Below are 72,089 nucleotides of genomic sequence, written 5' to 3'. Positions count from 1 at the left end.
CGAATCCCCGTCTGCGCATGCGCGCCCGATGATTGACATCGGGCGCGTGAACAGACGGGCTCGAGCCCCGGGAAATTTAAAATCCCTCTGCTTCTGGCTGCCATGTGTAGCTAGGAGCAGAGAGATTATACCGGGGACATGATCACTGTCATCCAATGGATGACAGTGATCATGTAAAGTGAGAAAAAAGTGTAAAAAAGTTGAAAAAAAAAAAAAGTAAAAAAAAGTTTTTCAAAGTTTAAAAAGCGTACGTTTCATCTCCCCTCATGGATCATATCCGTGAGGGAGGATGAAAGTACGTACCTAAGGCCCCCAGATTTATCCGCGGACCTTACCACAGCTTCTGCACACGCGCCCGTCGCCAAAATGGCGGGCGCATGCGCAAAAGCTGTGGATTGCCAGGATAATTTAAATTCTCCCTGCTCCTGGCTACAAAACGTAGCCAAGAGCATGGAGATTTAATGGGGGTCCGCGGTGAGCGGTTCCTGGTCACGTGTTCGCCATTATCCAATAATGGCGATCACGTAAAAGTAAAAAAAAAAATTTGAAGTTTCATCTCCCCTCACTGATGCGATCGGTGAGAGGAGATGAATCTTTTTACCGGAGGCCTGCGTATTTGAATCCCGACGCGATCTTCCTCCGTGGACCTTCCCGAATTCTGCACATGCGATTGCCGACAAAAAGCCGGACACATGCGCAGGAGTCGGGGAGCCCAGGAAATTTAAAATCTCCTTGCTCCCAGCGACCAACGGTCGCCGAGAGCCTGGAGCAGTGACGGGTGGCCTCGTTGAGCCGTCCCCGGTCACGTGATAAAAAGGTAGCGATCTACCTTAGGCCGGTCTCACATGACCGGATAGGAATGACGGATTCCGCATGCGTCTGATCCGTGGTAATACGCAGATCAATCGCATTGGATTACACAATTCCGCTCACATTAGCGGGTCAGAATTGCGTAATCCACTCGCAGAAAAGAGAACGCAGCAGGTTCTATTTTACTGCGGATATCGGCAACATAGAGCCCATTGTGCTCCATGGTCGCGGATATACCCGCAGTCCATACGCAACTACATTGTATACGGGCGCTGCGGGTACCCATGTCATCGCTAAGCGATGGTGCGGGAAGTACAAACAAAGGTGTACTGTGCATGACCGCCTGTGTGAGTACGCAGTTATGCGCAGTACATTACGCAGCCGTACGCAGGGTCACAGCCGGGCTCACAGATGGGATCCGCTGTGGGCCTCCGCAAGCGGATTCCGCCTGCACCCGCGTGAGCCCGGCGTTATTCAGACCGCTACCTGTGATACGTATTTTACAAGAAGCCCCGGGAACGCTCGCCTTCATGCAGTCCAAGGAGCAGCTTGTTGAGCGCCTTCTGTGTGAGACCGCCGCACCTCAGCAAGCTTACGGAGACTCACGGAACGCCACTTTTTACACCCCATACCCGCCACTGAGGTCATGAAATACCCCCAAAAAGCATGAGAGGAGGGGGGGGGGGATACCCGGTTTTATTGCCCCATGGGCCCATTCCAACCAGCCTCCGTAATTACCCCTGTCTTCGGAAATACTACACAGTTCACATTTTTACTTTTATCTAAGATTTGCGAACGCCAAAAAGGGCGCGGAGGGGGAGGGGGGGAATTTTTAGGGAGTCAATCTTTATTCTGTACAAATAAGCAATGGGGCCTGGAATTTATTCAGTTGTGCCCTAAAATCCAACAGGTGTTCCGTCCTTTATAGGCCTTGCCATGCGTCCTGTAAGTAGATTAGGGCCACAATGGGTATGTTTCTGAACTCGGGACAAACGGGGGTATCCATTTTGGGGTGAACGTCTTCATTCCTATGTGCACTGTACAAAAAAACTGTTTTTAAATTGAAAAAATTGCCAAAAAAATTGAAAATCGTAACTTTTTCCTTCTGCTTTGCTTAGATTCATTCAAATACTGTGGGGTCAAAATACGCAGTACACCCCTAGATGAATTCGTTAAGGGGTCTAGTTTTCAAAATGGGGTCATTTGAGGGGGTTTTTTATAGTTTTGGCCGCTCAATGGCTCTATAAGTGGGCAATGGGGCCTGAAATTTATTCAGTGGTACCCTGAAATCCAACGGGTATTCCTTTCATTGTAGGCCTAGCCATGGGTCCTGTAAGTCTATTAGGGCCACAATGGGTATGTTTCTGAACACGGGACAAACAGGGGTATCCATTTTGGGGTGAAAGCCTTCATTTATATGTGTGCTGTACAAAAAAAACTGTTTTTAAATTGACACAATAGCCCAAAAAATGAAAATCCTATTTTTTTCCTTTTGCTTTGCTTAAATTTATTCAAAAACTGTGGGGTCAAAATATGCAGTACATCCCTAGATAAATTCGTTAAGGGGTCTAGTTTTCAAAATGGGGTCATTTGTGGGGGTTCTATATGGTTTTGGGCGCTCAAGAACTCTACGAGTGGGCAATGGGGCCTAAAAGGACTTCAAGCAAAATCTATGTTCTGAAAGCCACCGATTACTCCTTTTATTTTGGGCCCCGTTGTGCATGCGGACATAAGATTAGGGCCACAATGGGTATATTTCTGAAAACAGCACAAACAGGGGTATCCATTTTGGGGTGTAAGTCTTCCTTCATATGTGTGCTGTACAAAAAAAGCTGTTTTTAAAATGACAGAATTGCCAAAAAAACAAAAATCCAAATTTTTTCCTTTTGCTTGGCTTGAATTTATTCAAAAACTGGGGGGTCAAAATGCGCAGTACACCCCTAGATAAATTCGTTAAGGAGTCTAGTTTTCAAAATGGGGTCATTTGTGGGGGTTCTCTATGGTTTTGGGCGCTCAAGAACTCTACAAGTGGGCAATGGGGCCTAAAAGGACTTCAAGCAAAATTTGTGTTCCGAAAGCCACGGGTCGCTCCTTTCATTTTGGGCTCCGTTGTGCATCCAGACATAAGATTAGGGCCACAATGGGTATGTCTCTGAACACGGGACAAACAGGGGTATCCATTTTTGGGTGCAAGTCTTCCTTCATATGTGTGCTGTACAAAAAAAGCTGTTTTTAAAATGACAGAATTGCCGAAAAAACGAAAATCACAATTTTTTCCTTTTGCTTGGTTTGAATTCATTCAAAAACTGTGGGGTCAAAATATGCAGTACACCCCTAGATAAATTCCTTAAGGGGTCTAGTTTTCAAAATGGGGTCATTTGTGGGGGTTTTCTATGGTTTTGGGCGCTCAAGAACTCTACATGTGTGCTATGGGGCCTAATAGGACTTCAAGCAAAATTTCAGTTTTGAAAGACACTGACTACTCCTTTCATTTTGGGCCCCGTTGTGGACTCAGATATAACAATAGGGCCACAATGGGTATATTTCTGAACATGGGAGAAAGAGGGGTATCCATTTTGGGGTGTAAATCCTGATTTTCATGTAAACTATAGGAAAAAAATATGTCTTTAAAATGACAGATTTGCAAAAATATGAAATTTTACTTTTTCTCCTCTAAATTGAATTAATTCCTGAAAAAAAACTGTGGGGTCAAAATACTCATGACACCCCTCAGTGAATACATTAAGGGGTGTAGTTTTTAAAATGAGGTCATTTGGGGGGGTATCTATTATTCTGACACTCATGAGCCTTTCCAATCTCGGCTTGGTATAGGAAAACAAAGTGTTCCTCAAAATGCTAAAAAGTAATGTTAAATTTGTACGTCTCCTAAATAGTTAAAAAAAAACGAAAGTTTTTCCAATGTGCGCCCAAAGTAAAGTAAACGGGTGGAAATATAAATCTTAGCAAAAATTTCTATATTATGTTTGCACATATTTAAGATATTGCAGTTGGAAATGTGAAAAAATGACGATTTTTTCAAAATTTTCCCAATTTTGGCGCTTTTAATAAATAAACACAATTTCTATCGGTCTATTTTTTCCGCCTAAATGAAGCACAACATGTGGCGAAAAAACAATGTCAGAATCGCTTGGATATGCAAAACCTTTCTGGTGTTTTTCCATGTTAAAGTGACACATGTCAGATTTGCAAAATTTGGCCTGGTCATTAAGGCGCAAACAGGCTTGGTCACTAAGGGGTTAAGAGCAAGTTAGGAGGTTTGTGGGTCGATAAATTGGTTTGCAGTATAGGGATGCCTAAATTGAGTTGTTTGAAATTTTTATGGTGGTGTCCAAAAAGTTGATTTCTGTGTGTGTGTGTCTCCTCCCTTCTGCATTTCTATGCTATATTTGTGCCCCGTCCAAACCAGTTTCATTAGTCTGATGAAGGGTCGATAGAAGAACTTGAAGGCTTGCTGTAACATCATGTATTTTTGTTAGTCATAAAAAGGTATCATACCTACATGCAGATTTTGTATGTCTGCTTATATCACACGAGCAGACATACAAAAATTGCTGATAAACGAACAATCAAAATCCTAGCATAAGCCTACCAAAGGATGAAGGGATCAGGAACAGGCTCGGGTGGCCATTCACTAACGGACAGGTAGAATAAACAAACAAGAACCAGGAGTCCAACAACCAGTGGACCGGTGGATTTGACATAGGACAGAAAACAGACATAAGCCAGATTGACAGAATGACACGTAGGACTTATCCATATGGGCCTAATACAGATACACATGTGTGACAGACAGGGAGAGGAACAGAACACAAACAACACACACAGAGATCCGTTGTTAAACTGTTTCCTTTACTTTCTTTTCTTTGTATAACAATTCATCCTTCACTATTCTGCTTCCTGTAATCTAGTCACTCCTTCCTCAATACGTGTGCATTCTGTGAAGTCCAGCTAACACAAGAACTCAGGAACTCAGACAGAACACAGGAAACTGTGAACTGGACTCATGGACAGAGATAACGCAAACACAGACGAGGGGCCCAAATGACATGCATAATTCCACCTGGAACATGCACATTCTTTTCATTCTTCCCAACTGACACATGTGAATACTGTAAGTGGCGAACAGGGCCATGAACAAATATCTCCTTATCTGTGTTAATGTGCATTCTAAGCACCAAATATATCAGTGTTTAATGAACTACAAGGAAACAAGATGTTGTGCGGTGTATAATGTTACTAATTATTGTACAAGAAGAGAAGGACAAAGAATGTTCTTATTTGATTAATCAATAATAAGTATGAGAAAAAAACATGGATATTTAAAGAAAAGCATACAATTAAAATGAACACAGAATGCATGACAATGTCATGAACTTAAAAACCATATAAAGCAAAAAAATCACAAACCATGATAGAAAAAAACATACTACCATAAACAATAAACAAATATGTGGGAATGAAATAATGAACCCCTGAATGAAATAATAAACCCCCTGCTTGAATTTAGTATTTAAGAGCGTTAAAGGACATATAATAAATGACTGAATGCCTGTCAGAATATTGAACAGCTTGTTATTAATATATCAAGTTTAGGGTATAGGAATAAGGAGTTAAATTACTAAAAACCTAGTCTTGAAATGAAAAAGTAACCACAAACGGACCGTAGGGATGAGAGACATATATAGGTGGGAATGTGTGTATGTGTATATATATATATATATGTCACATGGTTAAGAGCAATATTATCTACAAAAATGTAATATATCTATACATTATTTAATAGTAATGGTGTTGTAATAATCAATAGTGATATATAATGTATACTTTAAACTTTCTAAAACTTAATTTAACCCATGGGGTTTCAAAGTATTCAGACAAAAATCCAAACATCTCCTTGGGTTTTAGGTGTGATAAATATCCGTGGGGTATTTTTTCTAAAGGAGTGATGCACATTTTAGTAGCGTCCTTGCTGTGATAGTAAAAATATGCTTGGACACACTTAAATATGAAGACCTGCAGTTTAAAAATTGCTTTATTATTTTTTTTTCTCTCCATTCCAAAAGATTTCTTTTTTGACATATTGGATGTTTCCACAGCATTTACAATTTTGAATGCCACATTTTTAGACCCACCCATGGTATACCCAACTTATTATTATTGGGCCCACTCTGTAACATTTTATTAGGGGGGCATCGACAAGAGGGAGCTAAGATGTTCTTGAGGTTGCTGTTTTTTTGAAAGACGACCTTCAGTTTATGTAGGATCTATTCCTGTAAAAAAGGATCCCCCCTCAGAATGCCTCAATGCTTATTTACATATTTTTTTCAAAAGATGATGTTGGGAGCTACAGTGGGTTATAACGAGGGGTTTAAAGTCAAAAGATCCTTTTTTGATACACCTATTAAACCACTGGTCCAATTTTGGCTCAAAACCCTACTATACACAGACTCGCCTAGAGTAGTGGGATACCCTTTTTCCCTAAAACGTCTAATTAGAACTTCAGATTGATCTTTAGAATATTCAGCAGTCATACAATTTATGCGTATTCTTCTAAATTGTTCATACAGGATATTTACTTTCCATTCTTTAGCGTAAAATCCAAGTACCGTTTGAGTCTACTGGTTTAAAAAAAGTGCCCTAGTTAAAATGGAACCATTTTTGATATAAATTGTCAAGTCTAAAGAGGTAATTCTGTCTCTATTAAAAGTCCCAGTGAACTCAAGCCCCCATGAGTTTTGGTTTAGGGAATGTGCAAAGTCAGACGATCGATCTCACCCGCATCCCAAATGATCAGAACATCATCAATGAATCTTGTAAAATATTATACGGCGGTCATGTATTTCCAACTCAAAAGCACCCATATACAAATTGGCATAACTTGGGGCAAATTTAGTCCCCTTGGCTGTTCTTTTCGTTTGAAGATAAAATTGTTTATTGTAGATTATTGCGTAAAATGAAATGAATAGATTTTAAAACAACTTCGGATGATTTGGCATCAAAGCATCTGAATCTAAAAGAGGCATATTGCCTCGATCCCCTTCATATCTGGTATATTGGAGTAAAGAAATGTATTTTGTCAAGCACTCATATAATAAAGCTTCCTCTGCCAGTTCATGTAAAGTGATAGTGATTTCTCCTGTAGGTTTATTGTCTAATTTTTTTGGGTAGTTTATATCTTTAAGAATTGCAGAAGCTTCTAAATCATAAAATTCATCGTCCATAATTACAATGCTTCCTCCTTTGCATCTATCTATCACCTACAAGCCTTCCCTCTACAGGCTCATGACAACACTTGTATATCTTCCCCTCCTATTTACCTGGTACTTAATAAAAAAAAACATAGGACAACTTCTTATATTGGTTTGTGTTGTCTCTGACAATAGAGTCCTGACTCTACTATCTGGGGATGTTATATCTGTGAAGTTACCATCCAGACAGCCACCCTGCAAGGAAGGCCCTTGCTCCCTGTATACATTATACAATGGCCTGGAGGAAAGTGAGCGCTGCAAGGAGACACCTTAACCCTGACCTTGCCAGTGAAAGGGAAAGACCTTCCTTTAATGTGAAGACCCTTACTAATATTTTAATGGAGGTAAGGAAGAGACTCGCATCAGGAAAGCAGTAGGTAAGATCTGATCTGGAAGTCATTGTTGCGCTGCCGGCCCCATTGAAAGCAGTGGTTTTGTGGCAACCCCCGCAGCATGATTTTCGGGGAAGGGCTTGAAATATAAGCCCTTCCCTGAAAATCATCCCTAGCTGGTTAAAAAAAACAAAAAAAAATCTTTGCTCACCTCTCTGCCGCTCAGACATGTCCTCTGGCTGGCTCCCCTGCACTGCTGTCCAGCACTTTCAGCAGGCGGGGATTTAAAAGGCCCCACCTCTTAAAAGGGCTGTGCTGATTGGCTGAGCACTCAGCCAATTGCAGGCAGCGATATTCTCCTTATGTTTTCAATTGGGCTAGCGCTGCTGCCGCTGGCCCCATTGAAAAGAGTGGTGACATCGCACTGTGAGGTGAGTGTTTTCACTCACTCTCGCAGCGCAAGAAAAAAAAACGCCAGTGGGTGTGAGCCCTTATTCTTATTTTTGCTTTGTGCAATTACTCGATAAAACCTAGAACTCTAATATTGGAAAAGATAGGTAGACCTTTTGACCCCAAAAGGTTGCTCCTCATGGATATCCAACAGGATATGTGTTCCATTGGATCAAGGGATGGGGGACCATAATTGTGATCCTCTCATAACAAACTCAGCTATAAGCTTCCTGATGATTTGAGTAATCAAAAGAAATGTGTCAAACCATGGACCTTGTAAACCTCTAATACATCAATTATACACTAGAACCCCATTCAATCTAAGCCTAACAGGAAAGTACACCTACTATTTAATTTGGCTGTTCTCTTTTACCGGACATAGGATTAAGGATCAGTCAACCGAGCAATGCTACTCCTGTATTATGATATAATGGTCAGTCTAGTAACTAGAAAAAAAAAATTATTTATTGGAGTATTGTTCTTCTGGTATGGCAGACTGCATACGACCGGATTTGCATTGCGTAAACCAGATTATGCAGCAAATACCTTACATAGCAGGCTATGGAAAAGCAGATTTCCCTGCCCATGAGCAAAAATCACCTAGTGACGGCGCAGTATAATCTGTACTGCTCATGTGCACTGGTGCGACCGCAGCACATCCACAGTACAGAATCACCGGCTGGGCACACGGTCGGATGCCCCTGCAAGATCCAGCATGTGGAATCCGACCTGGACGTGCGCAGGCGGCCTATATTAGACTGATCTTGGCTGTAAGGACTTGAACCTCTAGTATATCGATATGTTTGATAACGGTCTAGGAAGCAGCTACTTTGTGGTTGTTGCTAACTGAATATCCATCTGTAGTGATACAGTAATCATCATATGGCTGTATGATAGCTCAGTGAGTATATCTAATAAAAGACCTAAATTCATTTGATAGGTGGTCGACCTACATTTATGTAACTTCTCTCTTCTTAGTGTAAGGGCTCATGTCCACGGGCAAAATATGATTTAGGATCCGCAGCGGATCTCCCGCGTGCGGATCCGCATCCCATAGGGATGCATTGACCACCCGCGGGTAGATAAATACCCGCGGATCGTCAATAAAAGGGATTTAAAAAAAAATGGAGCATGGAAAAATCCGGACCATGCTCCATTTTCGTGCGGGTCTCCCGCGGGGACGGCTCCCGCGGGCTTCTATTGAAGCCTATGGAAGCCGTCCGGATCCGCGGGAGACCTAAAATAGGAATTTAAAGTATTTACCATCCGGCGCGGGCGGGGAAGGTCAGCTGTTCCTCACGGCCGCATCTTCCTTGCTTCGGCTCGGCGGATGTGCCCGGTGCATGCGCGCGGCACGTCGGCGACGTGCCGGCGACGTGCCGCCGGCGTCAGGAATTCATCCGCCGGCCGAAAATGAAGATCCGGCCGTGAGGAACAGCTGATGTTCTCCGCCCGCGCCGGATGGTAAATACTTTTAAATTCTTATTTTCGGCGCTCATGTCCGCGGGGCAGGAGGGACCCGCTGCAGATTCTACATGTAGAATCTGCAGCGGATCTGATTTTCCCCGTGGACATGAGGCCTTAGGGGGGCAGTTATACAAACAGGCAAGACATTTTTTCAGTCTGCCTTTTTTTGTCTGGACTATTCTTGATCACACCCTCATTGGTGGAGAACACAGCCTTTTTTATATGTATGTGTGTTTGCTCTCAGACCAATATACATATTTTTAAGTTGCATATAAATAAAAGTTACATTTTAAGGATTCTACCCAGTGAAGGGTTCTCACGGGCATATGGGCACTATGCAGCACAACGTATTTGTGCTATGAATGAGGTTGCTTTGTGTGCATACTGGCACATTTTACTGTATTTTTGTGCACGCAGAGCATTCATTTGCATACAGTAGACAAACCCGCCTAATGAGTTCCAGATGTGGCTACTTGTGGGTTATCTGTCACCACGTTTTAAATTAATTTCACAAATTGTTCACAAATACATACCGTATATACCGGCGTATAAGGCGACGGGGCGTATAAGACGACCCCCCAACTGTCACCTTATACGCCGGTATACAGTGGAGAAAAAAAAATAAATTCATTACTCACCTCCCACGGCGTTCTGTCGCGCTCCGGCAGGATGTCGCTCGCTCCGGCAGGCTGTCGCTCGCTCCTCGTCCCCGGCGCAGCATAGCTTTCTGAATGCGGGGCTTGAAATCCCCGCTTCCAGAAAGCTAATACACACGCCGGCAGCCATGACATCATTGAATGGCTGTGATTGGCTAAAGCACACATGGCTTCAGCCAATCACACTATTCAATGACATCATTGAATGGGTATGATTGCTAACACGTGCGCCTTCAGCCAATCACAGCCATTCAATGATGTCATTGAATAGTGTGATTGGCTGAAGCCACGTGTGCTTTAGCCAATCACAGCCATTCAATGCTGTCATGGCTGCCGGCGTGTGTATTAGCTTTCTGGAAGCGGGGATTTCAAGCCCCGCATTCAGAAAGTTATGCTGCGCCGGGGACGAGGAGCGAGCGACAGCCTGCCGGAGCGAGCGACATCCTGCCGGAGCGCGACAGAACGCCGTGGGAGGTGAGTAATAAATTTTTTTTTTTTACACTTTTTTTTTTTTGTATTACCGGCGCATAAGACGACCCCCGACTGCAGAGCAGATTTTTCGGGGTTCAAAAGTCGTCTTATACGCCGGTATATACGGTATGTCTTACAAAAACACTATTTATTTCTTAAACTCTTCTCCAAAACATAAATATTTATAATATTATTCAGGTGGTATAAACGCGGCAATAGCCTGTAAGATAGAATAGAATGGGTCGACTCCAAAAAGTGGTGACAGATAACCCACAAGTACCCAGATGTGTTATTTTTTCATAAAATTGTACCGTTTATTGTAAGCACATTCTCGCATCTCCCATACACTTCTTTGGGGGACTTTGGTGCACAAATGCGCACAAAATAGACTAACTCCTATTTTATTGCACGCACGACATATGCGCACACAAAAATGGAAAATGTGTATGAACCCATTGATATCAGTGGGCTCTATTCTCTGCGTATTGTGTACGCACATTTTGCATCTATAACTATGCCAGTGTGAAGGAAGCCTATAAGTACTGCATTACCTTAGCATTATCATGACGTACAAACAAGTACTCGAGACGAATTTTTTGCAATGCTCGAAGGTTCGTTTCGAGTAACGAACCCCATTGAAGTCAATGGGCGACTCAAGCATTTTTGTATATCGCCGATGCTCGCTAAGGTTTTCACTTGTGAAAATCGGGGCAATTCAAGAAAGTGATGGGAACGACACAGAAACGGATAGGGCAGGCGAGGGGCTACATGTTGGGCTGCATCTCAAGTTCCCAGGTCCCACTATTAAGCCACAATAGCAGCAAGAGTGGCCACCCCCCCAACAACTTTAACATCTGAAAAGCCCTCATTAGCAATGCATACCTTAGCTAAGCACCACACTACCTCCAACAAAGCACAATCACTGCCTGCATGACACTCCGCTGCCACTTCTCCTGGGTTATATGCTGCCAAATCCCCCCCCCCCCCCAGTGTCCACAGCGCACACCAAACTGTCCCTGCCCAGCCTTCAGCTGCCCTCATGCCACGCCACCCTCATGTCTATTTATAAGTGCGTCTGCCACAGGAAAAGCAGGCACACACTGCAGAGGGTTGTAACGGCTAGGCAGCGACCCTCTTTAAAAGGGGCGGGGCGATAGCCCACAATGCTGTACAGAAGCAATGAGAAATCCAATCCTGTGCCACCTCCATCTGGAGCTGCACACGTGGGCATAGCAATGGGGAACCTATGTGCCACACACTATTCATTCTGTCAAGGTGTCTGCATGCCCCAGTCAGACCGCGGTTTTTTATATATAGTCACAGGCAGGTACAACTCCGCAATGGGAATTCCGTGTGCACCCACAGCATGGGTGGCTCCCTGGAACCCACCGGCGGTACATAAAAATATCCCATTGCATTGCCCATCACAGCTGAGGTAGTAATGTCATGTTTAATGCAGGTGGGCTTCGGCCCACACTGCATGCCCCAGTCAGACTGGGGTTCTTTAGAAGTGGAAACAGATGCATTTACAACTCCCTGTGGACCCACAGCATGGGTGGGTGCCATGAAGCCACCGGCGGTACATAAATATATCCCATTGCATTGCCCAACACAGCTGAGGTAGTAATGTCATGTTTAATGCAGGTGGGCTTCGGCCCACACTGCATGCCCCAGTCAGACTGGGGTTCTTTAGAAGTGGAAACAGATGCATTTACAACTCCCTGTGGACCCACAGCATGGGTGGCTCCCTGGAACCCACCGGCGGTACATAAATATATCCCATTGCATTGCCCAACACAGCTGAGGTAGTAATGTCATGTTTAATGCAGGTGGGCTTCGGCCCACACTGCATGCCCCAGTCAGACTGGGGTTCTTTAGAAGTGGAAACAGATGCATTTACAACTCCCTGTGGACCCACAGCATGGGTGGGTGCCAGGAAGCCACCGGCGGTACATAACAATATCCCATTGCATTGCCCAACACAGCTTAGGTAGTAATGTCATGTTTAATGCAGGTGGGCTTCGGCCCACACTGCATGCCCCAGTCAGACTGGGGTTCTTTAGAAGTGGACACATGTAGTTACAACTCCTTGTGGACCCACAGCATGGGTGGCTCCCTGGAACCCACCGGCGGTACATAAAAATATCCCATTGCATTGCCCAACACAGCGGATGTAACGTCAGCTGTAATGCAGGTGGGCTAAAAATTCATTTGATTACACTGTAGGCGAGGGCCCACAAAAATTGCTGTATCAACAGTACTAATGTACATCAGAAAAATTGGCCATGGCCAACCAAGAGGGCAGGTGAAACCCATTAATCGCTTTGGTTAATGTGGCTTAATTGGTAACTAGGCCAGGAGGCAGCCCAGTTAAAATAAAAATTGGTGGAGGTGAAAGTTTCAACGCTTTAATGAGCATTGAAACGTATAAAAATTGTTTAGAAAAATTATATGACTGAGCCTTGTGGGCCTAAGAAAAATTGCCCGTTCGGCGTGATTATGTGAGGTTTCAGGAGGAGGAGCAGGAGGAGGAGGAGGAATATTATACACAGATTGATGAAGCGAAAAGGTCCCCGTTTTTGATGGGGATACAGAACGATGCTTCCATCCGCGGGTGCAGCCTACGTATTGCTTAGGTATCGCTGCTGTCCGCTGGTGGAGAAGAGAAGTCTGGGGAAATCCAGGCTTTGTTCATCTTGATGAGTGTTAGCCTGTCGGCACTGTCGGTTGACAGGCGGGTACGCTTATCTGTAATGATTCCCCCAGCTGCACTAAACACCCTCTCTGACAAGACGCTAGCCGCAGGACAAGCAAGCACCTCCAGGGCATACAGCGCGAGTTCAGGCCATGTGTCCAGCTTCGACACCCAGTAGTTGTAGGAGGCAGAGGCGTCACGGAGGACGGTCGTGCGATCGGCTACGTACTCCCTCACCATCCTTTTACAGTGCTCCCGCCGACTCAGCCGTGACTGGGGAGCGGTGACACGGTCTTGCTGGGGAGCCATAAAGCTGTCAAGGGCCTTAAAGAGTGTTGGCCTGCCTGTGCTGTACATGCTGCCTGATCTCTGCGCCTCCCCTTCTACCTGGCCCTCGGAACTGCGCCTTCGGCCACTAGCGCTGTCGTATGGGAATTTTACCATCAGTTTGTCCGCCAGGGTCCTGTGGTATAGCAACACTCTCGAACCCCTTTCCTCTTCGGGTATGAAAGTGGAAAGGTTCTCCTTATACCGTGGGTCGAGCAGTGTGTACACCCAGTAATCCGTAGTGGCCAGAATGCGTGTAACGTGAGGGTCACGAGAAAGGTATCCTAACATGAAGTCAGCCATGTGTGCCAGGGTACCTGTACGCAACACATGGCTGTCCTCACTAGGAAGATCACTTTCAGGATCCTCCTCCTCCTCCTCCTCAGGCCATACACGCTGAAAGGATGACAGGCCAGCAGCATGTGTACCCTCACCAGTGGGCCAAGCTGTGTCTTCCCCCTCCTCCTCCTCCTCACCGCGCTGAGATATAGACAGGAGGGTGCTCTGACTATCCAGCGACATACTGTCTTCCCCCGGCTCTGTTTCCGAGTGCAAAGCGTCTGCCTTTATGCTTTGCAGGGAACTTCTCAAGAGGCATAAAAGAGGAATGGTGACGCTAATGATTGAAGCATCGCCGCTCACCACCTGGGTAGACTCCTCAAAGTTTCAAAGGACCTGGCAGATGTCTGCCAACCAGGCGCACTCTTCTGAAAATAATTGAGGAGGCTGACTCCCACTGCGCCGCCCATGTTGGAGTTGGTATTCCACTATAGCTCTACGCTGCTCATAGAGCCTGGCCAACATGTGGAGCGTAGAGTTCCACTGTGTGGGCACGTCGCACAGCAGTCGGTGCACTGGCAGATTAAACCGATGTTGCAGGGTGCGCAGGCTGGCAGCGTGCGTGTGGGACTTGCGGAAATGTGCGCAGAGCCGGCGCACCTTTCCGAGCGGGTCTGACAAGCGTGGGTAGCTTTTCAGAAAGCGCTGAACCACCAAATTAAAGACGTGGGCCAGGCATGGCACGTGCGTGAGGCTGCCGAGCTGCAGAGCCGCCACCAGGTTACGGCCGTTGTCACACACGACCATGCCCGGTTGGAGGCTCAGCGGCGCAAGCCAGCGGTCGGTCTGCTCTGTCAGACCCTGCAGCAGTTCGTGGGCCGTGTGCCTCCTATCTCCTAAGCTGAGTAGTTTCAGCACGGCCTGCTGACGCTTGCCCACCGCTGTGCTGCCACGACGCGCGACACCGACTGCTGCCGACGTGCTGCTGCTGCTGACACATCTTGATTGCGAGACAGAGGTTGCGTTGGAGGAGGAGGAGGAGGGGGCTGGTTTAGTGGAGGAAGCATACACCGCCGCAGATACCACCACCGAGCTGTGGCCCGCAATTCTGGGGGTGGGTAGGACGTGAGCGGTCCCAGGCTCTGACTCTGTCCCAGCCTCCACTAAATTCACCCAATGTGCCGTCAGGGAGATATAGTGGCCCTGCCCGCCTGTGCTTGTCCACGTGTCCGTTGTTAAGTGGACCTTGGCAGTAACCGCGTTGGTGAGGGCACGTACAATGTTGCGGGAGACGTGGTCGTGCAGGGCTGGGACGGCACATCGGGAAAAGTAGTGGTGACTGGGAACCGAGTAGCGCGGGGCCGCCGCCGCCATCATACTTTTGAAGGACTCCGTTTCCACAACCCTATACGGCAGCATCTCCAGGCTGATAAATTTGGCTACGTGCACGTTTAACGCTTGAGCGTGCGGGTGCGTGGCGGCGTACTTGCGCTTGCGCTCAAACACTTGCGCTAGCGACGGCTGGACGCTGCGCTGACAGACATTGCTGGATGGGGCCGAGGACAGCGGAGGTGAGGGTGTGGGTGCAGGCCAGGAGACGGTAGTGCCTGTGTCCTCAGAGCGGGGTTGGATCTCAGTGGCAGGTTGGGGCACAGGGGGAGAGGCAGCGGTGCAAACCGGAGGCGGTGAACGGCCTTCGTCCCACCTTGTGGGGTGCTTGGCCATCATATGTCTGCGCATGCTGGTGGTGGTGAGGCTGGTGGTGGTGGCTCCCCGGCTGATCTTGGCGCGACAAAGGTTGCACACCACTGTTCGTCGGTCGTCTGCACTCTCAGTGAAAAACTGCCAGACCTTTGAGCACCTCGGCCTCTGCAGGGTGGCATGGCGCGAGGGGGCGCTTTGGGAAACAGTTTGTGGATTATTCGGTCTGGCCCTGCCTCTACCCCTGGCCACCGCACTGCCTCTTGCAACCTGCCCTGCTGCTGCCCTTGCCGCCCCCTCTGAAGACCTGTCCTCAGTAGGCGTAGCAAACCAGGTGGGGTCAGTCACCTCATTGTCCTGCTGCTCTTCCTCAGAATCCTTGGTGCGCTCCTCCCTCGGACTTAATGCCCTTACTACTACCTCACTGATAGACAACTGTGTCTCATCGTCATCGGCCTCCTCACCCACTGGAAGGTCTTGAGACAGTTGCCGGAAGTCCCCAGCCTCATCCCCCGGACCCCGGGAACTTTCCAATGGTTGGGCATCAGTCACGATAAACTCCTCTAGTGGGAGAGGAACCACTGCTGCCCAATCTGAGCAGGGGCCCGAGAACAGTTCCTGGGAGTCTGCCCGCTCCTCACAATGTCTCATTTTCATGGAGTGAGGAGGCTGGGAGTAAGGAGGACCAGCAGCCAGAGGATTCTGAGTTGCAGCAGTGGACGGCGCAGAACTCTGGGTGGACGATAGTTTGCTGGAAGCACTTTCTGCCATTCACAACAGGACCTGCTCACACTGCTCATTTTCTAATAAAGGTCTACCGCGTGGACCCATTAAATGTGCTATGAATGTGGGGACGCCAGAAACGTGCCTCTCTCCTAATCCCGCAGCAGTCGGCTGCGATACACCTGGATCAGGAGCTCGGCCTGTGCCCACACCCGGACTAGGGCCTCCACGTCCTCGGCCGCGCCCACGTCCTCTAGGCCTACCCCTACCCCTCAGCATGCTGTATTACCAGGAATGCAGAAACACAACACTGTAATTAAATGTGCCGCTTATTGGCCTGTGGTTGGAGGCTGAGTTCGCTTACGGAACGCCAGGAAATAATTTGGCGCAAGCCTGCTGTAACACTTAGCTGGCTGCGTATTTATTTGGAGAACTACTACCCCCAGCAGACGCGGACCCAGAATACTGAGCAGAGTGACAGGCAGGCCAAATAGATTTTTTCCAAATATTTTTTTCAAAAGGACCACTGCGTATATTCAATCTATAATATGTCTTCTGGCCCTGCCTACACAATTCTATCCCTGGACTATTACTGCAGGGCGCAATGCTCTGCACGGCCGATATACCAAAAAAAAAAAAGTGCAACACTGCTAAAAGCAGCCTCCACACTACTGCACACGGTTAGATGTGGCCCTAAGAAGGACCGTTGGGGTTCTTGAAGCCTACACTAACTCCTAACACTCTCCCCTGAATGCCGCGAGCTGAGTAAGGAGGCGGCACATGACTGGGAACAGGCACAGTAGGGGTTAAGCAGAGCGAGCAAAAAGGGGGTGGAGTTTAGACAGGAAAGAAGGGGGGGGAGCGGAAGGAGCTTCAGTCAGGAGTCAAGCGGTGAAGAGAGAAGGACAGAGGAGAGACAGCAGCATAAGAAGTCTTCAAGGAGTAAAAGAGGATTTTTGAAGCAGAGAGAGTGCAACAGAGAGAAGGAGCAGCAAGAAGAAGGGAGGCGCAGAAAAGAGTACCTGCAAGTGGGAAGAAAGGAGCACCATCAAGTCCGTGGGATCCAGAAGCCCCAACATCCGAGGAGGGCTGACCTGCATGAGCAGATCCAGGAGGCGATTCATCGGGACGGCGCTGAGTGGCTGGAGGAATAAAAGGCAAGTTGCCGATCGGGCTCGGAGTCGGGGAGGCCAGTCGGGCCGGCTGCAGGGCTTCCGGCGGCAAGCGGAGGAGCGGAGCAACCGGGGGATGCCGGGCGAGGCCGCCCGAAGAGAAGAAAAACTTCCCCCCAGTCCCCCCTCCCCCACCCCCAGCGAGGCTTAGCCCAAGCCCCGCAGTTAAGAGGGTCGGCCGCAGGAGCGGTCGCGGCGGTGAGAAGCCGTAGGGCGCGGGACGCGCCACGAGGGGTTTGGCGGGAAATTCAAAACCGCGCGGCAGTTGGAGCGCCCGCGGAGGAGCAGCGGGAACAGCCGATCGGCAGTCCGCAAGGCAGAAGAGGCACAGAGGCAGCATTAAGCGGAGGCTCCGCGTCCAGGAGCCAGCGCGCAGTCGGGCGCACGGCTGCAGCAGGACATGGCACGGAGCATTTGTGGAGACACGAGACACGCGTGGAGGCATGGCGGGAAAGCAGGCCCTCTCAAGATGGCGGCGCAGCGATGCGGCAGTGTCAGGTAACGGGGAGAATGGGGGGAGGAGAAGCCCCAGGGGAGCAGGTGGCCAGGCCCTTAAACCCATTGCCCGGGAGGGGAAACACAGGGGGGGGGGGAGGGATAGGGATTATAGCCCGGCCACCAGCTCTGCTAGCAGTGTAGGCACGAGGGCAGGGAGCGCACAGGGATGCAGGGTAAGTGGGGAGATATCAGGAGATAGTGGGACGTGCGGGGTGGCACTCATTACGGAGGGCCCCCCAATAGGGGCCTATGTTGGCACTCCCCACATAGGCGGCGCCATAGCCAGCACGTACCATGCACACACGCGGGCACCGGGTACGCAGCCAGCACCCAGGGTCACGAGCATAGCAGTCGCGCGGCTCGCAGACATCATTTTTCACAGCAGCAAGCCATCGCAGCCCCTAGCGAGCATAGGCTCTGCTATGTCAATCCACGTTTCGGGGTGGCACCATCTTCAGGGGGGGTGATTCTTCGCAGGGGTATGCCAGTCGCGCAAGCGGCAATAGACGAGGTCTGGGTGCAAAACGTAGACAGCGAGAGAGAGCCAGAAGGGAGAGATACCAAAAAGGCGCGAAAGCGAGCTCGCTAGATTAGGGGCGGAGGCAAGCGAACACATGAGGAGACCAAGCGGAGAGGCTCTGGGCGACGGGTCTAGGGATCCAGGTCAACGGTATCACCAGCAAACCTACCGCCTAGCAGCACCTCCGTCACCTCATTCAGCAAGGATGCACAATATACGCCACACGTGGCGGGATACAACACAAAAACGGCCGGAGCTGGGCCACTTTGGCACAACTGGTGGATCGTCGGCGAGAGAAGCTCCGCATGTGAGTACGCGGCAGCCATCGTACAGCGGAGGCAGGAGCCCCGGAGGAAGGATGGCAGGGACCTTGCCCTTGGCGGTGCCGGAGGACGGTCATGCCGGTGAGTCAGATTGTTTTAAAACGCATGAGAAAATGTTATGGATCCCGCCAAGGTGGCGGAGAAAAATGATTTGGTGATGGTGTGAAATCGGTTTTGAGTAATATGGAAAAAAGAGATGTGTTATCGGTGTCCTGTGGATCCCCAGGGGGCTCGGGCCCACCTGCGGGGCAGGAGTGTGGTGGCTTAGCAGCCGGTGGTGATGTTGACCGTATATACAAAAAAAAAAAAAAAAAAACAAGTGTCCTATGGTCATCCGGTAATGTGGCTCACGCTCCCGGGACTCGTCAGCGGTGGCGAGCGGGAAAAAGCGAAGAGTCGGTGAAAGATGGTTTATGATTTCTGATACAATTTCTGGTTTCGCTCGTGGTTGGTAATTTTCCCGTGGTTGGTAATTTTCCCGTGGTTGGTAATTTTCCCGTGGTTGGTAATTTTCCGTGGTTGGTAAGTTAACTCACGCGCCCGGGACTCGTCAGCGGTGGCGAGCGGGAGAAGCGAAGAGTCGGTCAAGGATGGTTTACGGTTTTCAGATTCCTCGGGACTCGCCTGTGGGCGTGTCGTTGCGGGTACTACAAAAGCTACGGACGTATGGATGCAACTCATCTTAGCGCAACGCCCGTCAAAAACCTACTTTTCAAGGGTGAGGAAGCTAGAACCCTTAGACAGGGTTTTTCCTGCGGTTTTGTAATCCCGTTTTCCTTTCAGTCGGCTTCCATTATGTGCACCAATTTAAAATTGGCTTTAAAAAATATAGAGGTAGTGAAAGCAAAGGTTAATAGAGAAGTGGCGGCCGGCCGCATGGCCGCCCCCCTTCGACGAACTACCGTTTGTGAATTTGCGGGTCTCCCCATTGGGGTTAGTCCCCAAGAAGGAGACAGGCAAGTTTCAACTGATACATCATCTATCCTTCCCAAAAGGGGAGTCGGTAGATGATGGCATTCAAAAGAACAAGCATCGGTGGTTTATGCGTCTTTTGACCATGCGGTCGCCCTAGTTAGAGCAGCAGGTAAGCGGGCACATTTAGCAAAAGTCAACATTGAGGCGGTTTTTTAGGTGGTTGCAAATTTTCATCCTGAGGGTTTTCCAATTGTTGGGACGCAAGGTAGATAACCAGTTCTTCTACGACATGTGCCTGCCGAGGGGCTGTTCGCTTTCATGCTTTTATTTCGAGCTTTCAAGTTCCTTCCGGGAATGGAGGCTCAGGTTTTGAAACGGGCATCACATCGGTGATCATTACCTGGATGATTTCCTGTTTATCGGTATGGAATCATCGGGCACCTGGGGTTTTTTGTTGCTTACTTTCCGGTCGCTGACGCATATGCGGCCCTTTGTCAGAGGAAAAAACGATGGGCCCGGTGACTAGGCTGATTTTCCTAGGGATCGGGATCGACACTGAGGAAACGGTTTTTTAGATTACCGAGGAAAACAAAAAATTGGCCCGCCTCCGGCAGAAGGTAAACGAGGTCGTAAAATGAGAAAGTTACGTTGCGTCAGATGCAGGCTTATGGGTCGTGTTTTTTCTAGATGATGGTCTCTATAAAGGAGCCACACTACTTCATTAGAGGCACACCAGGGATACGAAGGGTTTTACACATATGGAAAATCTTCTTGGAGGCCTTTAATGGGCACGTGGTGTGCTCAAAAGAGGAGTGGTCGGTTACAGGTATTAGCCTGTCCGCGGACGCAGCGGGATCAACAGGTTTTGGTGTAATTTTTCCGGAAGCACGGGTGCAGGGAACCCTGGCCGGTATCCTGGTTGGAAAAACGATGGACTCAAAACATTACTCTGTTGGAGTTTTTTCCTGTCGAGGAGTTACAAGACCACAAGGTGTGTTTTTTGGTTCGATAAAGCTCCAATGGTGCAAATTATTAACCGGCAGTCATCATATTCCCACCGGTGTTGGCGCTTGTGAGACATGTGGTTCTTGAGATGTTTACAGCTTAATATATATTCACGGGCAAAACATGTACCGGGTTATAAAAACGTGGCAGTTGACGCGCTCTCTCGCGCACAGATGGAGCGGTTCAGAGGGCGGCACCCACAGGCGGATGCATTGGAGGTACGCTGCCCGCATTTCTTGTGGAAACTGGCAGAGCAGAGCTGCTGAAGCGTGTCGAGTCATCAGTAGCGGTGGGAACCTGGAAAATAATAACGCGGAGTGGCAAAAATGGTTGTTTTGGCGGACGGTTCTGTGGCTGGGGGCGAGAAGGCCCGTTCAGCGACCCTGGATATGTTGGCGTCTCTGCGGGTGAGACGGGCGTCGGTAGATTCGGCAAAATGCACCTCGCGGGCGTGGCAATTTTATGAAAGTTGCACGGTTTTAAGGACGTTACAACAGAGTTCGTTTTTCGCCAGATAGCGCGAGGGTGGAAGGGAAACAGGTCGGTTCAGATTCCCGTCGCCCGGTTACGTATCAGTTGTTGGGTAAATTATTGGACTCTTTAGAAGTCACGTGTTACAACGACTACGAGGCATTGCTGTTGCAGGACGGCATTCTTATTGGCGTTTTTTGCGGCGCTCAGGATCGGCGAGTTAGTTCCGAAGAGCAATTTATGCCGGGAGGCTTAATGGTTGACGGCGTGGTAGCGGTGGATGACGGTTTACGCGTCAGGATTAATTAAAAAAAAAAAAAAAAAAAAAAAAACACGACGTGTACGGCAGGGGTGAGTGGGTGCCGTTCACTCGATTGGGCTCAGGATGGTGCCCAGTAGATACGGCAGCCAGTTACATGGCATCAAGGCCGGCAGGGGAGCTATTTTTGGTCCACGGGTCCGGCCTCCCCCCTCACTCGTTTGCAAGTTTCGGCGGGGTAAAAATCGTCTTTGAGGACTATGGGCCTCGACCCGAGGGAATTCGGGACCCATTCTTTTAGAATTGGTGCGGTAACGTTGGCAGCTGCGGGAGGTCGTGAGTTCATTTTCTCACTGGGGCCTAATTTATGGATGAACGTAGATGGTTGGAAACGGCTTGGGAGACGGAATTCACAAATATATAAGTCATATGTGCGACCCGATCTAACTGGGGGAGGTTTCAGTCAGCACCCGGTATCCCGGTTTCTGTTTTAGCGGTAGGCCCTTGTGTTTTTCAAGCTTGCCCTCGTTTGGTTTTTTCATTTGTTCGCTGCAGCTGAGCCGTGGAAAGTGCATATAATCGGTCACTCCTACATTTACTGGGCGAAAAGGAGGGCAGCCGTTCGGTCTTTAGGATCGGAGCTAGGCCTGACCGGAACATCCGTAACCTGGCACGGAGTCCGGGGGGCTGATATGGCCCGACATGTGAAAGTTGGTGGTGGACATTGCCAGAAGTACCCCCCGGAGAGTGGTTTTGTTTGTCACGCCGGGGGGGAACGATCTCGGGAAAGTAAAGACTCGCGACCTGTTGGTCATTATGAAACAGGACTTGCGGCGTTTTCGGGAATGTTTTAATGGATGCATCATTGTTTGGTCGGACATAGTGGCATGGAGACACTGGAATGGAGCAAGAAACCTGGAAGCGGTGGATAGAGCCAGGAGGCTGGTGAACATGAAAATATCACAGCTTGTTCAGTCTATTGGAGGGGTGGCGGTTCGCCATTGGGAGTTGGAAGAGAAGGAGAAGGGGGCATTCAGGGGGGACGGTGTTTCACCTCAACGAGGTGGAGTTGGATACGTTCCTATCCGGCTTGCAGGATGGGGTCGAGAAAGCTCTAGCTCGGGTTGGTGGGGTGGGGACGGAATGAGCCGCAGTAACGCGGCACATCCCGTGTGGCCCGGAATTTGTCCATGCTGTTAAGGAATAGAGGAAGGTTTGCAAGCCGAAGGAACGGGGCTTACAAACGTCCTCAGTGGACGGTTTACGAACTGTAAGAATTAACACGGACAGCATGGATAGTGATCTATCGTTAAAATTAAGTTATAGTTGAGACCGTTTAATAAATAAAGCTGTGGCCTACCCCACAATTCCAGCAAGAAGTTGTAAGACATTGGTTATTTATTAAGTAAGTGAGCGGGTAAGTGATTGAGTGTTCCCAGTCCTGAATGCCGCGAGCTGAGTAAGGAGGCGGCACATGACTGAGAACAGGCACAGTAGGGGTTAAGCAGAGCGAGCAAAAAGGGGGTGGAGTTTAGACAGGAAAGAAGGGGGGGGGAGCGGAAGGAGCTTCAGTCAGGAGTCAAGCGGTGAAGAGAGAAGGACAGAGGAGAGACACCCGCCCACCCGCCCGTAAGGTCAGGCAGGGAGAGGAGGTGGGCTAGTTAGAAGAGGACAGTCGTCGGAAGTTGTCACAGCTGGTTTTGGCCCGGAATTTGTCCATGCTGTTAAGGAATAGAGGAAGGTTTGCAAGCCGAAGGAACGGGGCTTACAAACGTCCTCAGTGGACGGTTTACGAACTGTAAGAATTAACACGGACAGCATGGATAGTGATCTATCGTTAAAATTAAGTTATAGTTGAGACCGTTTAATAAATAAAGCTGTGGCCTACCCCACAATTCCAGCAAGAAGTTGTAAGACATTGGTTATTTATTAAGTAAGTGAGCGGGTAAGTGATTGAGTGTTCCCAGTCTACAGCAGCTCCAACACGATACCACTGTCCCTCAGCTATCTCACAACGCATCTGAGGCGAGCCGCGGGAGGGGCCGATTTTTATACTCGGGTGACACCTGATCTCCCCAGCCACTTACTGCAGGGGGGTGGTATAGGGCTTGAACGTCGCAGGGGGAAGTTGTAATGCCTTCCCTGTCTTTCAATTGGCCAGAAAAGCGCGCTAACGTCTCAGAGAGGAAAGTGAAAGTAACCCGAACATCGCGTGGTACTCGTTACGAGTAACGAGCATCTCGAACACGCTAATACTCAAACGAGTATCAAGCTCGGATGAGTACGTTCGCTCATCTCTAAAGAGAAACTGTAAGCTTTGCTCTATACTCGTGTGTTCGTACTCTGCAATACAGAGCCTTTATTTTCTTGCTGCTGGATCATTGGACAGATCTGTTTGTTTGCATATTGTTGGTTGGTCACAGTTATAAAATTGCAGCATCCGAGGAGCGGGTACACAGCCGAGGAGATGGCGGGGTAGATAAAGGCTTCTGTCACGGTGGCTCTACCATCTCCTCTCCTGAGGGTAGCTTGGGACCCGTCCAAATTACTGCTGGGGGAGGTCTCAGGGAAAGGGTAACTAGCGGTTACCTTAAAGTCTGTTGTCACTCGTTAGTCGTTACACCACCGTTCCATTCTCTGCGGTGAATCTTGAAGTGAGTTTAAAGTAGTCCGCGCACAGGGATAACTTTTTGTCTGTAATGTCCTTTTACTTAACTCCAATAAAGTTCCAATACAACAATAACAGTTTGACACAATTTACACTCTCAGAGGATGGCGTGTCAAGTAGGCTTTCTCGGAAAAATCTGGACAAACCACAGTCCCAGTTATCTGTGTGATCCTCCTCCTGCGACTCACCACTCGCACTTCAGGTGCTTTCCTGCTTTTCTCTCTCTCGTTCCCAGTGCTTAGTGGTAGCACTTCCGCATCCTGGTTGAAGCAGTCCCAGGTCAAACTGATGGATAATTTTTTGCCTCTTCCATTCTGGAACAAACAGACCAGACAGTGTCTGTGTGGCTCACTCATTTGCAGACTTTTCAAGACTCTTCTAGACTAACTAACTATCTTGCATTCCACCTTGCAATCACATATATAAGACATAGTCACATGACATACAACAAGATACATTCCTTAGAAATAATAATAAAAATAAACTTTATTTGTATAGCACCAACATATTCCGCAGCGCTAACCTAGATGTTAACTCATTCAGTGCTGCAGAGGTGCAATACACATCAAATGCATACAACATAGAAGACACTGACAATACCATTGCACATGACAAACATACCATTATGGAGGGGCCCCGTTAACTCTGGGCCACTACAGAATGCTCTGAATGAATTATTGTGAAGGTTGATAGAAGCCGGTGGCAGTAAACCTCTCTAGGAAACGTGAATATTTGATGTTTCTGAGCTACAGGCTGTAAATGTGTTTTAAAGCTCCAGAACAAAGTACAAAGAACTGAAAATTATATAATAACCACCACATGCCTCACCGTCTCCAATATAACACAATGCAACAACACCGCATGCAATTAATTGTGATCTTAACCCCTTAAGAACGCTGCCTTTTTTTTTCATTTTTGTTTTTTCTTCCCCAGTTTCAAAAAGTCCTAACTCTTTTTTTTATCCATCAACATAGCTGTCTCAGGGCTTGTTGTTTTGCTGTCAAATTATATATTTTAATGGTACTATTTAAGGTGCCATATAATGTACTGAAAAACTATTTAAAAATTCTAAGTGGAGTGAAATGGAAGAAAAACACAATTTTGCCACATTTTGGGGGGTCTTGTTTCTACAGTGTACACACTGCAGGCAAAAATGACAAGATGGTTTCTTCTACGGGTTAGTATGATTGTAACTGTATAAAATGTCTTTATTTTTCTTTCTTTGCTGTACCACTTTTAAAAATTAAATATCTTTAGAAAAATGAAATTATTTTTGCAACCGTAGCTTTTTTATTTTCTTATCGACATAGTGGTGGGAGGGCTTGTTTTTTGTGTCCTGTGGTTTCTATTAATACCAATTTGGAGTACATACAACATTTTGATTGCTTTTTATTAAATTTTCTCCTGGAGACAGGGTGACCAGAAAAGCACAAGTTTGACTTTTGTATTTTTTTCTGAGGATGTTCATTATGCGGTCCAAATAATGTGTTACTTTGATAAACTGGACTTTTACAGATGCAGCAATACCAAATATGCTTTTTTTATTTTGATTTTTTTCATTATAAGGCCTCGGTCACACGGGCGCTTTTTGCCGCGATTTGCGGATCGCATGATGGATGCGTATCCGCAAATCGCGTGACCGGGGCCGAAAAATCTGCTTCTAGCTGCGTTTCCTTTGAAACAGGCCCGAGCAGTGGAGAGCTGTCCAGCCCATTGAATTCAATGGAGCCGACAATATAGCCGGCTCCATTGAAAGCAATGGGGCTGCGGGCGATCTCAGGATGAATTTTCGGGAAGGGCTTAAAAATATAAGCCCTTCCCTGAAAATCATCCAAAAATGTGTAAAAAGTAAAAAAATATATATACTCACCTTGTCCCGGCAGACGGAGTTCAGCCGCGGCCGGCTGGCAGTTCTCCTGAACTGATGTGAGTAGTATTCAGCAGGCGAGGATTTAAAATCCCCGCCTGCTGAATGAGCTGCCTCTGATTGGTCACAGCCCTCACCAATCAGAGGCAGCTCTCACTCACCCATTCATGAATTCATGAATGGGTAAGTGAGTGCTGCCTCTGATTGGCTCAGCGCAGGGACCAATCAGAGGCTGCTCTCAGCTATTGAATGACAGCCTGACACGGATTTGTTCGGCCAGGGGATTCCTCTTTCCGGCTCCGCGAATGGAGCAGAAAAATGGAACCCCCTCACAGGTGTAAAAGCAGCCTAAAGTACAGCTCGTAATCAAGGACCCTGTCTTCAGCCGAGAATACATGTACTTCAAGACCCGCTCCCAGAGATATGAAGGAGCCATTAGGAACAGTTTACACATGCAGAAGAAAATCAAAGAAATGGGATGGGATGAAAATGGCCGAGAGGTTAAATATATTTACAGGTTATTTACCCACATCCATGTGTCATGATGTTAAAGGGATGGCTGATGCAGTAACTAAAAGGGAACATGGATATTAATATTGTAATTATTAAGCAGCTAATCCTCCAATCTAATCAAGTACCGAGCTTCGTAGGCAGTCAGTGGAGTCTTGGCCACTGCCAGCAATAAAGTGACCTTGCTGGGTCTACTCATTGTTGGGTCAAGGAAAGCGATAAGTGAAGATTTTGCCAGAGTTTCATACCAGACGCAGAAGGCAGAAAATATACACCATGTCTGACCTTCTGATTCTGGTATAAAACTTTGGCAACTTCTTCATGTGAATTTTCCCATTGATTATGTTGCAAACTTGCTGCATTTTTCACATTTTGCTTTAAAAAACCAAAAACGTCTCACAACACATTTGCTTGAACATTTTTTTTTGCATGAAGTCCATTCCCAGTAGATCAGAAGATCCCTCTTAGGGCTCCTACCCATTTAAGTTCTTTTAATGCTGTGATATCGCAGTGTTTTTTTATCATGATTTTCAATGGGACTTTCTAATGTTAAAAACGCATTGCAAGTTGGTGCTTTGCAATTTTTGTGCGATGCGTTTTTAACATTAGAAAGTCCCATTGACAATCACGTTAAAAAATATATATAGACAGTGAGCAGGTTCCCACTTGTAAATGGTCAATCATTCATCTTTGAGTGACTGCCTGATCACAGTGAATGGAGGTAAGAAATCTATGGTGCGCTCTACCTTCATTCAATGAACGACTATAACTACAGTGTGAATGCACAGAAGCGATAGTGGTACTGACCACTGTCAGGCACTTAAGCGCCCAGCAGTTGTCCCATCTAAAAGTACTCTTAGACTTGGGGTTGCCACCTTTTTCACCCAAAAACACTGGCCAATGAATAAACTCACAGCTGGCTGTTACCATTCTTATATTATGGCACTATGCTCCAAGGCCTGTCCTAAGAGTCCAAAGCCTTGAATTGTGTGAAAACTGATGATGGCCCCATAACGAGGCACCAGCCACCTGAAAGTCCTGGGCCCCAAGGCAAAACTTATATGCCATTTCTAATACTAATTTCTTCCTATGTGGCAAAGTTTGGATTTGATTGCCACCTCTACACCCCCTATAGCAGTGGTGGCGAACCTATGGCACTTGTGCCAGAGGTGGCACGCAGAGTCCTCACTGCTGGCACGCGCTGCCAATGGCGGCTCACCACTTGTGAGTACCAGCAGGGGCCATGGCTGCCCAGTAATCTTGTATTATATCGCCACCAGAAGTTAGGGGTGGCGACATAATACAGGGGTTTGAAATGGTGTAACCCCCACAGCTTTTGATAGGCTGGGGGCGTGTGTGGCCTTACCAGGGGAAGCATCGGCAGCGGACGGAGCAGAGGGAGCAGTGGCAGACTGAGCAGAGGGAGCAGCGGGGGACCGAGCAGAGAGAGCAGCGGCAGACCGAGCAGAGAGAGCAGCGGCGGACCGAGCAGAGAGAGCAGCAGGGACGCTGAAGGGAGCGGCGTCGGCAGCAGGAGACAGAGTACCGGCGGCATAAGCACAGCCATTGCCAGTGGAGGGAGCGGCGGTGGCAGCTGGAGAGCAGGACACAGAGCGGCTGCAGCACAGACTGGGGGTATGCTGTGGGGTGTCGATATTACTTTGGGGGACGCTGTGGGGTGTCACTATTATGCGGGGGGGCTGCTGTGGGGTGTCACTATTATGCGGGGAGCCATTGTGGGGTGTTGCTATTACTCGGGGGCTCGTTGTGGTGTGTCGCTATTATGCGTGGGGCCACTTTGGGGTGTCGCTATTATGTGGGGGGCCACTGTGGTGTGTCGCTATTATGCGGGGGGCTGCTGTGGGGTGTCGCTATTACTACTGGGGCCGCTGTGGGGTGTCACTATTACGCGGGGGTGCGCTGTGGGGTTTCGCTTATTACGCGGGGGTACGCTGTGGGGTGTCACTATTACGCGGGGGTGCGCTGTGGGGTGTCACTATTACGCTGGGTGGCACTGTGGGGTGTCAGTATTACGCGGCGATGCGCTGTGGGGTGTCAGTATTGCGTGGGGGAGCCCTGTGGTCTGTCACTATTACGCAGGGGACCGCTGTGGGGTGTGCCTATTATGCGGGGGGGCGCTGGGGGGTGTCACTATTACGTGGGGGTGGCTGTGGGGTGTCACTACTATACTGGGGGCAGCTGTGGGGGATCACTATTACCGCTGGGGTATGCTTACATGTGGCAGAAATGGGCAGGGCTGTTTTAAAATAGACAGCATGCAGATTTTGACTGCTTTTTGGATGCGGAAATGCTGCAGAATTTTCCACAGAAATTTCCTCTGAGGACATTCTGCAGCATTTCCTCATCTAAAAAGAAGTGCAAATCCACACCCTGTCTATTTTTGAAGCGGTCCTGTCCTTTTTCAGAATGATGGGGGTAAAATCATACGTCGTGATTAGCCCCGCCCCCTGATGTGTTGGCACTTTGCGATAAATAAGTGGGTTTTGGGTTGCAGTTTGGGCACTCGGTCTCTGAAAGGTTCGTCATTACTGCTCTATAGCTTCACTCTTGAAGTATGAGAAACTATTTCTTCAAGTCATGTTGGAATCGTAGATTCTGTGCCACCAAAAATTTGAGCTTCTAACATGTTTGAATATTTGAAGATTGGAAAAATACAATAGTTAGCCTGGAGTCCATGTAGATAGGGGAGATTATATCACTTAACACACATAGTTTTCAAATAAATAGGTGATGGGGTTTTAATATAAGAAAACCTCAAGGCCATTAATAACCGCATTATAAAACAAAGATATTAAATTGGGAGTTCAGTAATACGGCTGGGATGACTTTCACCAATTATCAAAAGCTGCGCTGATCCATTTGTAATGAGAATTTGTGGATAATCGGATTATAACGGAAGGGCCGCGTCTCCATGTTTGTCTTTAACGTTCTCTAAATTACCTCACTATGTTTTATGCTTTACATAAAAAATATGAAATAAATATGTAAGTACTTTAATTTTTTTTTCTACTGACTTTGAGTTATTTGATACCATTTCATCTACTGATTTCCATAGCTTTACTGTAAGAACACTACTGTGTTGGTACGAGGTCTCTCGATATCAGAGTTTCCAGCCGTGTTACTTTGTTTTTCTATTCAGTTCTTTCGATTTTAGGGCGCTAAATGGAGAAACTGATGTTGTACACAATGTCTTTATGAAAATGATCAATGTCCTGGGCACGGAGGAGCAGATTGCCAAGTGGATGAGCCTTGCAATGGATTATAAGATCCTAGGAATTTATGCACAGACTGAACTAGGACATGGTAAGTCCATTCTATCCTGAAGTGACATAAAGCATGCCTTAGAAATAAGACTCATTATTGGTGTGTTTGAATATGACAGTTATGCCTACAATCTATGATCAGATTGATGTGGTGGAGCAGAAGCTGCCATGTGCTCCGAAAAAAATGACACTGATGTGCCAAAAGTCATGGGATAAGTGCTAATATCATGTAGGACCTCCTCTTTGCCTGGCAAAGTGCAGTAATTTGACGTGGCATAGATTCCTGAAGTGGACAAAAATCGTCTGGAGATATGTTGAGTCATCTAGATAGCCATGGTATTTGTAGGTGCAGGATCTCAGGTCCAAATGCACATCTGTATCACATCCCATAAGTCGTTGATTGGGCTCATGTCGGGCAAACATGCAAGCCACAACATTTGTAGGAACTCTCCAGAATGTGCCTCAAACCAATTCTGGACAACTTGAGCCCGATGGTATGGTGCATTGTCCTGCTGGAATATCCCATCATTGTGGGGGTACATGAAGTTCAAAAAGGGCTGCAAATGTTCACCAAGCAGTGAAATGTTGTGGGCACCATTCAATCATGTGTTTAGGTGGACCAGTGGACTTAATCCATGTCTTAAACACACCCCACATCAGAAAGGAACCACCACTAGCCTGCACAATGCCTTGTTGACAACTAGGGTCCATGGCTTCATGGGTTTTGTGCCACACATGAACCCTACCATCAGCCTGAATCAATAGGTACTGGTGTCTCTTCAGCTCCCATATCCCATGGAAGCTAAAGAACTCTGCACTGACCTGCGGGATATGCCTGTGGACCATCCTGCATTGAATGTGGATGTGATTTCTGATGGGGTCAATTATATGTTCGCACTGACAATTCTAGCCAGACGCCACTGGTTACAAACATTAGGCACCCATGGGCAGCCACTGCGTTGTCCATTGCGGGTGGTAATGCGTTCTATGGTATATTCCCAATGCACACAGGGACACTGTGAATTGAGGAATGTAACATTGTACAAATTATACATGATAAAAACTATTTCCATTTTATGATCAAAATTAATGAATTTTGCAGGCTAACGTCTAAAGCTGGGAAAAGCAAAAATGTTAACATGACAGATGCATAATTAATGGTAACTGAAAAAATCCCCATAGATCAAAACCGGATCTACATGCGGTGTCACAGGTAAACTATCACTAAAGGGCATTATCACTGAAATATAACTTTAACTGGATCTACATGCAGTGTCACGGGTAAACTATCACTTAAGGGCATTATCACTGAAATATAACTTTAATTGACTATCAAATAAAATAGGTACTATGCAATCTTTAGCACAAAAGACAAAATAGGAACAAAGAATCACAACCACACAACACACATATTAGTGGCAGAGGGGCAATAACCCTCTAATGTTAGGCCCTAATGGCCAAACACTTTTTCAGTTTTTTTAATTGCTAAATTTCTAGAGCTATAACTTTTACATTTTTCAATTGACACAGCTGTATGATGGCTTCTTTCATGCGGGACAAGTTGTATTTTTTAATTACATAATTTTGGGGTACAAATAGTTTATTGTATAATTTTTTAATAGTTTTTTTGGGGGGGATTGAAAAAAAAAGAAATTCCAACCTTGTTTTTTGGATTTCATATCTCCGGCAATCAGCATGCCTTCTCCTGATTGTGGACTCGTATTTCTAATGCTATAGCTTTTCTGTCAATTATCTACAAATTTATTGATATTTTAATATTCCTCTATTTTGTTTTTGGAACAGGAGTATGTACAGTTGTTTTTTTCTCTGTACAAGCGCCATTCTCAGGTCTTGCGCACTCCAGTGAGATCTGGAGCCGCTTGTTGATGACATAGGCACATCATCCAATGTACTCAGAAAGAGGATAGGAAGAATCCAATGGCTGGATGTTCTTAAGGAGGTAAATGTCCAAGAAGGTTGGGAAATACTGCGAAATGAGATTTTCAAAGCACAATCGTTAACAATCCCTAAAAGAAGGAAGAATAGGAAGCAGGATGGACGAACACAGAACTTGCACACGTTAAAAAGGAAGAAAAAAATGTTTAGCAGATGGAAAGAGGGGGAAATATCTAAAGAAGAACATAATGCGGTCTGTAGAAACTGTAGGGCATGTGTCAGAAAAGTTAAAGCTAATAATGAATTGAGGCTTGCAACAGAAGCCAAAAGCAATAAAAAAAGGATTTGGGGGGTATGTCAAAAGCAGAAGAAAAGTCAAAGATGCTATTGGATGCTTATAGATGAAAATGGTGAATAGGTTAAAAATTATGTTGAGAAGGACGAACTTTTAAATACCTATTTTGTATGTGTTTTCTCTCAGAAAGTGTATGGAACATCAACTGATCTTCCCTGTGCTATTGGGGGAATAAAAGAATGCAGCCTATCTGTAAGCAGAGAGATGGTGAGGGAACACTTAGCTAATTTAAATTAATTCAAGTCTCAAGGTCTAGATGAATTACATCCTGGGATACTAAAGGAAGCAGTGGAGGTAATTGCTGAACCTCTCGCCATAATCTTTGAAAATTCCTGAAGATCAGGTGAAGGCCCAAAAGATTGTAAAACGGCAAATGTTGTCACTATCTTCAAAAAAGGGAAGAAGATGGATCCAGGAAACTACAGGCCTGTGAGCCTGACTTCTATACTGGGTAAGATATTTGAACAAATTATTAAACAGCATGTATGCAAGTACTTGGATGAAAATAGAGCAAGTAACTAGAGCCAGCATGGGTTTGTAACAAACAAACCCATGCCCTGGATAAAGCGGCGCCCCCCAGGATCCAAGCCATCAATGTAGAACACGGCAATCCTGGTTCACGCCTCAAACTTGCTTCATCCAGCGGTGCTCTAGAAGTGCTGAACGGCTGTGGAGGAAGTTGAAAACGTTCGTGGACGTTCTCCACTACAAATTCATGCTCAAAACCTACAACCTTGCCCTCCATCATGCTAAACAAGTCTACTTCACCTCTCTCATTTCCTCATTATCCCACAACCCTAAACGGCTCTTTGATACTTTCACTCCCTTCTCAGCCCTAAACCACAGCCCCCTGTGACAGATCTCTGTGCTGTAAAGTTTGCTGCCTACTTCAAAAAGAAAATTGATGACATCCGTCAAGAAATAACTTCCCAATCCCAGACTAGCCCTGACCCTAGTCTTGTCAGCACTGCATCTAGCACCTGCTCACTGTCTGTACTCAGACCCATGACAGAGGAAGAAGTCTCCAAATTGCTCTTCTCTGCTCGCCCCACCACCTGCGCTAACGACCCTCTCCCCTCACACCTCCTCCGATCCCTCTCCCCAGTGGTCATCTCCCATCTCACCACTATATTCAACCTCTCTCTGACCTCTGGTTTCTTTCCCTCTTCTTTCAAACACGCCATCATATCCCCGCTAAAGAAGCCGACTCTTGATGCGACTGATGCTGCCAACTACCGACCCATCTCAAACCTTCCCTTCATCTCCAAACTACTAGAACGCCTGGTTTACTCCCACCTTGTAAGCTATCTATCAGAGAACTCTCTCCTCGACCCCCTATAGTTTGGCTTCCGACTCCAACACTCAACAGAAACTGCCCTTACAAGGGTATCACACAACCTACTGACAGCCAAATCGAGGGGCAATTACTCCCTACTGATCCTCCTTGAGCTCTCTGCAGCATTTGACACTGTCAACCACAAACTCCTTCTCAGTATGCTTCGCTCCATCGTCCTCAAAGACACTGCTCTCTCCTGGTTCTCCTCCTACCTATCTGACCGCTCTTTCAGCGTCTCCTTTGCTGGCTCTACCTCTCCTTCTCTTCCCCTTGCTATTGGTGTCCCCCAAGGCTCGGTCCTCGGCCCCCTCCATTTCTCTATCTACACAGCCCCTGTTGGACAAACCATCAGGAGATTTGGCCTCCAATACCACCTCTATGCTGACGACACCCAGCTATACACCTCTTCCCATGACATCTCTGCACCTTTTGTCCAAAGCATCACTGACTGTCTGTCCGCTGTCTCTAACACTATGTCCTCTCTCTACCTAAAACTAAACCTCTCTAAAACTGACTTACTGGTATTTCCATCCTCCACTAACTGACCTCATCCATATTTGACTCCGATCTCTCATTTACCCCATACATCCAATCTCTTGCCCGAACATGTCAGCTGCACCTCAAGAACATCGTAAGAGTCTGCTCTTTTCTCACTGTAGACACGCTAAAACTCTTATTGTTACACTCACGGCTCGATTACTGCAACTCGTTGCTGATCGGCCTCCCCTGCACCAGACTCTACCCTCTTCAATCCATCCTGAATGCAGCAGCCAGGCTCATATTCCTGTCCAGCCGCTACTCAGATGCCTCTGCGCTGTGCCGGTCACTGCATGGGTTGCCCGTTAAATTTGGAATTTAATTTAAACTTACTACCTTCATCCACAAAGCCCTCCACAGTGCAGCACCCCCCTATATTGCCTCCCTCATCCCAATCCATCACCCAGCCCGGGCTCTCCGCTCTGCTAAGGAAACTAGACTCCTCTAATTTGAACTTCTCACTCCCGCCTCCAAGACTTCTCCAGAGCAGCACCGATCCTGTGGAACGGATTACCAAAGGCTACCCGGGCAATCCAGGACTCGAAAAACTTCAGGCGTGCTCTAAAAACATACCTCTTCAGGAAGGCATACCGCATTCCCTAAACAAACTCCTCCGTATGCCACCTGACAACATGCTCCCTGACCTACTGACTGCAATCCCTGCTACAAATATCTGAAGGGTTGTCACACAGCATAGGGATCAGCCCTATTCTCATTTGCACAAGGAAAGACTTGACGCAATGGGATGAAACTGAAAGTGAGGAGACACAATTAGATATTAGAAAAAACTTTCTGATAGTGAGGGTGATCAATGAGTGGAACAGGTTACCACGGGAGGTGGCGAGTTCTCCTTCAATGGAAGTGTTCAAACAAAGGCTGGACAAATATCTGTCTGGGAGGATTTAGTGAATCCTGCACTTAGCAGGGGGTTGGGCCCGATGACCCTGGAGGTCCCTTCCAACTCTACGATTCTATGATTTTATGATTAGGTGCCTACTGTCAGCGCATCAATACACAGGGGTATGAAGTGGAAGTTGCTGCTCTGATGACTTTTACTACTTAATTGCAGGCACTGCTCTCATTAACATCAATGGGAAATTCACTTCCAATTGCAAGTGTTCTCCACTATACAGGGGTCAGAGCAGCAGCTTACGTTCCATACACCTGTGTGTTGTGCTGCTAGCGAGCATCCAATGAGTCCTAAGCAGCAGAATCTAGTCGATCAACTGAAAATAGGTCACCAATAATATTTCCCTGGAAAACCCCTTTTACATCTGAATTGATTCTTCTAGATTTTCACTTTCAAATTTCCATAGGACAGGCACTTTATTGAATTTAAGTGGATAGGTCAAGGGGAGCACATTATTCTTTGAAAACCACAAAGATTGGTGACAATTATAGATCCCAAACTGCTAACTATAGCTGTTGTAAATTAGCCAATTCTTGGGTCCAACTAGAAGAGGCCTCAAGCACAGCTGATTTACAGTGATTGGCTGGGAGCACACACGTTGGACTCCACTAATCCAGATGTGCCACCAATGTCTATGATGAGAAAACCCATATCATGTTGGCTATTTTCAGTTACCTCTTATAGACTGTAATGTAGAGAAAAGTAGTGTGTCTATCACCTACTCCCCTTCCTGGCTTCCATTGGCTATTTGGAGTAATAATAATAATCTTTATTTATATAGGGATAATATAATTTGTTGCACTTTATTAATTGGGGAAAACCTTAACAAAAAGGTCATAACATCCAGTATTAAACCAATGAACATCTTGAACCATCGGTGTGAGGGCCCTGCTCGCAAGAGCTTGCAGACTATAAAGAAGTATACACATAGGATACTATACATACATAAAGCTGTGTGAGTGGATCACCAGCGTGTTTATGAATAAATCTGCATGGATGAATAATGCATGGATGTGGTGTGTGGGGGATGCAATGGGAAGAACGGTCACAGGTTTTCAAGGGAGAGTGTAGAGGCAGTGTAGATTAAGAAGAGTTTAGCTTAGGAAATATGGTAGGCCTCCATAAAAAGATGTGTTTCTAGGGCATGCTTAAAGCTGTCCTTTTAAAAAATAAAAGAACTTTGACTAAAAGGAAACCAATGTGGCTCGACAAGACGGTAAGGGGGCAATAAATGAAAAAAAGAAAGCGTTCAAACTACTAAAGCAAGAAGGCAGCGGAGAAGCACTAAAATCGTACTGGGAAAAAAACAAAATATGCAAAGATAGGAGGAAAATTGCTAAGGAGGAGGCAGAAAGACTGATCGCCAAAGAGAGCAAAAACAATCTGAAACTATTTTTCAACTATATTAACAGCAAGAGGATTTGCACCGAGAGCACTGGCCCTTTAACAAATAATGCAGGAGAAATCTTTGAAGATGATGAAGGGAAGGCAAATCTATTGAATAGTTTCTTTTCATGTGTATTCTCAAACGAAAAGGAAATGCCTCATGAGATGCAGGGGAATAAAATAAACCCCTCACAAAATATCTCATACCTAACGCAGGAGGAAGTGCGGAACAGGTAAAGAAGATTAAAATCGATAAATCGCTAGGCCCAGATGGAATACACCCAAGGGTACTAAGAAAGCTAAGTGATGAGATAGCTAGGCCGCTATATCTAATATTTCTGGATACTATCAAGACCGGGGTTGTACCATTGGATTGGCGCATTGCCAACGTGGTTCCAATTTACAAAAAGGGGACCAAAAGTGAGCCTGGAAACTACAGACTGGTAAGTGTCACTTCAATAACGGGAAAAATAGTCAAAGGGTTTCTGAGAGACGCCATTGAAGAATACCTCAAGGAGAACAAGGGAATAACTCCTCACCAGCATGGATTCATGAAGGGTCGATCATGTCAGACAAATCTGATTAGCTTCTACAATGAAGTAAGGTCTAGGCTGGACCTGGGAGAGTCTATTGATCTCGTATATCTGGACTTCTCTAAAGCATTTGACACTGTGTCGCATAATAGGCTAATATATAAAATGAGACAGCTCGGATTGGGTGAAAACGTGTGTATTTGCGTAAAGAATTGGCTCAATGATAGAAAGCAGAGGGTGGTACTAAATGGTTTGTACTCTGATTGGGCCACCCTTGCTAGCGGGGTATGACACAGGGTTCAGTATTAGGCCCCATTCTGTTTAATATATTTATTAACAACCTGATAGCGGGGCTGCACAGTAAAATATCAATATTTGCAGATGACACAAAATAATACAATATAATGAATGCAACGGAGGACAAGGTACGGCTACAAACAGACCTGGAAAAGCTGGGGGCTTGGGCAGAAAAATGGCAAATGAAGTTCAATGTTGAAAAATGAAAGGTTATGCACATGGGCAGCAAAAACGGATGTCACCAATATACACTAAATGGGGTACCGCTAGGGAAAAGTGATATGGAAAAAAACCTGGGGGTACTAGTGGACTGTAGACTAAACTGGAGTAACCAATGCCAGTCAGCTGCTGCAAAAGCTAATAAAGTCTTGGGGTGCATTAAAAGAGGTATAGGGGTGAAGGACGAGAACATTATCCTTCTACTATATAAGGCATTTATCAGGCCCCATATGGAATACTGCGCATAGTTCTGGTCACCGGTGCTCAGGAAAGATGTTACAGTACTGGAGGGGGTTCAAAGATGAGCAACTAAACTAATACATGGAATGAAGGGACTGGAATACCCAGAAAGACTATCCAAATTGGGATTATTTACTCTAGAAAAAAGACGGCTAAGGGGTGATCAAATAACTATGTATAAATACATGAGGGGACTATACAAGGATCTCTCCCATGATCTGTTTATACCCAGGACTGCGACGGTAACGAGAGGGCATCTGCTACGTTTAGAGGAAAGCAGGTTTCATCACCAACACAGAAAGGGGTTCTTTACTGTAAGAGCAGTTAGACTGTGGAACTCTCTGTCTGAGGATGTGGTGATGGCAAAATCCATAGAGGAGTTTAAAAGAGGACTTGATGTCTTTCTGGAGCGGAAGGATATTACAGGATATAAATCTTAGGTTAATTGTTAATCCGGGTATACAGGCAGGTAGGAACTATTAGGGGTTGATCCAGGGATTAGTCTAATTGCCATTAGGGAGTCGGGAAGGAATTTTTTCCCCAAAAGGGCTAATTGGCTTCTGCTCGTGGTTTTTTTTTTGCCTTCCTCTGGATCAACAAAACAGGAGGATAAACAGGCTGGACTAGATGGACATTGTCTTCATTCAACCTTACAAACTATGTTACTATGTTACTATGTTGGGAATTAACCTGATTGTCTGGGATAGTGCATTCCAGAAAACTGGTGCGGCTCGTGCAAAATCTTGGAGGCAGAAGTAGGAGGTTTGAATTAGAGAGAAATTTACTTTAAGTTCTTAGCAGAGTGGAGAGCATAGATAGGGGAAGTAGACCGAGATGAGGGAAGAGATTCAGAGTGATGCATCGGACTTTATGATATGTTGTATTTACTTTGCTCTGGCACAAAATAAAACTGACAGGTGCCAGATTTAAAGAGATCTGAAGTCTCGTGAGCTGTTTTGTACACCTGTGGTGCCCATTTCCTAACAGAGAGGTTGACGATCCAGAGGCAAAAGAACTCCACTTGCCACACCACATACAAATAAAGTTTTGTCATAAACCGTGGTAGATGTTGACCACTCAAACTCCTGGGAATGTAAAGTGAGGCTATGCAGACTGCCGCAGGATTAAGTTTACTACCATGGATGGAAATGTTAATTATCCGTACATACCATGCCTAAGCATAGTAAAGATACTGCTATGTGAAGGGTACCATTCTTAGGCTATAGAAGATTCCCTTACCATTGCGTATATAACTATGATGTCAGATACTGAAAGGCCATATGTCCTGTCACACATGGGGTCTATCAACAGGATATTTGCACCTCAGAAAAAAGGGCGCAAATACTCCGACTCACAATACAACTCAATGTATGAAGGCAGAGGAGCTATAATGCGTCTCCTGCTTTACAGATGACGAATGATTGTCCACCGGGCAGCTAGAGTTCTGTTGGCTTTCTATACTCTGCTCCCCTCCCTTGCCGCCTAAAAAGGCCTGGAAGCTGAGGGGAAGGGGCTCAATTTTCAGTGCTGTAAGCGAGACATGCATGGAGAGAAGGTTCCACCCCCTGCCTAGAGGTGAGGCCAGTAGCACTCATGGTTGGGAGCAAGGGCTAGGCTGGATACCTAGAGGATTCATGCAATTTTCACCCACACCCCATCCGTCAGGAGTTTTGCCTCCAGTTGTGGTATACCAGCCTAGAGCTGGAGGCTTGAGTTAAGCCTAGGCCAAAGGCGTCTCCATCTTCAAATAGCCACATGGGCAGAGGGAGACCCCTAGTTGCATCCTTTAGGGGTCTAGAGGCTAGGGGCTCGCTGGAGCATAACGTGGCCGGACTGAGAGGAGATGGTGAAGGAAAGTGCAGGGATGACGGGTAATTGCACTCCCTCCCTGCATACTAATGGGACCCCAGATATTGCCCCCTGCCCGCAAAGGTACATCATCACTGCACTGATGGGGGAGGGAGGAGCATGCCAGCAACTACAGTCATTGGAGCGGTGGTGGATAGATCTAAGAGGGAAGGTGAGAAGGGGAAGAGGAGTGGAGGGACGATGGTGCAATATTCACCTACTTCCATCTACTCACGTATCTTAATCCTCTTTCCTTCAGCTCTCTCTGCCACCAGCAATGTCACTGCTTCAGTGATGTTGCATTGAGAAGTCACTGTAATTGGGGGTAGGAGTCAGGCACACTCAGATGACCCTATTGCTGATTGGAAGCAGAGTCGTTAGTGATGTCTGGTCTACTTTACCTTCTGGGAGGAGGGGATAACAGTGTATCTGGCAGCACTGTTTGACCTCTCCCCACTTGTTAGCCAGTCCCTGATGCCCAGCTAGAAGAAGGGAGAAAAATAATGAAAAATAGAAATCCTGCAAAGCAGGAGGTCTGCCTCCTTCAGACACTAAGCTAAAACTGATTTATCCAATGGATAACAGTGATCACATAAAAGTAAACAAAAAGTGAAATAAAGCTAAAGTTTCAACTCCCCTCATGGATTGGATCAATGAGGGGTGCTAAAACCCACTCACCTCCGTCCTCCTTGATGTCCCACATGTTAAATGCTTGGCACATGCATAGAAGGCAGGGGAGCCTGGGAGAATTAAAATCTCCCTGCTCCCAGCTAGTACCATCAACTGCATTTGCACCAGAGACATGTTTTAGCCCACGTACCTGTTGAACTGTTCTGTTTGGATTTACAAGTAAAGTAACACTGCCGTCCATTCCTGACTTTGTTTCAAACTACCCCCTGTGTGTGTGGACTATTAATCCATCATCCGGATTCACCTCAGAGGAAGGAATGGTAGTGTCACCCATGACAACGAACTGCAAGTTAAAACCACACTGCGGTTTCCCGAGACCTCCCCTTAGTAGTAACTTGGACGATTCCTGTGTTACCTTTACAGGGGAGGAGATGGTAGAACTACCATGACAAGTTACAACCCTGCCATCTCCTCGGCTGTGGGCTCACTTCTTGCACACTGCATCAGTACTCTCCAATAAGTAACCTGAGATGAATCTATGGAGGCATTAGCTTGCACTGAATAGACTGGAACAGGGCAAATTATCACAAGATAAATTCTGTTCCTCCAGACTATTACATATGCAGTATATCCCTATCTAGGTCCATTTGCAGCTGTACATGTCCTTCTTTGTATTAATCACATTGTATGATTTTGTATCGTATGCAAAAATCGATATTTTACTGTGCAGTTCCTCTATCAGGTCATTGATAAATTTATTGAATAGAATGGGGCCTACTACTGAACTCTGTGGCACCCCACTAGCAACGGTGGCCCAATCAGAGTATGAACCATTTATTATCACTCTCTGCTTTCTATCACTGAGCCAGTTCTTTATCCAACTACACACAATTTTGCCCAGTCTGAGCTGTCTTATTTTATATACCAGCCTATTATTCAGCCAGGTGTCAAATGCTTTAGAAGGAATTAGATATGCAACATCAATAGAGTCTCCCTGGTCCAGCCTAGAACTTACTTCATTGTAGAAGCTGATCAAATTGGTCTGACATGATCAACCCCTCATGAACCCATGCTGATGAGGAGTTATGCAGTTGTTTTTCTTGAGGTGTTCCAGGATGGCATCTCTCAGAAACCCCTTGAATATTTTTCCAATTATTGAAGTGAGGCTTACCGGCCTGTAGTTACCAGGCTCTCTTCTTGACCCCTTTTTGTATAATGGAACCACATTAACAATACACCTATCGAGTGGTACAACCCAGGTCTCAATAGTGTCCCTAAATATAAGAAATAGCAGTCTGTCTATGACGTCACTTAGTTCCCTTAGAACCTTTGGGTGTATTCCATCTGGGCTTGACGATTTGTCGATTTTAATCTTTTTGAACCATCTCTTTCTTGTGAGGGGTACATTTTATCCTCCTGAATCTCATGTGAAATTTCTTTTACCTTCGTGAATACACTTGAGAAAAAAAACATTTAATAGATTTGCCTTTCCCCTTCATCTTCTATGATTTCTCCTGCATTATTTGTTAAAGGGCCAGTGCTTCCAGTCCAATCCTTTTACCATTTATATAATTGAAAAATACTTTGGGGTTATGTTTGCTCTGTTTGCAATCAGTCTTTCTGCCTCCTTTATTGCAGTTTTTATCTTTTCCTTACATCATTTGTTTTCTTCCTGTATGTTTTTAGCGGTTTCTCACTGTCTTCTTGTTTTAATAATTTTAGTTTTCTTTTCTGCTTATTGCCCCCCTTACCGTCTTGTTGAGCCACATTCTACTTATAGTTCTTTTATTCTTAAAGGGTATGAACTGCTCACATGAGGTATTTAGGATGTTTTTAAACTTCTCCAATTTGTCGTCTGTACTTTTATTTTTGAGGACGCAGTCCCAATTAATGTTACCGATAGTAGTTCTGATCAAATTTTGCTTTACTAAAGTTTTGTTTTTTTGTCGCTTCCTGATAAGACTTCCTATTGAATGACAGCTGGAAATTAACTATTAATAATAAATCCAGAGCGTCGCTCCCTCTAGCAGGCTCCCATACAAGTTGGGTAAGGTAGCTATTAGAGATGAGCGAGGGTACTCGCCAAGGCAAACTACTCAAGCGAGTAGTGCCTTATGCGAGTAACTGGTGGTTCGGGTACCGTCGGGGGGCGGCGACGGAGAGCGGGGAGGAACGGAGGGGGGAGATCTCACTCTCCCCCCCCCCCCCCGGCTCTCCCCCCTGCTCACTCCCGCAACTCACTGCACTCCACCGCCGGCACCTGAATCTTCTGAGATGAGCGGGTAGGTACTCGCGTAAGACACTACACTGCTCATCTCTAGTAGCTATGTTTATTTGTTCTCAATAACTTATCACCCTTGTGAGATTCACAGGTTTTGTTTTCCCATATCATATCTGGATAATTAAAGTATGACAAACCATCTAATAGAAGCCCATAGAGCAGTACTATGCTATCAGGAATATTTTCCCATTTAAACTGAGCCATTTGCCACTGCGCTTTCCCATCCTCGTGACCATTGTGTGTGTCAGTAGTACTCCACAAATTAGATACTTAACTTCAGTACTGTGGATAGGAGATGCGTTATTTTCATGGGACTGCTCCTGTAATGTTACCAAAACCCTTGTTTTCTGTTGCACAATGTAATAGTATAAATTCCCATTTATGTATGTATATATCTGAGCGCATCTATTCAAGAAGTAAAATAATGAATAAACTAATAGCCTCTGGTATATTTCATGACTGTCGTCAATACTGGTTGGTGTTACCTATATCTGTGGATGTGAATAAGTGTCCTTCTCACCTGTGATCACCTCATGACATCATTAGCCCTTGTTCATACATTCCTTGCTGAAGCAAGCGGAAGTAGCAACTATAATGGCTTTTACTCTGTGCCTGAAATATCCAAGATTTTTATTAAAGAAGGATTTAAAAAAATATAAATTTTATTAATTTTCACAGTGGAAATAAAGTACATTATAAACAAGCACAGAGATTCCGATACATACAGATGTGCATATCTGTCCACAATATTGACAAACATTGAATGAACATTTCCATTAATTAAAGAAGGATTAAAAACAATGCAAATGGATAGCAGACCCAGGTCCATGCATGTGCACTCACGAACCTGGGGTCTACTAGCCATTTTCATTGTTTTTAATCCAACTTGAATAAATATCTCAAATTTTATCCTGGAGTATCCAGTTTCTCACTTGTGTTAAAGGTATACTATTGGCATCTTACTGATATGCCAAAAGTCATGGGATAGGAACTATTATCATATAGGACACCCTCTATGATAATTGTTTGGATATTTGTTTGTGCATGATCTAGGGTGTGAATGGATTTATCCTCCACATACATGCTCCATTGAGCTCATGATGGGCACATGTGCAGGCCTTTCTATTCATAGGAACTCTCACAAGCGCTCCTCAAACTAATTCTGGAAAACTTGAGCCTCATGGCATGGTGCATTATCCTGCTAAAATATCCTATCATCTTGGGGCTACATGAAATCCATAAAGGACTGCAAATGGTCACCAAGCAGGGAAATGTAGCAGGCACTGTTCAATGATGTGTTTACATGGATCAGTGGACCCAACCCATGCCATGAGAACACACCGTACACCAGTATGCAACCACTTCTTGACAACTGGGGTCCATTGCTTCAAGGGGTCTGCACCACACACGAACCTGACCATTAGCCTGAAACAACTGGTAGGGAGGAAATGGTTGAGGAAGTACGGGTGGTTGGGACCTTAGGAGGCATTGATTATGCTATTCTTGAATTTTGGATAACAAGGGGTTGATAATGAAAAAACGTTATCATGCGCTCTTATTAGGAACACTGCAATATCTCCTTCAAATGAAGTAAGTCTTCAAAAAAGGGAAGAAGGTGGATCCAGGAAACTACAGGCCTTTGAGCCTGACTTCTATACTGAGTAAGGTGTTTGAGCAAATTACTAAACAGCGTATGTGCAAGTACTTGGATGAGAATGGAGTAATTAACCAGAGCCAGCATGGATTTGTAAAAAAAACAAGTCATGCCAGACAAATCTAATTTCCTTTATGACAGAATCACTGACTGGAAATGTGGTGGATATAGTAAATCTTGAATTTGGTGAAGCATTTGACAAAATGTGTCATATCATCCTTATTGATAAAAATGACCAAATAATAGGATTGACAAAGCAAATGTTAGGTGGATTTCCCACTGGCTGCGTGGTCATACTCAGAGAGTGGTCATAAATAGCTGCTCATTCAATTAGGTGAATGTGTCAAGTAGGGTACGACAAAGCTAGCTCTGTCCTGGGCCCAGTGTTGTTCAACCTTTTTATAAATTATCTGGAAGAGGAGATTGATGGGAAACTGATCAAATTTGCAGATGAAACAAAGCTGTGTTGGATAGAAGAGAGAGAGAGGGGATTCAAAAAGATCTAGAAAAGCAGGAACAGTGGGAAACGATTAAAAGAATGATATTTAATGAGTAGAAATGCAAGGTCCTACATCTAGGCAAAAAAAAAGAATAAAAGCACCTACAGAATGGGAGTTAACAGGGCCCCTCCATAATGTATGTATGCATTTGTCTTGTGTCTATGTGTTGTCAGTGTCTTATATGTTGCATGAATGTGATGTGTATTGCATAGCTGCAGCACTGAGTGGGTTAACTGTCTGGTATGTGAAGTGTCTGGAAAATGAATCTTGTTGTTTGTCATGTGATTGTGCTATGTATATGTGTTTGCAAGGTGTTTTGCAAGGAGTCTCTTCTAGTCTTGCAAGAGAGAGGAGTGTGTGGAGTTCTGCATGTGAATCACACAGACACCATCTGTTCTGTGTGGGCCGGAATGGAAGAGGCTGAGAGATATCCAACAGTCTTCCCTGGGCCTACTTTACCCGGGAGATGCCAGTGTTACCCCTAAAACACTGTGAGTGAAACAAGAGAGAGAAACCGCCAAGCAGCGCTGAGTGATTTCTGCTTCCAAATGTGAGTGTTGATAGGTAGAGAGCTAGAGTGAAGAAGAGTGACGGGAAACAGAATTCCACAGATAACTTTGGACTGTGGATTCTTCTGTGATCCTGTGATTTCCTCCCTTGTGTTATACACCATTCCCTGCTGCCGCGTGAATCTACTGTTTTTGGACTGTGAATAATTTCTCAAGAAAACGAGCACGGCAGACTGTTCCCGACTTTGCTCCTTAAACGTTTTCCTGTGTTTGGACCATTTATTTAATCATCTGGGTTCACCACGGAGGAAGGAACGGTGGTGTCACAAGTGACAGGACTCGTAAGATAATCTACTTTTGGTTTACCCCCGTGAAAGTTTCCCCAGCGGTAACTTAGATGGGCCCCATGCTACCCCCAGGGGAGGAGATGTTAGAGCCAATTGACAGGGACTAACTCTTCCCCGCTATCTTTTCGCCTGTGGGTCCACTCCTCGGATGCTGCAGGAGGAATTGAACTAAGCAGCACATGTGAAAAAGACTTGGGTATACTAATAGAGCATAGACTGAATATGAGTCAACAGCGTATTGCAGCAGCAAAAAAAAGGCAAACAAAATTCTGGGATGTATTAAGAGAAGCCTAAAGTCTAGATCATATGAGGTAATTATCCCCCTCTAGTCTTCCTTAGCAAGAACTTATTTGGAATACTGTGTCCAGTTGTGGGCACCCAGAATTAAAAGAAGACATAGACAAACAGATCAGAGAAGAGCTACCAGGATGATGAGTGGTCTGCAAATTGTCCTGTGAAGAACAGTTGTAGGATCCGGTAATGTTTAGCTTGCAAAAAAGAAGGCTAAGAGGAGACTTAATAGCAGTCTACAAATATCTGAAGAGCTGTCACAGTGCAGAGGGATCAGCCCTATTCTCATTTGCACAAGGGATGAAACGGAAAGGGAGGAGACACAGATTAGATATTAGAAAAAACTTTTTGATAGTGATGGTGATCAAGGTGGTGAGTTCTCCTTCAATGGAAGTCTTCAAACAGAGGCTGGTCAGACATCTGTCTGGGATGATTTAGTGATCCTTCATTGAGCAGGGGGTCGGACCCAATGTCCCTGGAGGTCCCTTCCAACTCTACCATTCCATGATTCTATGACTCATTGGGCCATGATATGTTGCCAGTCTTCTAGGGTTCAGTTAGCAACTTAACAAGCCCAGGTGCGGTGTTGTGCCCAGTGTTGTGTTAACAGAGGCACTCTGGTGCGTCTTCTACTCCACTATTTCATGGAAGCTAAAGAACACAACACTGACCCCCCAGTCAGTGGATGAAATTTAACAAAAAGAAACTGATTTGTCAACATATTTTGAAGTCTCATTATTCTGTTATCAGTGGAGCTGAGTGAGAGATTTTGTTTGAGGGAGGGATGAGTTGAGGTTTCCATTGATACCATTTTTGGGTAGATGCAACTTTTTGATCACACAGTTTTCCATATTTAGGAAGCAAAGTGACTAAAAAACAGCTATTCTGGTATTGTTTTCCTGTTTTTTTGTTTTTCGCTTCTATGGTATTCACTATGTGGAACAAATAGCCTAAAACGGTTAATGTTTAGGTCATTACAGATCCAGAGTCCAATTCTGTACTTTTTTTATTGTATGTTTTAATTTTTTCCACTAATAAACAACTTGATAATGTAAAATAGACTTTTTTCATCTTGATTTTTTTCCTAAAATCTTTCTGTCTTTGCCACTAATAAAGATTATGGTATAAATTGGAGTTGAATGTTTTTCTATTTAGTGCCCACTTTCTTTTTGAAGTGGCTGCGTAGTCCAGGGTTTTAAGCCCCATTTAGACACGATTATTGCTGAAAATATGCTCAAAAGACAACTTTTGAGCTCTAATTGTTGCATGTAAATGTGCCCATCTTTCAGTTTTCTGTTGGACGATGGATTTCAGTTTGGCTTGAAATCCGTAGTTCAGCAGAACAGCTGATAAGACGGACCGCACGCTGTGCTCTGCTGGTGAGTGCTGATAACAGCTGATTACATTGTCTCAACTGTTCTCAGCTGTCAGCCCTGCAGAACAAAGAGAATTTATTCAGAGAACAGTGTGCGGTCCCCTAAATAAATTCAACTCCCAGTGGCACACACGCTACTAATGGGCACTAATAGGCATTAGTACCAATTAGTAGATTATGCAAAATGATCAATCAAAAGCCATCTTTTGAGCGATCATCGTTGTGTCTAAATGCACCTTCACAAAGCAGGCACTTCAGCACATGGCACAAGCTGCTGGATCTTGGAAATATTGTTTGCATGTAAACGCAGTATTTTAACTAAGGGTGAATGCAGACAGGCGGAAATTCCGCAGCGATATTTTCCGCAGAATTTCCACCCGTGCACTCTGGCATAGTATTGCATACATGCACACAATCCTGCAATCCTATGCGGGCAGCCGCAATCTGACCTTGTGAAAAGTCGCGTGGTAAACAAATTGCGGCATGCCCTATTTCTGTGTGAGCCTCGCAGAGGCCTGCACAGAAACATCACTGGTGACGCGCTGGCTCTGCTCTCTTATGTGCGCTATGCGCCAGCCGCACATAGTAGTGCAGAGACAAGACGGCAGGAGGAGGTGAGCCACGGATCACTGCAGGAGCACGGGTCGCATCCCGCTGTGGGAGTTCTCGCAGCAGGATCTGACCCAGCCGTCTGCATTCAGCAGCGAAAGACAAACCAATAATGAAAATATATAGCTGAGTTGCTTATTTTTAAACTTGTATAAGTACGTATGTGCAAAAAAATGAATCTCAGAAAACCTCTTTAATGTATTTTAACATCAAATGTAGAGATATTGAAGTCCGATTATGGAACAAAGATTAAAAAGTAAAAAAATATTAAAGAGAAAAGGAAAATAAAAATGTTAAAACTTCACCTTTCCCACTTCATTATGTACAAAAATAATATATATTTATAAATATATATCATTACAAATCTTGTGATGCCGCGTTTGTAATAACACACAAAGAAAAGTTAGTACATTATTTTGCCCGCACAAAAAACATGGCAAAAATAGCTAATTTTGTAAATCTCGCCTCAGAATAAATTAAATAGAAAGTGATCAAAAAGCCATATGGGTCACCAAATGGTACGGACAAAAATTAGAATTTGTCTTGCAAAAATTAAAAGCCTCAAACTGCACAGCTGAGCAAAGAAAAATAAATGTGGGGGGTCTATGAATGCGATTATACAAAAAAACATTTTTAAAAAAGGGTGAAAAAAGCAGTAAAATATTTTTTAAACTACATAAGTTTCATATTGATGGAATCGTACTGACCAGCAGAATTAATTTTACATATTGTTGATACTGCATGGTGAACACCGTAAGACAAAAAAGGGTCCTGAAAATAGAACAAATGAGGACTAGAGCTCATCCCGCAAGGAAACAAGCCTCATAGAGCTCCTCGAATGTAAAAACAAATCATTCATAAAGAAAAGTGTTTTCACTTTACAAAAATAGCAAATTAAAAAAAACTGTATAAACTTCGTATCACCAGAAGCATGCTGACCCAAAGAATAATGTCATCCCATTATTTATTCTGCATGCTGAATGCCGAGAAAAGGAAATTAAAGAAACAATAGTGATTTTTTTTCTCTCAAACTCACCCCCAACATATTATATCTACCCCAATATGATGTAATAAAAAATACAACTTATCCCGCAAAAAATGAGCCCTAGTAATGGCTCTAGGAATGTCACAATGAAAAAAACTGACATATCAGATCGTCCTTGGGACATAAAATGGGCCCGTGACTAAGGGGTTAAGTTACCAGACAGCCATGGTGGGCGTCTCATGGGTTCTGCACCGATACGCTGGAAGAACTTACACTATAATACATGTGAATGGGGTTTTAGAGCCGCACTCAGATATTGTACAGAAATAAAACAACACAAATTTCAGGGTATTGGGGATTTTGTCTGCGGATTTTAATATTTGACTGCAATGAATAGCGCCGCACGCAGCAATATTATGCCACCAAACAATGGAAACATTGCAGAAACCTAAAGGGCCGCCATTATAAAACAATGGTGTCTTACAGTCACTATAAATGAATGCCATGATGGTAAAGACAGCCTAAGCAGTACATGTATCAGTGCTGTATACGCAGTATGCCACGATCTGTATGGCATCACTACCATGATGATGTCACAATCCAGACAGCGGTTAACATTCTAGCAGCCGCTTGGCTGGCCAGACATTGTGGACGGTGGGACGCAGTGGCATCTTGGTGACACTGTGCTCGCACTTTTCACATTTCCTACATAGGATTGATAACTTTTATCGAGAGAAAAACTCATCTGGTGAAAAAAACCTTTATTGAGAGAAAAGCTCATCAGGTAAGAACTTTTATTATTAAGTACCTGAAGCAAAAGCTGGAGTAATTGCCAATAGTCCAAAATATGGGGTGCTGGCAAATGCATTATTTAGGGGGTGGGAATGTACAAGTCAATGTTATAATTGTATCCCCTCCTATAAGGTAACACTATGGTGTCCGTGTAATGAGATAGTTGATGTTATTTAATTCCTCTGTCAGTGGTTGTAATATGATAGCAGATTGCCGTATATAATTCACCTCATATTATTAGGTAGCTCAGTGACTGGATGTGTACAGATGTAGCAAAGTTCAACTTGACACTTAGGCCGGGTTCACATGGTCATATTTGCATTATGTATAATGCGCGCAAAACCAGCGCACATGACACGCAGTGAATAGAACCCAGTGATTACAACGGGTTTGTCCCCATATGCGTATTTTGTACGGGCATGTTGGTAGCACAAACAAATATGTGGCATGTCCTATTTTCTGCACAGTGCAAGAGCATAAATGCGCCAGACATATGCAGGAAACCTGCAAGTTTGCAGCACATATGCACAAAATCCATATTATGGAGCGACCTCGGCTTCCGATCGTGCGTCATATTGACCCAACACCCAGAGGACATAAATGTCCATCCTGGGGCGTGAAGGGGATAAGGAGCACTTTGGCTCCTAGGGCTGATACTGGGGGCTACTAGATGTGCCCAGGGGCCTGTGTTCAGTAAATGATCCACTTTCTTTACTTTCCAGAGCTTTCTTTACCTCCGCTCCCCCTTTGGGGGCGAGGGGACGGATTGTCCTCCTCCATTTTGGAAGAGAGAAAGTGCCTGACCTGCATACTGAGGTAAGACCACCATCATCATGTATACAATCTGCACTGTTTGCTGGGAAAAATTCACATTTTTTCTGTCTTGTAATTGATATCAGTTCCTGAGTGGGCAAGTAATGGTCTCATTTGCTGCAACATCAACATTTGGCCGGGACCAGATTTCAGCTCTGTTTTCGGCCATAATACATGGGTCAGGAAGGGTATATTTTAGTGAAAAAACTTATAAGGCCACGTGTGCTCCTCTGGGAATTTTGCAAATATGGGAGATGGAACAATACCTCTGCATCGCCCCCTATTGGAAGGCACCATTCCTGCAAGTCAATGTAGACTTTTTAGACAAGCCTTATAATAATGACTAGGAATTGTTAACTAAGCCAGAATACCATACACAGACAGCTGCTTCTGGGTTTTTGACCTACTGTACACTAATGAGGGGCAAAAACCATGAAACAGCTGTCTGGATGATGGTGAAATCACTGAAGAGTACAAGAGGGTCCAAGACGCCTTTTTTGAGCAATACAATATTAGGTGTTATAGCCACTAATTACTCCAGAAGGGTCATGATCCGGGGATTATTCCGATTGCCAGGCTGGGCTCAGCAAGTGATTTTTTCCCCTTTAATGGGGAAAATTGGCTTTTACCTCATTTTTTTTGCCCTTCTCTGGATCAACATTAGAAGTGTAATGTTTGGTCAATGTATAGGTGTTATTTGTGCACCAGCCTGTATGCTATAGTTAATTAGGCACTGAATAATATGGTTATATGGACATATGTATAGGCTTATAACTCAGGACAGGCATTATTGCCTCATTAAAACTCTATGTTTTTTGGGACTAACATGCAAAGAAATCTTTTCTTCTTTAGCAGAAACATGCCTGTCAAGGACGGCACAAGAGGTGGGCAGCCCAGTCTGCCACACTACCCCCATAGGCTGCGAGTGGGGGAATATTATATCGGAAAAACCATAAACCAAGGTTCCTTCGGGAAAGTAGTTGAAGGCCTGCACTATCCAACCGGCCACAAGGTACAGTTTTTATTTCTATCTATTATAAGAAGACTATTGTATCATCATTTATTACCTTACAATCAACGACACAGACCAATACCCACACGGGTATAGCAGAGCTGAATTGTTTTAATGCAGAAGAGCTGTTAATCATGCGCCAGTGTGCCAACATGTGCCATCATATTGCTAGATGGTATCTCTGAGGTTCATAGGACGGCATGTAAACCCTCAGTTATCTGAGTGATCAAGGTGAAGAACTGAATGGCTATAATGATAAATTCACCTCTGCTATATCCTAGTATAGTTAATATATAATGTTTGGGTTCATTTCCGCTTGCTAACTGCACATCATGTATCCTGTCTGTAATATAGGTCGCAGTAAAAATCATTAATAAGGCCAAATCCCTGAAGACCCCGACTGCCATAAAGAACCTGCAGCGGGAGATCAAGATCCAGAAAATGATTCAGCACACAAACATCGTGCCTTTATATGAAGCTTATGAGACCGGCAGTTCATATTATCTGGTAATGGAGCTCTGCGAGGGCGGTGACCTCCTTGATAAGTTATCTGAAAAAAATAAAATTGAAGAACGGGAAGCCAAAAGTTACATCAGGCAAATTGTCACCGCCGTAGAGCATCTCCACAAAAAGGGGATTGTGCACAGGTAAAACATCTTTATGCACTGTATATTACATACATTCACATTCTATATACATTGTATTACTTATTGTGCTCTGATACTGAATTCTACGATTCTAGCTTTACATTTCTGGAGGCTTCAGAGCTGAAATCTCCTGTCCTTTTTTACTAAGGCAATGTTCTTTCAAAGCTTCCTCCAGTGATTGACATTTTTGAAAGTGGCGTTATTGCAATGATCTGGTCTATGAAGCATAACCGCCTCACTGCGTTATATAGGGACTCAGCTAAGCTGTTATGGAGGAGTCCGCCAGCAAGATTCTTGTCGGTTTCCAACATAAACCAGCAAAACTGTGACTGCGGCTCTGGGTTGTAAAATTCAGGACTAGAGCCGGATACATAATGCAATGCAGTTACTTCATGGCGAATTGAAAATGCCATACATATAATAAAGTAGGGGCTTCTCCACACGACCGTATTTGCACAGCAAAAAGCATAGAATAGAACCAATTGATATCAATAGGTTTGCGTTTTGCACGCCCGTTAAAAAGTAGGACCTGCTCTATTTTCCTGTATTCTGCACAACAAAGATCCAATAGCGGCCTACGTCAGGTGTGCAAATGCGAAAGGGGAAGTGTGAAACACCGCGTAAAAGGAAAAGAACACATCTGGACCTCATTGGGCTAATTAGCCTTTTAATCCATGGAAAGGGTGTGTCGTGTGTGAAATGGCCCTGCATGCCCAAAAAGTTCAGCACTCTGCGCAGACACACCTCGTTCATGCGCTGCAGCGAGCAGTTTTTGCAAACACTCATGTGCAGCCGCCCTAAAGATCATTTCCATTACCTTGTACTTAGCTTGTAATTTATTATTACTGAACTGATTTACGATTTCCTTTGTTATTCATAGAGACATCAAATTGGAAAATATCTTGCTGGATGAGGATAATCAAATCAAACTTGTGGGTAAGTAACTTTCCTGCTGATTCCCCGCACAGCGCCTTCCATGAATGCTTCAGTGAAGACTCCTAGGCATAGAAAGAGCAGAATTGTAGATAAATTAGATACAATTCCTTCTAGATTTGTGTAGGATGTGAATCTATATAGAATTAGGAATCACTTCTTATGAATATTTATTTATAATTTACAGATTTTGGCCTAAGCAACACCATCAGCTATTATGGCTTATGCCCCCAGCCTCTTAGAACCCAGTGCGGGACAAGAGCTTATGCGGCCCCAGAACTACTTATGGGCAAACCGTACGATGCGAAAGTTGACGTCTGGTCAATGTAAGTAGACTTAGCTGGTTTTATAAGGACTCCTCAGGCCCCGCAGGCTTCTCCCTGCCCAGTTCGCCTAGACGGACATGTCTCTTTCTATGCACAAACAGGGAGAGACCTGGCAGAGTAGATGATCCGGGCAAGAAGAAGCCAGTACCGTCCTTCGGCAGCAGAAAACTGATGATGGATTCTATTAAAAGCTTCCATTTAGCCCAATTGTACAAGTACAACAATATGGATAATTTCTAACTTACCTCTTTGATTTGTATTCTCTATTTCAGTGGAGTCACCGTCTACGCAATGCTGACTGGCCAGTTCCCTTATAATTCAGAGCTAAACATCGGAAATAACTTTGTCAACCAACTGAAAGACAGGCAAATAGTATTCCCAACAGAACTGTCTAAAGGTAACATTCAGTGTATGACAGGGGGCTGTTACCATCAAACATGGGACATAAAGCATTGCCTTCAGAACTTGTCTCTGTAGTGTCTAGAATAGAGATGAGTGAGTATACTCGCTAAAGGCAATTGTTCGAGTGAGCATTGCTTTTAGCGAGTATCTCCCCAGCTCGAGACAGAAGGTTCGGGTGCCGGCGTGGGGGAGCGGTGAGTGGCGGCTGTCAGCAGGAGGAAGCAGGGGGGAGAGAGGGAGAGAGAAATCTCCCCTCCTTTCCACCCCGCTCTCCCCCGCAGCTCCGTGCCCGCTGCCGCCACCCGAACCTTCCGTCTCGAGCGGGGGAGATACTCGCTAAAGGCAATGCTCGCTCATCTATAGTCTAGAACAAGAATATATACTCAGATTTATTTTGTAAATGTAATTTTAAATCAGGAGCTGTAAACTTTATAAGGAAACTCCTGCAGCCAGACCCGCGAAAAAGACCTACTCTGAAGACACTCCTCAAAGACAAATGGCTGAATGACAAGCGTTCCATCTAAATAAAGGTAATCATTTGTTCCTGTTGTTTTTATATCTTTATCATATTTTGCAGCTATACAGATATCGTCATCGCTCAAATCTCTCCCTTTCTCTTTTCTCCACGGCAGCGTATTTCTGCCAAGTTTTCCCGACTGGCCGATATATGCGACCATCTGATGCACTGAATCCCAATGCATCAGTTCAGATGGATGATTCTCCTGTCTGTAAAAAAGGCCGGCCACAAAAAATTGAGCATATAGTGTGCATTCTGGCCGGCTATTTTTACACCGGTCAAAAACGACAGTTCTGGAACTATCTTCCAGCCGGAATAAGGCAGCCAGTCCCTCAGACTTCTATGGGAGCTGCCGAAAAAAGGGAGGTGGGAGGGACTTTATCAGAGGCTCTGCTAAACTCCCTCCCTCTTCTCTCCCCCTCTCCTCCCCTTGCCGGCTTCCAGCAAGGGGAGGGGGCAGGAAATTAGCACACTAGCGCCCGCCCCCTCCTGCCTTCTACCTTGCTGACAGCCAGAGAGGGGTGGAGAGGGAGCAGGAGTTTAATATACTTGTACAAACTTGAACTTGTAGTTTGCTGTTTTCAGTTGGATGAAGACTGATAAAACTTTAAAAATCTTTTAGCAAAACCAAATCTACTTATGTGCCACATGATTTATTGTGAAGAGCTCTGAATTCACATGGGCGAGAGCGTGTTCCACCCAACATTCTCGGACAGAAGTCGCATCGCACAACACACGGACTCCCCGTTGTCTGTGTGCCGAGCAGGAGACGCACATCTGCATGAGAATAGAACATGCTGTGATTTTTCCGTCTTACAGCATCGCTGCCAGAGAAAAGTCTCCAATGTAAATATACCCATCAGAAATAACGGGCTGTATTTTCGAGGATATTTTGTGCGTTTTACAATGCACAAAACTCGCACGATTTTCTCCCTCTGAGAGTACCTTCACACGGGTATCTCTTTTATAAGGGTGGCTTATTATAATGTTATCGTGATGATATAACAGATGGCTTTGTTACTTGCATCTACTCAGGTATTCTTATGTTTCATTGTTCTTCTAGGGTCCAGTCTACACCTGAAACTGGCCTGATGATCCCAAGAGGAAAACATAGTCATCTTGAAAAAGATGAAAACAGCGGAACATTTCGTTCTACTTCCTAACTTCCCTTTACCCTTTCTTTACCCTTTCCCCTTTCTTCCTACCCTTTCCCCCTTTTACCATTGATATATTAATAATTAAAAAAATTGAAAAATTAAAAAAGAGTTCCTCTACTTAAAACAAATCCTTAGTTTGTGTTTCTTCCAATTCTTCTGTTCTCTGTCTGATGAGTTTAGGGCGTCTTTACAAAGGACAACTGTCTTTCAAATAATATCTCAAAACAGAAAATGTAAGCAATCATTGCGCCGTATAAACATGGCCACCAGCAGGATGATGAGAAAGAATTTGTTCACTGGTCACTTGGTTTCAGCTCACCTAAAAATAGTCCCTGATTGGTTGCTTATCATCTGGTATAAGCGGTTAATCATTCGTCTTCCAACAACGAGCCAATAATTTTGCAGAGAGACGCGCTTCAGCACCCGCAAAATGAACAAATCAAGAACATTTGTTCTGTGTAAAAGCGCAAAAACAATAGTTATTCTTATGCTAAAACCATACACAAGTGACTGTTTCCAGCTGCTATTAGAATGACAGTTGGCCCATGTAAAGGCACCCTTGGAGTACAATCATTAGCAAGTTGCAAAGCAGGGTAGGGTGATAGATATGGAGAAGATATAGGGTGGTGCAGCGCTGTGGAGAGTTTTATGGATGAGAGCAAGGAGTTTATATTGTAACCTACAGTGGATGGCAACCAGAACAATGACTGGTACAGGGTGGAGGCATCAATACAGTGCTGGCACAGGGTGAAGCACATTATATGGGTCTTGTTATTAAAAAAGAAAAAAAAACTTGTCTATTCCTCCGCAGGCCATCTTCTTACAGCATCTTCTACAGTCCCTGGGTCACCTCACTGCAAACCATCCAGATCCTCTTCATCTTGTTATGATGTGTCCTTTGCCAGCATTCTTCTTCCTGCTGGGCAATGTTCGCTACTTCAGTAGTGACGTAACGTTAACTGCCTAGCAGGGAATGCCGAGCTATTGCAGAGACTGTGCATGCTCTCTGTTTCTCTGCAAAAGTATAGAAACTTGCGCGACAAGACAGCGAAGAATCGGTTAGACTAGTAGAGAGAAGGCAGCACTCAAGCTTGATAAAGACCATTCAAGTTGGTCAAAACGTGGCTTAGTGGACCGAATAAAAATACATCTGCACATATGATTTTCTACCAAGAAGTTTCCTGAGTACTGCATGCTCTCTACTTGTCTTGATGATTACTGGTTAATTCTTTGGAGTCGGAGTCTGGACAACAAGCGTGCACCTTTCCAGCTTCCCCACTGACTGTGGATCGATGGGAAACTGCAAGAGCCAAGAAAAGATCAGTGAGGAGAAGATGTGGTAAGTAGGCTGCCTGGGGAGGAATAGGTAAGCATTGTTTTTTTTTCTAGTGACAGAACCCCTTTAACTAAATATTCACCGTGCTGAGAGAAAAAGAAAACACCCATTTACATGCAATATTATCGCTCAAAATTTGTTCAAACAACTGAAAATGAGTGATAATCGCTACATGTAAATACTGCCATCATGCACTTTTTGTCTAAACAATGATTATAAGGTGAGAGAGAAAAAGAATCTCTCAACAGACTGCATGCTGTGTTCTCCACAGGAGCCAGAGATTACATTGTATTCTACTGGCAGCCCTGATGAGAGCAGTACAGCTGTGTGCACAGCTGGGTGTGTGAGTAATCACATGCTGGGCTTTGCAAACAGCTCCTGGAGGCCCCTTTACCTGCAAATCAAGATTATAAAGTGTTAATGGACATTAGTGTCCATTAACACTCTATGCATAAAGATCGCTAAAAATTTCAAACGTTTGAAAAATTATCTTTCCGTGTAAATGGCCCTTAAGCGAGCCTCTGTGACTTCTGCAAGAGCTAATTGGCAAAAAGAGTTTCAATTAAAGGGGTTCTGTCATTAAAAAGAAAAAATTCAGTACTTACCTATTCGTTCCCTGTCAGTATACTTACCAGATCTTCACCTCCCTGATCTTCTCCTGTCTCCTGCAGTACAGGGGAGTCACCTCCCCTCCAGCTGGCTGATTCCTCTACTTCCTGTGTCAAAGCATACATTCACAGGCAGTCTCCTTCCTGACAGCCAATGTACACTACGTCACAGTTCACAGGCCAGCAGGGGAAATGCCGAGCTTCTGCAAAGACTACTCATGCATGTAATCTCGGCAATAGATTGGGCTTCCTTCCTAGTCAGTGAAGGCTATGTCATGGTCATGTGACCTTCACTGAAGAATGTGAGCAATGCCGGCTTCATAACAAACCGGCACGGCAGGAGGAGACGTGACCCTGGTGACTGCAGAAGATGAGCAAGGAGAAGATGCTGTAAGAAGACCGCCTGTGGAGGAATAGGTGAGTATAGGATTTATTTATTTTTTTATGAGAAAACCCCTTTAAGGAAATGAGATGGAAGCGTGGGTTAAACAGGTGCCTTGCCCATTAATTAAAAGCACACAAAGTCTTTTCAAGAAAGACTGGTTCATGCAAACAACTTTCAGAAGACCTCACAATGCATAATACAGAGACACATAAGGTTGGAAAAAGCTACAGAAATTGCAAAGTATCTTGGTGTACATCAATCCATGGTTAGAGAAATTATCTACAAATGAAGAAAATTCATATCAGCCAGCATAAAAAAATGTGACTTCAATGACAGCAATGGAGCATTTTGGATTTGTTGCAGATTTGATGTAAATTCGATGTCAAATCCGCTGCAAATATCTGCAGTGTGAATATAATGTTAGGGGTGGGTGTCCTGTTAAGATTTCTCCAAGAGCACAATGGGTAATCCTAAAAGTGGTGACAAAGAAGCCAAGAGTAACAGCAAAAGGCCTAGAGAAGATTCCAGAAAATGCTAAATAAACTCTGTCCATGTGTCCACTAATAGAAAACCAAGTGAACACAAATGGTATTCATGGAAGGACACCATGAGGGAAGCCACTGTTATCCAAAAAAACATTGTTACTCATCTAGCTTTCCTGAGACACCTGGATGCTCCACAATGGTTCTGGGAAAATGTTCTATGGAAAGAGAAGACAAAACTGGAACTTTGTAGCACAAATACACAATGCAATGTCTTGAGGAGAAAGAACCCTCACACCGACCCCAGAACCTCATCCTAGCTGAACCTCATAAGGCTTAAACAGCCATTAAATTCAAGAGTGTGTGTGAATGGGCCTTGTGTGCACAAAAATTACAGTAATATGTGCAGAAGCGCAAGCAACACACTGATTATGATCCTACTCAAACCTCGTTCATGTACAATTACGCAGCACAAACGTTCGTGTGATGCCGCCATTACTGAGAGAATCTGGGCTGGGAAGTCATATAGGGGTCTGTTCTGGGGTTTGCATTTCTTCAGGGGGTTTGGTCCCTAAATACCATTTACCATGTACCGTTCCTCCGTTGTGCATGGGAAGGATGATTTGTGTTTAACTAAGCTATAATTAACTAAGCTATTAATATGAGCAAAATGACAACCATTTTAGAGCTGTCAATGTCAGTATTTGGAATGATATAGAATTTTATAACAGACTTCATGTATCAAAAGAGCTTAGATAAAGAGAAGTGACTATGCAGGCTGTGATGACCAAAGTTCTGATTTTGTATCTGGTACTATGGAAATAAGTTGCGAGATCTGATTGTGTAGTGGCAAAGAATTAATAGGACCCCTATAAAATGTCTGCTGTATATTGTCTGTATTGTCTTGTACATTGTCTTGGAATGGGAAATGAATCAGCAGAATGTGTATTACAGTTTGCAGGAATGAAAAGGTTAGTGTCTGCAAATGAGCTGTCTCTGTCTGCAAATGTATCATTTTATGTTGTGAGTTTGGAAGTCAGGTGACCATGCTTCATATATGTGATTGCAAAGATGATGTGCAAGTCAGTCAGTGTTTTGGCCAGGAGCGGAGTCATACACATAACTGAGACTGTGGGCCCGATATTCATCCTGTGATTTCCTCCCTGTTGCACCATAAACTGCATCTGCACCAGTGACTTGTTTTGACCTATCTACCTGCTGAACTGTTCTGTTTGGATTTACAGGTAAAGTAACACTGCCATCCTTTCTTGGCTTTGTTTCAAACGACCCCCTGTGTGTGTGGACTATTATTCCATCATCCGGATTCACCGCAGAGGAAGGAACGGTGGCGTCACCTGTGGCAACAAACTGTAGGTTAAAACCGCGGTTTCCCGTGACCTCCCCCTAGTAGTAACTTGGACAGGTCCCATGCTACCCTTACAGGGAAGGAAATGGTAGAACTAACGTGATAAGTGACAACTGTGTCCCCCTCACTTCTAGGTAGCTCACTGCACTTGCTTTGGACACCCTGAACGCTTTTTACAAGACCTCTTGTATCTCAATTGGTTTAGTTGTCTTTGTACAAGAGCGCCCTATAGAAACATATAGCTGCTGCACACTACTTATGCTCTTACCCAAACTACATCCGTGTTTCTAAAGACCCATTAGCATTGGACAACTGTCAGCTACATGTTCTGCAGGAGCGGGTGACGTCACCGCTAGTTGTTCGCACTCCTGCAGAACGTTTAGACAGGTAGATCATCATTGAGAATCGCTCACTTGTTGGTAACTCCTTGCTCAGTGCTTCCCATTCTATGTGACACATTGAGCGGGGAGCGTTTAGACGCGGCGATAAGTGAACGAAACAGCGAGGATTTTTATGCTGGTTGAAAGTGAGAAACAAACGAATAGTAAATGATGGTTTGCATTTAGATACAATTTGATTAAATGAAATTTGCATGATAATCGTCCCATGTAAATGGGGCATAAGTGACTGTGTAAGGGGGTACGGTTTAATTTAATTGTTGTATTGTTGATATTTTTGGGGGGTCAATGCAAGCGGGTTACCCTCCAGGTGGGAGATGGTAGTGCCACCGTGACGAGGCCCTAACCTAAACCCCGCTGTCTCCTAGGCCAAGACGCGCTCCTCGGACGCTGCAAAAACTCTGATCGCTATGGTAATGCATTGCAGTACTTCTGACTGGAGCTCCTTCACATAAGAGGACAGCGGGAAATAGATTTTATCACTAGGTAATTAAGGAATTGCTGTGCATGCAATTTCTTTCTGTAAAAGCATGTGCCCTATTCTTTTGCCTAATTTAGCAGAATTGTCGCTGTAACCCCTTAATAACCGCCCTTACATCTTTTGATGGCAGCTGCATCAGAAGCTTGGCTGGGCTCTTGTGCCAGGGGGAGCGGGTGCTTGGATAACAGCCTGGTACTTGTAACACCGAGTATCGAAGAAACCTCCGATTTCAGGTGTTTAACCCCCTCACACGTCATGGTCAGTGTGATTGCGGCATTTAAAAGGTTCCCTCTGTCACTCATCAGACCACCCTGATGTGATCGTGAGGTCCTGATGGGTTGGTTGAATACAGCCTCTGGGTCTGCCAGCTACGGTGGCCTATGAAGTTTAGTCTCTTGGCTGAGCTTCATACTGTGTTTCCCCGATAGTAAAAATATAAGCCCTCCCCCAAAAATAAGCCCTAGCAAAACTACATTGAAAAACTGTGTTTGGATCCTTCGTGCTGGGCTGTGGTTCTACTGCAGGCTTCCGTGTACTCCTGAACGCCTACAAAGTATTCTCTTTCTGGTAGCGGGGATGGAATACCCCGCCTTCAGCAAGCGATTGCTCTGATTGGTTCATCGAGCGCCATGTCAGCCAATCAGAAGCGGCGCTCAATGAACCAATCACAGCCATTCAATTATGTCATTCAATGGTTAATCGAGTGCCAGCTCTGATTAACATACACTCATTGTAAAAAAACACACACCTAGAAGGAGTTGTCAGAATCGAATGTAACTTTCTCTGTGTGATTGTAATATCGATATAAGTAAGTGATTACAATATCAGAGCAAAGGGATAACTTATTATGGAATCCGAACATTTGAAGGGAGTCTCTAGTACCCCGTTGTACCACCTCTAGCTTGGATGCAAGATGTGATATGGGTGGGCATGTAGGCTCTAGTACCCTGTTGGGCCATCTCTAGCTTGGATGCAAGATGTGATATGGGCAGGCATGTAGGCTGCAGTACCATGTTGTAGTGTCTCTAGTTTGGATGCAAGATGTGATACGGGTGGGCATGGAGGCTCTAGTAACCTGTGGGGCTGCCTCTAGCTTGGATGCAAGATGTGATACAGGAGGGCATGGAGGCTCTAGTACCCTGTTGAGCCGCCTTTAGCTTGGATACAAGATGTGATATAGGCGGCCATGGTGGCTCTCGTACCCTATTGTACTGCTTCTAGCTTGGATGTAAGATGTGATACAGGAGGGCATGGAGGCATACAGGTTCTGTATGGTATCCTGTGGTAAATCACTCCACTTTTGCTGTATGACTGATAGAGAGTAGGAGAGGAGAGAGAGAGTGTTGCCTGGAGCAGAATCTCACAGATAACTGAGACTGTGGATTGATTGGATTACCTCAAGAGTCCTCCTTGTCACATCACCTTCTGAAAATGTAAAGTATTCTTCTTCTGGATTGTCACTGTTGTTGTTGGAACTTTGTTGGACTTAAGTAAACAGGCATTACAGACTGTCCCCATTTTCCTCAGAAAGTTATCCATGTGCATGGACTACTTTATTTCCGTCTCAAGGTTCACCACACAGGGAGGAACGGTGGCATCATGAGTAAGAAGAACTGTAAGGTAACCCTAGTTACCCTTTCCCTTTAACCTCAGTTAGAAGTCTTTTAGAAATGAATGTACGGTACGTGTTTTTGCAATGTATACAGAGAATGTGAAATTAATTTTTTTTTCCAGTCTCCAAGACTGCCCTAGGGGGATTTTCACACAGGATGGAAATGCTGCAGAATTTCCAGATGGAAAATCTGCAGCATTTACACTACAAGCCATGTAGATGAGATTTAAGAAACCTAAAAATGCTAATGTAAACCCAGCATTAGTGAGTTATGTATACACGGTGAACACAATACATTAGGTTTCCCATTGAGTGCATCCAGTCAATGGGGTTATATGTCTTTTAGGCTCATTCACACTTTTTATCAGTGAAGGTTTTCATCTCGGCTCTGAATTCACTCACCGATCAGCCTGATGTTAAAGCCGTTCTGAAGCGGCTCTGTGATCTGTATGCTTTACATGGAATAGTCACAAGTGCTGGTGACTTCTTACAACATGGGTACCTATCAGGGAAACAGCTGGACGTGGTCACTACAGCTTACCTGAGCCTCCTGGCTGAGCTCTGGTGGGTAACCATGAGGTTTGGTGCAGGTTGGCACCTGAAGTGCAGTGACTAGAGTTGCATCCTATTGATATTAATAGACTGAAATTTAGGAGAAACTTAAATTTACTCAACTCTAAAACATTTTCTTTTTCTATTTGTAGGAAAGATGCAGTTCTACTGGTTGATGCTTTTGATTTCACAGATGAACAGTTGTTATCGGCTCTTGGGATGTATGATGGGAATGTGTATCATAGCCTGCTGGAATGGGCTCAAAAAAACCCTGAGAACAAGAAGGTGAAATCTGAGCGAGATGACTAGTCACATTCCAGACCTAGTTTCTTTTAAAGAGGTTGTACCAGAATCACAAGTTCCACAGGATAGAGGATAACTTGCTTATTGGTCAGCGTCTCACTGCTGAAAAGTAACCAATCAGCTTGCTTCTATGATTTAGTAGAGATCATCTAAAAATGAAAGATGAAGAAAGCATATTAGAAAAAAGTTAAATGAACCCATCAAGTTGTGTACAGTAATGTCCAACTCTTCCTGTCACTGTCACTTAAAGAAGGATGGGGAACATTGTTCTCAAGGGTGATAAGCCCAATGAGAATACATGCATGCTTAACTCGTGTGGGGAAGTCAGGGTTAATAGGTGTTGACTAAAGATGAGCGAGTATACTCGCTAAAGGCAATTGCTCGAGCGAGCATTGCCTTTAGCGAGTATCTCACCGCTCGAGACGGAAGGTTCAGGTGCCGGCGCGAAGGAGCGGTCAGCAGGAGGGAGCGGGGGGGGGGGGGGAGAGGGAGAGAGAGATCTCCTCTCCGTTCCGCCCCGCTCTCCCCCACAGTTCCCTGCCCGCTGACGGCACCCGAACCTTCCGTCTCGAGCGGGCAGGTACTCACTAAAGGCAATGCTCGCTCGAGCAATTGCCTTTAGCGAGTATACTTGCTCATCTCTATTGTTGACTAATTGAGTTGACAGCTAATATAAGGTATGTGAGTAGCTTTAGGGACAGAATTGCCAGAGACCCAGAGAACAGGAAGACTCGCTGTGTCCTATTTGCCACAATAAGGGTGGCTCTATCACACTTGTTCTCAGAGGCGTAACTTGAAGTTCCTGGGCCCCAATGCAAAACCTGTAACAGGGCCCCCACCTATCATGCTTTATTCATAGTACTGGGCTCCCTATATGGAGAAGAGAGTAGTTATGGGCCCCCCAAGGCTCCTGGGCCTGGGTGCAACCGCATCCTCTATAGTTACGCCCCTGCTTGTTCTAACAGCTCCATGTGCAAAAGGAAAATAACAACATAGTGTGTAAGGCCAAAAGATGCATGTCCAACCACTTCAGCTTATTTTCCCCCAATGTCCATCCAGAGGAAGCCAAAAAAAAAAATCAATGAGGTAGAAGCCTATATTTTCTCATTTAGTCTGTCTGTCCACGGGCAATGATCTCCCAGCGATAAATTGCTCACAGATCACGCTCTGTGTCATCCATCACCCACAGACTACTATTGATCTGGATTACGGTTTTCTCCAGCAGGTTTCGGGGTATTTTGTAGCTTCCTAATTGTGTAGAAGCAGTATGCGCACACTGACCAGGTCAAACACGAGGTATCAGTCTCATGCTCAAAATGGCTCTCTGCCTAGAAACAGCCAGACAGGGCCTTTTATTGAAAAGGATAACACCTGCCCTTTATGGGCGTTTAACAGATTACATCAGTAACATTTATGATTCTCATTTGTCGGATCATATAGAATCCCCCCTCCTTCCTGCCCACCTTCTCTCAAGTCCAATGTATAAGCAAGTCTTTGTCTCACAAACATATGCTCGAATCTGAAACTGAAAGTAGATATCTCTTTGTTCAAGAAGATTCTGTGTGGGGGATGGGGAGGACTGGGAAGACACTCAAGCAATAACATAACACTGTGATTTAACTCTTTCCTTATGCAGCAGAGTTTCACATTAGGCTGAAGTCACAAAACACACATAATACGTCTAGTGCAAATCGATAGACATTTTATACTAATTAATTATCATGTCTACTACAATCCCCCCTTAAAATGTCTATCCTTTAACTCTCTATCTGATTTTCACAGTTCTCTGCGCGTAAGCCTATAACTGGAGCGCGTTGAAGGTTCGTTTTAGAGTCTTCAAGGGGGTGTAGGACTTGTCCACTCCTTCTGGGGATGCATCCAGCAAACTCATGGTGGGAACGGCTTTTCCAGCATCAGTTTCACAGGTCTCTCTGACACAGGGGATAACACAGCAGACTAGAACAGAAAAGGTAATCATCAGTTCACATACAACAGCGACGCCCGTCTGTGCCAGGATCCTTTACCACCCGCTCATCCATGGCGAGTGCTGGTCCCAAAAGTTAGCTCTTTTTAGTTAGCGCGGTCAGCTTCTTAATGGCAACTGCGTCTTTACCCGCGGGTCACGTGTCGTCTAGGATGTAGGTACCACAAGTCTCCCCTATCATCTTACAGACACTCCCCTTTTTAGCTAAAGTCATATCTAAGGCCATTCTAATTTTTAAAAAAAGTCATAGTCGAGGTAGGTCCTATTGGTTGACTAGTCCCTATAAGGCATCTCTAGTATAATTTATAAACCACTGCTAATTATAATAAAGCATAATTAATCCAGTCAACATTTATTTACCATAATGATCAGGAAAATGGACTTGAATCTAGTTTTAACTTCGTCTCTAATTTTTAAAATTTGTCAGGTACCCCCCTTGGCTATCCTATGACGTCAATGTATACGTGTAGATCAAAACTACCACCAGGGGTCTCTCTTCTCGCTCTAGTATAATGTTACAATACTAGTAGTGTGCACAGGTACGCACGGTGTGGGACTCCCTAATCTTCACCCACACCAATGGCCCTCCTGGAGATAGTCCTAATGGTGAACACGTCCAGGTCGCCTCACCCTGACCCTACACTACCTAGTGACAAGACTGGAAGGAACCGCCGTACCTATGCGGAAAACAAGGATAGACCAACATGACAGGATAACCACAGAACACAGACTGAGTTGGATCAAGATAAATTAACTATTGGGGGTAACCTCATTATCCTCAATGCTGTCTGACAGGATGTGGAGGAGCATAAGGGCTTTACTAAGGCACACTCCCTGTCCAATTACCCTCCAGGCGGGTCCTCTACCTCATGTCTCCACAAAGCCAGTAAACGTCTCCTAAGGACTGGACCTGATTCTGCATCCATTCCCCTCCTATCGTACTGTAGGAGGAGCAATACCCGTTGGTTAGTTCCCCCCAAAAAAATCTCCCTCCACCCTGCCTATTTGCCTGGCAGGTGTAGTTTCCAGGGTAGTCAGTAATACTCTCTCCGGTGCAAAACACTTAAGTAGTTATAGAGTATTCCTTCTTCCATTTCTCACGGACAGTGTAATTAGCGGAAATGTTCGTGAAGAGACTAATAAACCACTCTTCAGCATCTACAGGGAGATTTAGGGGGACCATCCCCGAGTGTAGTCGGGCACTACCGCACACGCAACAGTTAGACTTGTTGCTCCTGTTAGCATTGTACCTCATCAACTCCAACCAGAGATTCTGGTCAGAGTAGCCAGTCGCTACTGTCAAGGTGTCCACTAAAGGTAGGGTCAGCTATGATCATCATGTTCCTCAAGGTCTTTATCTTACGGCGGAGGGGGTTAATTATGGGCACGGGACTAAGTGAAGGCTTCCATTCGGGTGCATCTACCATACCCCTTATTTTAAACTTCCCTAAGGGATCTGTCCTCCCGTACCGGTATGTCCACAGACTATAAGTCCCTCCGTCCCCCGGGCTTGGATCTCCCATGGTTAGTGTAAAAACCGCATTAAAACCAAGCAGCATACTAAGTTCAGCCTTCCAATACCCGCTGTCCTTATTATTCTCAAGGAGGATTATACGACTAATTAGGGATTTCCCGCTCTTGTCTTTCTTATTTAAGGCACTTTGTTGTTTATAGGACCAGTCTATTCCTGCGTTACATCCCACTAATCCCCGATAACGGCAGTCTTCTCCCCAGGCGTTATCAGTGGCGCAAACATATTGTATTCCCCGGGTATATAAGTCCTATAACCAGCTGGACTGAGCTAAATCTGGCCTGCGGTGGGATCTTGCGCCTAGACACGGGACCACAGTACAATAGTCGAAGGAATATGCAGCTACTTGAGCATTGGACGAGTTATACTAGAAGGTAACCATACCCTCATATTCTTCCGACTAAGGATTCCAGTTGCCACCCCCCTCTCTCACTAGCCCTAACCAGAGTAATGTCTTTGTCACAACTAAGACTGGTCTCCCGGATCTGAAGCTTTCTTACAGTATGAAGCATGGATCCATGTAAGTCTTTCGGCTAGTTTCACAGCTGTGGCAGTAGTCAGAAGCACCTGGTAGGGGCCATTAAATCGGGGCTCAAGAGGGTGCTTCCTGAGGAACTTCTTGACGCACACCCAATCCCCAGGCTGCAAGATATGTGTCCCAGTGTCTGCCTCTGAGTCTGGAAGAGAACACCTGTGCATAGGCTTTGGTTAGTTCTTTAACAACGGAAATCACATACTCAGTCAACACATCAGATTGTAATTGTAACTACTGAGGATAGTAACGACCTAGCCTTGGGGCTAGCCCAAACAATTTCATAGGGAGATAATGTATAATCCCCCCTGGGTTCATATCTAACACTGTATAAGGCTATTGGATGACAGTCTTTCCAAAGTGGCGTCATTTTTAAGTATCTTACTTTTTGCGTGCCACTATGTCTCTCCACCTTTCCATTACTCTAAAGATGGTACAGTATGTAAAAGGCCTGGGATACACCCAGAGCAGACATGACATGTTACATTCACCTGCGAAGTTTGTACCTCTGTCTGACTCTGAATCACTTCTGGTACCCCATATTCACAGTTTACCTCGTTCATGAGCTTCTTTGGGGTTACCTACTTGTACGCCTTGGTAACAGGGTCAGCCTCTAACCTGCAAAGACATCAACAACAACAAGCACATATTCATACTTCCCAACAAGTGGGAGCTGAACGTAGTCAATTTGCAATCCCTGAAAATGGGTAGAGTGGTCTAGGCAAGTGTGATGTGGCAAATTTACTTCTGCCCTGACTCACCCATGGCATAGATCATGCTAAACCGGACAAATGATGCAGCAGCTACAGAGAACCTAGAAGTCGCCCAACCTCTTTCAAGCGTTGTCGTCATTGCTGCTTTACTAGGTGGGTCTTTCCGTCCATCAGCTGGGCCATCATGGGATACAGGAACTGTGGTAGGCAAGTGCTGTTGACTGTTCACCACACGCTGTCCTGTTTCTGCTGCTCCCATATTAGTCCATTTATCCTTTCCTTCCTTGCTGGCTTGTAACTGTAAAAGTCTTTAGCATATCAAAGTCCAAATTTTTGTCAATGTCCAAAGTTTTTACCACTGACTCATGCCGTCAGTATCTTTTTCTTCTTTCTTCCACGGCTTAAGGGCCGCTGCCTTTGCTGCGCTGTCAGCGAGGGTGTCGTCTCTCGCCTCTCCAGTGTAGGAATCGGTGCGAACTCTCAACTTTGTCAGGTAGCAGTAGGGCCTCCATGCGACTCTGTACCGCTGCACCATTCTCAATTGGTTGTCCTGCTAAGGTAAAAAACTGTCTGGCCTTCCATATTGGGCCGTAATCATGAGCTATGCCAAATGCATACCAGGAGTCACTGTAAAGGGTTGCCGGTCTTACCTCTCGCCACTCTACTCGCCTCAGTGAGGGCCTTCAATTCCGCTTCTTGTGCTGAGACATGCGGAGGCAGAACTTCTGCTTCTAGGACATCTTGTTGTGTGACCACTGCATATCCGATGTGGAGTCATCAATCCTCACCCTGGTACCATCTGCAAAAAGCTCAACATATGCATTATCAACAGAGGTTCTGATAACTGTTTGCATACCTGCAGTTTCTTACTGAATTAGTACTAAATAATCGTACTGATGTTCTATTTCACATGGCTCGGAATCTTGTTATCTTATTCCATTTATTTTTTTAAAAACCCAACAGCTGATCTACAACACCTAGATCATCTATGACCCAGATCATCTATGCCTCCCCCCTTTTGAACCGGAATACTCAATGGAAAAAAAGAGTAATTGCGTTCAAACTAGTAAACCAAGAGGCACAAAAACAAACACTTTGTAGGTCAAGGTGACATTGTATGCAGCGAAGTCTGAGCGAAAATCTCCTTACAAAAAAAAAAAAAATTTTTCTTTTCAGGTCGCAGTTAGCATTTTTTAACACAAGGGGGCGCAACACAAGTCAAATTTTACGTCACCCAGTGTAATAGTATTTCAGGGTATGGCCAGCGTTTAGCTTTTACTCTCCTGTCGGAATATAATTATAGCTTCAGTGTAGACTGACACTAGAATATACAAAAGACTTAAAGAAAAACTAAAGAATACGGATGAATTAACATCCTACTCTGGGCAATTCAGTCCCTCTTTCTTCACATAAAAAGTAAAATTACTTCATCAAATTGCGTGAAAAAGTTTGCTGGGTGACTATAGGGAAATTATTTCATCTGTAGGAGCCTTCCATAACATCATTGGTCTGAGTATCCATTGGAGAAGCAGGCAGTGGAAAACAGAGCCCCTGGGAACATGAGAGAGCGTCCCCTGTCATGTATTCCCGGCCTCTGCCCCCCCATGCATCAACTCCAATCTTCCATGCACTATAAATCAGCTTAGTCATCTACTATGTCCCAAGCTGCATCTTCACAAAGGTTTGTTTCCCTGAACTTATCACGCATCCAAAGTGGCCACATCTTGGAGCGTAACAAAGTCTGGTCAAACAAAACCTTACTTCAGACAATCATGATGTTAGCACTGGATACAGTGGCATTGGGGAATATAGGCCTCCCAAGTGCAGCAAAATGGCCGCCAGAGGCAGAAAAGGGGCGGGGCTACAGATCTCCCAGGTGAGGCAAAATGGCTCCCGGAAGAAGGGGCGGGGCCAGGGGCAGCAGCACTTCCAGGTGAGGCAAAATGGCCGCTGGAGGAGGAAGGGGCGGGGCCAGGTCCTGTCCCGGATGGGGAGGGACCGGAAGTAACATCACACACCCTGAAAGTGAGAACATGGGGGGAAGTAACTTCAGGGTGGGGGCAGGCCTCACTACATTTACTGCAGAGTCACACTATGTGGGGTTGTAAACATTGCAAGTGCGGCCGCCATTACAGGGAGGGGCTGTAGTCAACACAAAGGCATTACATTGTTCATAAGCAATACACATACCCCCCTACATGCTTTCTCCTCTTGAATCTCTTAACTACGTTATACCAAAAAACTAGCTAAAAACGCCTTTCTTTCTGCTAGGCTTCCTGCTCATCTTCTGAAAACTTTCTACAATCTATCTTACCATATTCATTTCTGCTTATCTGTCCATGACCTGACATTTCTTTCTGCAACTTTTCCTGGTCCTTTCCCATTGTTCAGTAAACTCTGCTCAACTCTATTCTCTAAACAACCTGCGTCTACGCCTAACCTTCTCATTCTATCCTATTCAAAGTTTCTGGACACAGTAGTGTTTCTCTTGTAAAATCTGCTTTCTTCAAATCCTTCCAATATAACCTCTCTTTCCCACTCACATTACAATGCACATTAATTCTACAAAACACAGGGAAAGACAAAGGAAACAGAAAGGGTTAATTGAGAAATGCTCTCAGTGGCTTAACTTCAGTCCACTCTCTTATCAGCACCCTCCCCCCCAATAATAAACACTGCACATTCTTTCTATAATACCAAACAGACGGGATTACTGGAGAATACCCACAACGGCTCAAGGTATATATCTCATCTACCTTTATATCAACCCTACTAGTAATCCGTCTGGACAGGACATTTTAGCTATACACAGAGACTGACGATTATTTTCAATGACCAAGAGTTTCTGGAGTCAGCCGTCACAAAGCACGGCTATACTTCACACGTATATACCTTTTCACATATGAGAACATAACACGCTCAATCATAAAAGGTAAATATACGTATCATAAATTTTCCTAACCTCACACTAGTTTACCTAGGAGCAAGTGTCTGGCGTGTTCCCTCAGACCTAAACAGCCGAGTCCGCCCTTCCGACACATTAACCCTCACAGAATTTATTTTTCTCCAGCAGGTTTCGGGGTATTTTGTAGCTTCCTAATTGTGTAGAAGCAGTATGCGCACACTGACCAGGTCAAACACGAGGTATCAGTCTCATGCTCAAAATGGCTCTCTGCCTAGAAACAGCCAGACAGGGCCTTTTATTGAAAAGGATAACACCTGCCCTTTATGGGCGTTTAACAGATTACATCAGTAACATTTATGATTCTCATTTGTCGGATCATATAGAATCCCCCCTCCTTCCTGCCCACCTTCTCTCAAGTCCAATGTATAAGCAAGTCTTTGTCTCACAAACATGTGCTCGAATCTGAAACTGAAAGTAGATATCTCTTTGTTCAAGAAGATTCTGTGTGGGGGATGGGGAGGACTGGGAAGACCCTCAAGCAATAACATATAACACTGTGATTTAACCCTTTCCTTATGCAGCAGAGTTTCACATTAGGCTGAAGTCACAAAACACACATAATGCGTCTAGTTTAGTGCAAATCGATAGACATTTTATACTAATTAATTATCATGTCTACTACACTATATTAAAAGAAAATGTACGTCATGACCGAACTTTTGTACAGTTCGCATTTGCTAGTTCACCGAATTTAAGCAAACGGTTTGGTTCAGTCCAAATTAGTTTAACTGAACCCAAATTTCACCAATACTACTAAAGCAGCTGTATATCTAATACTTTTGAGCTGCTTTTAAGGCAAAGTTAGTCGAGAGAAAGAAACAAAGGAAAAAAAGAGAAAGAAAGCAAAAAAGATTCCATCCTTTTTCCTTCTTTCTCCTCATTTTTTTGATTTTTTTGTTTCTTTTAGTGGGTGCAGCCAAGACGAATCACCCGAGGTTCAGGTTCTTACCTAACTGAACTTTTTGCTGAAACGGTTCAAATGTTTAGTTTGTGCAGCACTAATGTTTAATATATATGTTTTTCTGGGCTCAGTGCTGCATTAGGCACAGTACTGTGTCAATTTTAAGTAGAACATCGTTTTTAAAGAATGAGTCTATTTGATGCATTTGGCAGAGTGTGTTCTTCTGGGGCGAGGCAGAGAAATACTTTGCACAGGAAGCCTGTAAATGTTTTTTCCTCATGCATATAACACACTTCCATACTGATCTTCTCATTAAACAGAATTTTTAATGAAATGTATTATTATATTGAATACATTTTTAACCAAATGCAAGTACAGCATGAGAGTCCATTGGAAAATAATACAGTCTTTTTTGTGTATGTTCAACACCTTTTTCTTACAGCCCACAGTAACTCTTTCAACAATTTGCACTACAATAGCTCTTTGGTGGGATCAGACTAGATGGGCTAGCCTTTGTGCATCAATGAGCCCTGGTTGCCCATTCCCCTTTTGGTGGGTTCTATCCACTGTACACCAGGAACACCCCAAAAGACCCACCATTTTGGAGATGCTCTAGCGATCAGAATTTGGCCATTTGCAAAGTTGCACAGATCCTTATACTTGCCCAGCTTTTCTCCTTCCAACAAGCAAACATCAAAAAGTGACAGTATATTACTGCTTAAAGGGGTTGTCTCGCGAAATGAAGTGGGGTTATACCCTTCTGTATGGCCATATTAATGCACTTTGTAATGTACATCGTGCATTAAATATGAGCCATACAGAAGTTATTCACTTACCTGCTCCATTGCTAGCGTCCTCGTCTCCATGGTTCCGTCTAAATTCGCTGGCAGCTTGCTTTTTTAGACGCGCTTGCGCAGTCCGGTCTTCTCCT

The 72,089-nt window shown here is 44.9% G+C and overlaps 1 protein-coding gene across 1 annotated transcript; it reads left to right on the top strand.

The window, feature by feature from the left end:
- The first annotated feature begins 26,273 nt into the window (after window positions 1–26,273).
- Window positions 26,274–62,538, top strand: LOC136620208 (hormonally up-regulated neu tumor-associated kinase-like). The gene is made up of 10 exons (XM_066594914.1): window positions 26,274–26,395; window positions 29,564–29,712; window positions 49,124–49,194; window positions 51,382–51,674; window positions 52,555–52,610; window positions 52,795–52,933; window positions 53,035–53,148; window positions 53,206–53,330; window positions 62,046–62,241; window positions 62,382–62,538. The coding sequence occupies exons 1-10, from the start codon at window positions 26,274–26,276 to the stop codon at window positions 62,536–62,538; spliced, it is 1,422 nt and encodes a 473-aa protein (XP_066451011.1).
- The last annotated feature ends 9,551 nt before the right edge of the window (window positions 62,539–72,089 follow it).

Source organism: Eleutherodactylus coqui, chromosome 3 (genome assembly GCF_035609145.1).
Source record: "Eleutherodactylus coqui strain aEleCoq1 chromosome 3, aEleCoq1.hap1, whole genome shotgun sequence".
Classification (NCBI taxonomy): domain Eukaryota; kingdom Metazoa; phylum Chordata; class Amphibia; order Anura; family Eleutherodactylidae; genus Eleutherodactylus; species Eleutherodactylus coqui.
This window is presented reverse-complemented; position numbering and strand designations above follow the sequence as displayed.

Excerpts from the sequence above, each read along its gene's own strand:
- LOC136620208 (XM_066594914.1), top strand. The coding sequence starts at position 26,274 with ATGTACTTCAAGACCCGCTCCCAGAGATATGAAGGAGCCATTAGGAAC. Across the intron at positions 51,675-52,554 it reads AAAAAGGGGATTGTGCACAG|AGACATCAAATTGGAAAATA; the intron begins GTAAAACATCTT and ends TGTTATTCATAG. Across the intron at positions 53,331-62,045 it reads CCCAACAGAACTGTCTAAAG|TGAAGGTTTTCATCTCGGCT; the intron begins GTAACATTCAGT and ends ACTTTTTATCAG.